The following is a 71,822-nucleotide window of genomic DNA, read 5'->3' as shown; positions in this document are numbered from 1 at the left end:
GTGAGGGCCATGCATTTTGAGACACAAATCACATTTAGAAATCTTCACCATAGGCTGAGCACGGTAGCTCACGCCTGTCATCCCAGCACTTTGGGAGGCCGAGGCAGGCAGATTGCTTGAGCTCAGGAGTTCAAGACCACCCTGGGCAACATGGTGAAACCCCATCTCTACAAGAAATACAAAAATTAGCTGGGAATAGTGGTATGTGCCTATAGTCCCAGCTACTCTGGAGGCTGAGGTGGGAGGATCACTTAAGCTTGGAAGGTTGAGGCTGCAGTGAGCCAAGATCACACCACTGCACTCCAGCCTGGGTGATAGAGTGAGACCCTGTTTCAAAAAGAAAAATCTTCACCATCACCTGCAAGACCCCTCTCCAACCTCATGCTGCTCCTCTTCCACTCAATGACTCTACCCCAGCTCCACGACATTCCTGCTGTCCCTTGTGAAGACCCGCGTGTTCCCAATCTCGAGACCTTCTCATCACTCGGCTCTCCTGTCCTCCTTCACGATAAACCTTTATTTTGTATAGTTTTCATGGATCTTTCAATAACAGATTATTGAGTTTTCTCAAAAGCACCTGTAGTAGGAATTTATACCTTCTTTTGAAATTAAGAATGCCGAGTCTTGGCTAAGTAAAATCAATTGCTCAAGGTCACACATTCCCATATTTATATGCTCATTCATTTTTTTAAAAAAATGTTTTTAAACCTATATTTTGTGCCAGGAACTTAGATAGGTGTTATGTGGGATAAGAAGATAAAATATTAAACAAACAAACAAAAATACCCTGTCCTCAAGGAACTTACAGATTAATAAGACGGGTGAGATAGGAACATAAATATCTATAATACAAGGTAATAATTTGAAGTGCTACATACAATAATCATGCACATGTGCAAAGATTCCATTAGAAGTAGATTCAGTTGCATACCAAGGAAAATTCCAGTAACAGAGGCTTAAGTAAGAGAGACATCTATTGATCTATTGCTTTGTCACATAAAGGAGGTCCAGGGGTAAACATCCTGACTCTGGGGACGTCAGAGATCCAAGCTCTTTCTTTCCTTTGCTCAATCACCTTGAGCAGAAGAAAGTGGAATGTGCAGAATGGAAGTGTGGTTTCCATTTGAATGGTTCAAGATGGCACTGGACCCCTAGCCACTCTGCGTGCATTCCCAGCAGTAGAAGGAGGAAGGGGAGGGCAAAAACAGAGCACTTCCTGGCTGAGTCAGTTCTCTCTGAGCAGCCTTTCTTGAGGTCCCACTTACATTTCTACTTAGTTTTCACTGGCTGATGTATTCACCTGGCCTCAGTACATTGCAAAAGAAGCTGGGAAATGAAATTTTTTTAGCTTATCTTTTGTCACACCAAGTAAAATTGGGGTCTCATTCCAAAGAATAAGAGGAGAATGGATATTTGAAGACACTGAGCTGTCTATCACAGACATTTATTTGAAGCACTTTTTAATGTTAAAAATGTGGAAATAACATAAATATCTAAAATAATGATCGGCTCCATAAATTAATTGATTTATTAATATCATGCATGCTTAAATATTACATTTTAGAAGAACATTTAATGACATAGGAAATGTTTATGATACTATGTTAAGTGAAAATAATAATTACTACTATTCTAGGAAAACAATTAAGATATTATGTAAGAACCATAAAAAAGGAGCAGCTACATCTTGATATAAAAAATTTATAGTACTGTGGTTATCTTTTTTTTCTTTTTTTTTTTTCAGACAGAGTCTCACTCTGTTTCCCAGGCTGCAGTGCAGTGGCATGATTTCAGCTCACTGCAACCTCTGCCTCCCAGGTTCAAGTGATTCTCTTGCCTTAGCCTCCCAAGTAGCTGGGATTACAGGCACCTGCCACCACACCCAGCTAATTTTTGTATTTTTAGTAGAGATGGGGTTTCGTCATGTTGGCCAGGCTGGTCTCCAACTCCTGACCTCAGGTGATCCACCTGCCTCGGCCTTTCAAAGTGCTGGGATTACAGGCATGAGCCACTGTGCCCAGCCAGTTGTGGTTATCTTTAAAAAAAGAGTTCTTGGCCGGGCACGGTGGCTCACTCCTGTAATCTCAGAACTTTGGGAGGGAGAGGTGGGCGGATCACCAGGTCAGGAGTTCAAGACCAGCCTGGCCAACATAGTGAAACCCCATCTCTACTAAAAATACCAAAAATTAGCTTGGCATGGTGGCAGGTGCCTGTAATCCTAGCTACTTGGGAGGCTGAGGCAGGAGAATCACTTGAACTGGGAGGCGGAGGTTGCAGTGAGCTGAGATTGTGCTGCTACACACCAGCCCCTGTGACAGTGCGAGACTCCGTCTCAAAAAAAAAAAAAGAGTTCTTATCATTTACAGATATATTTATGGATGAAGTCATATGATGTCTGGAATTTTCTCTATAGTGGAAGAGAAAGAGTGAGGGAGGGGAGTATAGGTGAAACCAGAATGGCCATCTGTTGATAATTATTGAAGTTGTGAATGGATAAATGGAAATTTATGGTCTTATTTTCTTTTCTTTTATACATGTCTGAAAATTTTCATAAGAAAATATTTTTTAAAAATGGATTAAGTACCAATCACTCATCCTCTGTCTCATTTTTAAATGGACTAATAACACCTATCACACAGGAAGAGTGGAGATTAAGCAAAATGATAGGGTATATGAAAATACTTTGAGCTGAATAAAGGTGGTCAGAAATGCCTGTTACTCCCATCAGGAGGAGGCTGGCATAAAGCAAGATTAGGGTGAGAAGCCAGGATCTCTGACTCTTTACTCTGGGGTCTTGCACTCCCCACCTTGCCTTCCCTCCTCATTCCCCCAAGGGTGGCAGGGAGTGCCAGGATGGCTGGATGCAATGCACAGCCAATGGTGAGGCAGGTTCCATTATCAGGCCTCTCAGGCCTCTGACGCCACCCCTACAGGTACTGACTAGGCTACTGTATGCACACAGGCTGCCTTCACTGCAGCAGGCTGGGTCATAGTCAAGATGCTCCATTAACTGGCTATGTGGTCTCAGGCAAGTGAGAGCTTCAGTGCCCCTTCTATTCAAGGAAAGGATTAGATCCATTGGTTTCCAAAGAATCTTTCAACACTGATCTTCTCAAGGAACCCAGTTCTTTGGTTCTAGGACACTCTGCCCTGGATGTTTTTAGAAGATAAATATTAATAATATTAGTAAGAACATCTAGCATTTATTGAGTGCTAACTATTAATAAGGCATAAGACTAAGTACTTTGTAAGCTTTAATTTATTTAATTCTTACAACATTTATGAGGTAGGCTGTATTAGTCTGTTTTCATGCTGCTGATAAAGACATACCTGAGACTGGGCAATTTACAAAAGAAAGAGGTTTAATGGATTCACAGTTCCACGTGGCTGGGGAGGTTTCACAATCGTGGAGGAAGGTGAAAGGCAGGTCTCACATGGCAGCAGACAAGAGAAGAGAGCTTGTGCAGGGAAACTCCCCTTTATAAAACAATCAGATCTGATGAGACTTATTCACTATCACAAGAATAGCATGGGAAAGACCCACCCCCATGATTCAATTACTCCCACTGTGTCCCTCCCACAACACATGGGAATTGTGGGAGCTACAATTCAAGATGAGATTTGGTGGGGACACAGCCAAACCATATCACAGGTCTACTATTAGCTCCCATTTACACATGAAAGATAGGCTCAGAAAGGGTAAACTGATCAAGGTCACAGAGCTGGGTTTCAAACTCAAGCAGTCTGGCTCCAGAGTCCAACAGGCAGGAGAAAGTAGTAGACTGCATGGCATAACTGCAGCCCTGTTCAGAAGGCTAGATCCATCTGACTGTTCCCACACTAAATTCTGAAGTCACTGACAAAGCTCTGAGTCTGTGAAACTCAGGAAAGAAGACCCCAGTACTTCTCCCAAGGAAAGAGAAGCCATTCTAGACATTCATTGTGCAGATTAGAAGGAATGGGCTTTCAATGCCCTACTTGAGTTCATGAGACGCTAGACTGATGATCAGTGGCATGGACCAGTTTGGTCTTCTGTGCTCTTTACAGCTGTTCTTTTGATTAGTCCATGCCTGTGGCATGCCAGTCATCAAATATTTCTAATGTCACCCTGGATAGAGAGAAGAATGCCTTGTTTGTAAGGAGTTAGAAGTGGACAATCTTCTCAGAGGAGGCTGGGGATATTCTTAGAAAACAATAGCTCCCTGGCTTGGGCACATAAACAGGCTATGTGCTTGATGGTCCTTCAAAGTCCTGCATGGACCCCAGGATCTCATAAATACTCATATATTCTGGCAAATTGGCTGCTCTCATTTGGAAAAAAAATAACTCTTAACATCAGAAGTGTTCCTTAGTAGAAACATGTGTTTGCCAGTCCTGCTTCACCACTCCCTTCCTCAGTAACTCCCCACCTTGCTATTCTTCTCTTCCCACTTACATTCTTGGTGAGACTTTCCATCAGGCACCTCTCCCCTGGGGCCAAGTGAAGGCCATGACTGGAACCCAGTGAGCCTGCTCAGATGTTTACTTGGAATACGAATCTTGAATCAAAAGACACAAAGAGAGAAAGCAGCGCAGATACATCCCTAAACAGCACCTATCAGAAAGCAGCCCTGGTTGCTAATATAAGACCCAGCTATTTAACTTTTTTCTTCAATTACACCATATAGAGTGGAATTATTTTTATTTTCTAAAGTTATCCAGAGTCTATTTCTGTTTTCTGCAATCCAAAACCCCCCAACTCACACAGGGTTCAATATCTAATGTCGGTGTTTTTTTCTTAGAAGCTTTTAATCCTAAAAGACAGATCTTTCCTTCCTGGCCCAGCCTCCTCCAACCCCAGGACCTAAGTCCTTTCTCTTCCATTTCCTTCCAGAGCTTCCTGAGCCAGGGCGGAAAAGGGCTCTTGTCAATGTGCTAAGCTTTACCTTGAGGGATGAGTGAAGACACCCTTTAAATTGCCTATAAAACTCTTTGATTCACTCAGCAGAGGTTGCCATGGGCAATTTGCTAAGCTTATTGATTATTTTCTGTTTAAATTAAAGTTTGATGCCCCGGAACAGGCTGTGCAGTGCATGGAGTTAATGGAAAAGGTTGAGATCCAGGGGAGAGACACTCGCTGTGGAAATGGAGGGTATTCAAGGGGAAAACAGGGAGTCTATGAAGAGGAGATTGTCAGCACCAAGTTGTGGTAAATATGATGGCGATAAAAAAGATAGAGAATGGAATTCTTTTATGGAGAAGGGCAGCTTCCCAGACATTTAAAGCCTCAGGGAGACAGTGGAAAAAAATGTATTCATTCCACAAATATTTGTTGAATGCCTATTATATGTCAGACACTGTGCTGGGCGCTGGGGAACAATAATGAAGGCACCATCGTTGAGTCTCAGCTCTAAATCAGTGGTTCTCAAAGTGTAGTCCCTGGTGCCGCTGAATCCCCATTGCCTGGGGCGGATGTTCAGGCCCCACCCCAGACCTACTGAATCAAACTCTGGAAGAGAGGCTCGGTCCCTTCCAGAGGAACCTGGTGCATACTATAGTTTGAGAACCACTGCTCTAGATCTTAAGCCTCTGAGGAGTAAACCCAGGCTCCTGAGAACCAGGAGCTCAGCTTGAGTCAGTGTCATTATCACAAACATCTGTTGAGCATTTATCATTGCCAGGTATTATGCTAAGCATGACATGGGTTCTTTCTTTCTTTTTTTTTTTTTTTTTTTTTGGTGACAGAGTCTTACTCTGTTGCCCAGGCTGGAGTGCAGTGGCATGATCTCGGCTCACTGCAACCTCCACTTCCCACGTTCAAGTGATTCTCCTGCCTCAGCCTCCCAGGTGGCTAGGATTACAAGCGCCCACCATGACGCCCAGCTAATTTTTTGTATTTTTGGTAGAGACAGGGGTTTCACCATGTTGGCCAGTCTGGTCTCAAATTCCTGACCTCAGGTGATCTGCCCGCCTCGGCCTCCCAAAGTGCTGGGATTACAGGCGAGAGTCACCGCACCTGGCCCAACATGGGTTATTTCATTGCATCCTTACAACAGCCTTTCAGATGGAGGATGAAATAGAGGCACGCTGGAAGCAGGCAGGGTAGGTAGAATTCAAACACAAGAGTTTAAATGTTCTGTCTACCGTCTCCCAAACACCAACCTCCCACAAGTTCTGTGACTCTTTCTGCCCTGGTTAAAGCTGACCTTCAGATTGACACAGAAACATGGTTTCCCCCAGATGAGCTATATTGTGAGGCTGGATTTATTTATTTATTTATTGAGACAGGGTCTCATTCCTGTTGCCCAGGCTGGAGTGCAGTGGCGCAATCACAGCTTACTGTAACCTTGACTTCCCCAGGTTCAGGTGATCCTCCCACCTCAGCCTCCTGAGTGGCTGGGACTTGACAGGTATTTGCCACCACACCTGGCTTATTTTTTATATTTTTTGTAGAGACAGGGTTTTGCCAAGTTGCCTAGGCTGGTCTTGAACTCCTGGGCTCAGGTGATCTACCCATATTGGCCTCCCAAAGTGCTAGGATTACAGATGTGAGCCACTGTGCCTGGCAAGGTTGGGTTTTAGATGCTTGAGGAAGAAGAGGAAGTAAAAGGGCAGGAAGTGTAGAATAGACTAGGAAGGAGACAGAGGAAACGTTGGCGGTGAGAAAGCAGGCCAACAGTTCCACCTGCACAGTTATCTTCATCTTTATGGGAAGCTAGAATTCAAAATCACCATACACCGATTAGGTATGGAAAAATCTCATCAATTCATTGAAAAAGGGTTTTCACATCCTAATGCCTAAATGACAAGCCCTTTAAATCTTCCACTTGCAGTGTGTATCAGTTTTGTATTGCTGCAGTAACAAAATCAGTATTCATTTGCCATGGCTGTTGTAACAAATTACCATAAACTTAGTGGCTTAAAACATTAAGTTTTATTTTCTTATAGTTCTGGAGGTCAGAAGTCTAAAATTAAGGTGTTGGCAGCACTGCATTTCTTCTGAAGACTTCAGGGGAAAATCTATCTCCTTCTGTTTTCCAGCTTGCATTTTCCAGAGGCTTCTTGCATTCCTTGGCTTGTGGCCCATTCTTCCATCTTTAAAGCCAGCAGCTTCTTCTCTCCTATCTGACATATGCTTCTGTTCTTACAGCTCTCTCTACTCATAGACTTCCGTCTCCCTCTTATAGGGACCCTCGTGATTACATTGGACCCAACTAAATGCTCCAGGAGAAACTTCCCATCTCCAGATCTTAATTTAATCACACCACCAAGGTGGTTTTGCATCTAAGGTAACAAATGTATAGCTTCTGGGGATTAGCAGGTAAACATTTTTTTTTTTTTTTTGAGACGGAGTCTTGCTCTGTCGCCCAGGCTGGAGTGCAGTGGCACGATCTCCGCTCACTGCAAGCTCCGCCTCCCGGGTTCACACAATTCTTCTGCCTCAGCCTCCCGAGTAGCTGGGACTACAGGTACCTGCCACCTCGCCCAGCTAATTTTTTTGAATTTTTTAGTAGAAACAGGGTTTCACCGTGTTAGCCAGGATGGTCTCGATCTCCTGACCTCGTAATCCACCCGCCTTGGCCTCCCAAAGTGCTGGGATTACAGGCGTGAGCAACCGCACCCAGCCACAGGTAAACATCTTTGGGAAGGGTAGCACTATTCTGTTTGTCATACTCTTCTCTCCTTAGGAAAGTCATTTTTCTTTTGGAAAGCTTCCATTTCTCAAAAAAAAAAAAAAAAAAAGGTTGGGGGGGATTAGAATACTTCTTGGTCCTAATCTTATAGGAATATGTACATCATTTCAATTACAGATGTAAACATTATTGTTGCCTCAGTGTCCTCATCTGACAAATGGGATAAGAATGATGTTTCTTCCTCATTCGGTTAAAAATCTGTATTGCTTACCTACTCTGTGCAATGTTGTGTTCATGTTCCATTGGAAAGGCCCCAACACAGTGCTACAGAAAAAAAAAAAAACACTCAGCAAAAGGTAGCTGTATAAGTTAGATGTTATAGCCTTTACTATGTGTCAGCAACAGACAGAGATGAGGCCAATTCTCTTGAGTAACCAACCATCTGATGACTCATATCATCATGCAATGTTTGGAAGAGAAGCAATAAGCTCAGGTCTCAAGATGCTTCGGTGATCATGAACTTGAGGGCCTGTCCACTGAGCTGAGGTGTCAAAATGAGCCTCAGTATTTCCCGTGGTAGGTGACAGGCTGAGGGCTGTTACCACCAGAGGCTGTTGCTGCCATTCGCCTGGAACCACGTTTGTTGATGATCAGGGGAACAAAAAGCAGCAGCCGTGTCCACCAGAAGAGAGACATTAAAGTTGATTAAGTGAGTGGGCCAATTAGCGTCTGGCTTCATGCAGTGTGGAGTTAATTAGCCTCTACAAAACAACAACAGCTGCCTTGATGGTAGGGCAGGAGGCCCAGCAGAGAGGAGCCACGGGAAGAGAAGTGAGAGACCTAGTGCTTAATAACTTGGCTGCAGTGGGCCTTGCCCCACTAAAATGTAGAACAAAGCCCAGGGCAAACTTGCTTGCCGGCTTCCAGACCGTGCATGGGGTGGAGAGCCACAGTCTCCGCCCCTTAGGGAGAGGCCAAACTCAGACCTCAAACTTACATTTCTTTTTGAGACTAAGTCTAGCACAACTTAGTTTGCATTCTAACAAAAATCGCTGCTCTACACGTCATCTTGATCCTTAACTCCCTAATTCACAGTTTCCTAATGGTGATATTTTTTCCTTATTACAAAAGTAATACATACTTATTGGGCGGCATTTGGAAAGTACAGAAAAATACCTAGAAAAAATAATCCCTTGATCTTGAAATAGATTCTTTCATTCATTAATCATTTATTGTTTACCTACTAAATACCACTGCTGTTCAAGGTGTTCAGAAAAAGCATATATCAGTTTAGTTTTTTCTCCATGCAAATATATATGCTGTTTTACAAATTGAACTCACTGTGCATGATCTTTAATTATCCCCTTTTTAGCAATGCGTCACCATTTTTCCTATCCTGTTTTAAAATATTTTTTTAACTACTTAGACTCTGTGGTTCCGCTAATTACATATCATTGTATTGCGCATTTACTTATGCCTTCTGCCTCCTCTTCTAACAAAGTTCTTCAGGGTAGAGACAATACCTTTTTACTACTATATCCCCCATAGCTCAGAGCCTAGATCAAAGCCGAGCATGTGGTGGGCACTCATTAAAAATGCAATAAATGAGTAAGTAAATGAGTGAACGAATTTAGCCAGTCCTTTCTTGTGGGCCACTAAGGTTGTTTCCACTTCTTTACCATTGACAAAAGCTGTTGTACCAATTAAGACTGGGTTCAAATACAAGTGACAGAAACTCCTCCAAAGCAGTGGCTTAGACAAGATAGAAGTTTCTTTTCTTTTTTTTTTTTTTTAACAAAAGCCAGGAAATTAAGGCCAGGTGCCATGGTTCATGCCTATAATCCCAGCCCTTTGGGAGGCTGAGGCAGGAGGATTGCTTGTGTCCAGCCTGGGCAACATAGTGAGACCTTGTCTCTACAAAAAAAAATTATTTGGGCATGGTGGTGCACGCCTGTAGTCCCAGCTCCTTGGGAGGCTGAGGTGGGAGGATTGCTTGAAGCTGGGAAGTTGAAGCTGCAGTGAGCTGAGATCGCGCCACTGCACTCAGGCCTTGGTGACAGAGTGAGACCCTGTCTTGAAAAAAAAAAAAAGGCAGAAAATTAGTCCAGAACTTGTATGATGCTTTGCTATTCATTGGTATGGAAGCTAAAGCTTCCAAGCAACACAGAAGGGAAAGGAGAAGAACATGGACCTTTCCTAGAAGTTCCAGATACCACTTCTGCTTGCATTCTTATTAATGAGGATTTAGTCACATGACTGTATTAACTGCAAGAGAGTCTGGGAAATGTGGTCTTAATTATGCAGCTAATACCCAGAGCTACTGTAAATTAGGAAGAAGGGGAAGAAAACTGGGGGATCATAGCTGGCATGGCTCTTTGACCCCTGGGTTGACCCCAACCTCTAGCTAGTCCTTCTGTAATGCAACCCTTAGTTTCTCTAGATGTGGGGGTCTGGATATCTGTCAGGTCAGCCTGGCTTATTGGCTTCAGGCCTGGGACCAGTGTACTGGAAGGGTTTTAGTGCCTTCATCTCCCTGATGTAAACTTCATCTTGCCAGTTGACTTAGTCATCGCCAAAGATTGACTCAATAAAGATGCCCCATTTCCCAGAGGATGGTTTTCTAATTAGTGTGAAGAGAAAGTTCCAGCTGTGAGGACAGGAATCCGAGTTTCTGAAATGCAATGATTATTAGTAACAATCAATCAACCAGCTTCACAGGACAATGGAGAAAAAGCCAGCTCTCAAGGATGCTATGTGGAGCAAGGATGATGGCTGCCTGGAACAGGAGGCAGTGTGGCTCAATTGCAATGTGGCCAAGCCCCTGAGACAGAGAGAGACTTTGTAACAAGGTTTTACTGCCTGCAGGAAAAATCCTGCCAAAACGCATTCGGGAACGTGCGGGGAGACGTGTATTCATTATTATGCCCCTAGCAGCTATCTCAGGAAACCATCTGGGCTCAGTTGGCCTATAAATTTGCAACTTGCAGTTGGGTGGGCTACAGGGAATCGGCCAAGCAGGAAGTCAAGGTGTGAAGTGGATCTGGCAGGTTCTATACACAGGGCTAGCTCAGAAAGTTGCCACTCCTCGCAGTTATTTTTCCTTTTAATTTTTTATTGTGAAAAAATCGCACATAGAGAAAAGTGCATAAAACATAAATGTACACTTTAACAAATTATCATAAAGTGAATACAGATGCTATAATCACCCGGGTCAAGAAATAGGACATTGTCAGCTCACTAGAAGAGTCCTATGTGCCCATTTAAACACAACACCCCTTTTCCTCCCAAAGATCACAATCCTGATTTTAAGTATAACTTCCTTGCCTCATTTGACCATTTTGCCATTTAAGTGCTCACTCCAAAACAATAGTGACTATTTTTGAACTTTATATTGTTGTACAGAATCATAGAGTTCATATTCTTTTGTGTCTGGATGTATTTGTTTATTGATTTATTGATTTTTTTAAGAGACAGGGTCTTGCTCTATTGCCCAGGCTGGAGTGCAGTAGTGTGACCATAGCTCCCTGCAACCTTGAACTCCTGGGCTCAAGTGATCTTCCTACCTCAGTCTCCTGAGGAGCTGGGACTCCAGGTGTGTGCCACCACATCTGGCTATTTTTAAATTTTTTTGTAGAGATAGGGTCTTGCTGTGTTGCCCTAGGCTGGACTTGGACTTCTGGCCTCAAGTGATCCTCCTGCCTCAGCCTCCTGAATGGATTTTCTTTTGTGCTCAACATTCTTTAAAAGGTTTATCCATATTGCATAATATGAGCATAAAGCCTACTTTGTGTATTTTCATTACTGAATATTATTTGGTTTACCTATTCTACTGCTTTTAGACATTTTACTGTTCCTGGACATTTGGGTTGTTTTCAGTCTGGGTTTATCACAAATAATGCTGCTAGGAACATTGTTGTACATACAGGCTTTTGCACATATGTATGTTTGAGAACCACATCTGTAATTCTCAAACTTCAGTGTGCATAAAAATAGCTGGTGAGCTTGCAAAGATAGAGATTCCTATTTTTTTTTTTTTCCCTAGTAATCCTGATTGAGTAAGTCTAGGGTGGGGCCCCTAAGTTTTCTTTTCCAACAAATTGTTACTGAGCTACTGAACCCTGGACCACGCCTTGAGTAACGTTACAGAGCAGGGGTTGGCAAACTACCTCCCATAACCCAGAATGGGCCCACTACCTCTTTTGTACAGTCCATGCACTAAACATGATTTTTACATTTTTTAATGGTTGGAAAAATCCAAAGAAGATACATTATATGAAATTAATTATATAAAATTCAGGGCTGGGCACAGTGGTTCACACCTGTAATCCCAGCACTTTGGGAGGCTGAGAGGGGAGGATCACTTTAGTCCAAGAGTTCAAAACTAGCCTGGGCAACATAATAAGACCCCCATCTCTACTAAAAGATGTTTTTAAAAAGTAGCTGGGTGTGGTGGTGTGTGCCTGTAGTGCCAGCTACTCAGGAGGCTGAGGTGGGAGGATCACTTGAGGCCAGGAGGTCAAGGCTACAGTGAGCCGTGCTTGCGCCACTGCACCCCAGCCTGGATGACAGAGTGAGACCCTGTCTCAAAATAACAATAAAAATTTTAAAAATCTCAAATTTTGGTGTCCATAAATAAAGTTCTAGTGCACACAGCCACGCCAGTTTCTTTCTGCATTGTCTGTGGCCACTTTCATGCTCAGCAGAGCTGAGTAGTTGCAACAGAGACCACATAGCCTGCAAAGCCTAAAATATTGACTTTTTAATCTTTTACAGAAAAGGTTTTCTAATGCTTGATTTAGAATATATGCTTTTGAGTTGGGATTACTGTGTAATAGGATAGGCATTTCTAACGGTTTTAGTAGATGATGTCAGTTCTTCAAAGTGGCTGTGCCACTCTGCATTCCCATTGGCAGTGAATGAAAGTTCCTATTGCTTCACGTTCTTACCAACACTTGGTTTTGTCAGATTTTAGACTGGGTGTGGTGGCTCATGCCTGTAATCCCAGCACTTTATTTATTTTTATTTTATTGTGATTATTAATGTTATTTATTTATTTATTTATTTTGAGATGGAGTTACGCTCTTGTTGCCCAGGCTGGAGTGCAATGGCGTGATCTTGGCTCACTGCAACCTCCACCTCCCAGATTCAAGTGATTCTCCTGCCTCAGCCTCCCGAGTAGCTAGGATTACAGGCACATGCCACTGCGCCCAGCTAATTTTGTATTTTTAGTAGAGATAGGGTTTCACCATGTTGGCCAGGCTAGTCTCAAACTCCTGACCTCAGGTGATCCATCTGCCTCAGCCTCCCAAAGTGCTGGGGTTACAGGCTTGAGCCAGCATTATTTATAATAAGGGACATTGAAAACAAATGTCAGGCAATAGAGGAATGGATAAGAAAATTATGGTTATGTTCGGATGATAAGATACAGTACAGTTATGAAAAGAAAAATTACAGCAATATGAATCAATGATTTTAATATAATTTTAAGTGAAAAAGAATGGAGTGCAATGCTACAGAAAAAAAATTATATATGTGGGAAAAAAATAGATTCATTGGAAAAAAGTACTGGAAGGAATATATTGTAATGGTAACAGTTGTTACGAATATAGGTGATTTTTTTCTTTTCTTCGGTTTTCCAAACTTTCAGTTCTGTGTTTATGTAAGTTTATAGTAAAGACATAAGTAAGAAACCACTTCCTATTGCTGACTGGCTTCTGTTTTTCAAAGTACTTGCCATGCGCCGGTCAATATGCTAAATGCTTTACAAGTGTGATCTCATTTAATCCTCAGAACCCTTATGGGGTAGTGTTTTAGGTTATTATCTTCTTACGAATAAGAGGAGGAGAAGGAAGCTTAGAGAGGGGAAAGAACTTGCCTCAAGGCACACGGTGGGAGGCAGAGTTGGGGCGTGGATGTGAATCCGTCAGGCACCACAGCCTGTGATCTTAACCCCTGTGCCAGCCCACTTCCACTTGCTACAGAACTATGGGGTCTTTCCGGGGAAAGTGGGTTCAAGGATGGCTAAAGTGCTATTCTGCCTAGAAGAAAGCAGGTCATTTAGTCTCTAGACCCCTCCAGTTTTCTGACTCTGATTCTCAGCCCCATCCGACACTAACTAGCTGGGTGATCTTAGATAGCAAACCTATTCCTGCAGAACCTCGGCTTCTTCTGTCAAATGCAATAAACAGACCTCTCCTCATAGGTTGTTGCATTGATTAATGAGATGATATACAAACCCACATCCTACAAAAAAGGAGACACTTTGTGAATTTATTTTTCTCTACTCAAGGACACAGGAAACTTTAAAAAGCCCCAGCCTTTTCCTGTCACTTGGCCTCTGGTTATTGTCCTGGGTGTAATGGAGTGGAAAACTCTATACACGGCTCCCTCTGACAGTGAATTTCTAATCTCGGAAAACTTAATGGTTTTTGTCAACCTGATTGTCCAGTGAGAGTGGATTAGGAGAATGACTTCCCTTGTCACTAGAAAGTTGACTTGCTTCACAGCATTTTTCCTGATGCCGGTGGGAGGCATGATCGATACGACACAGACCTAAATACTTACCTGTGGTTTCGGAAGCTGAGGACAAAGGTTGGGAGTTCCATTTAAGTGCCTTCAGCCATTTCCAACTAAACCCAGGCGTGATGTGCATTAAGCGGTTCAGGCTGGTGACCCGGAGCTCCACGGTCTGAGGGGCAAACCAGAAATCTAGCAGTTGCTTTTTCCTGACCAGCGATGCAGAGGCCTCTTGGCTCAGGCTGGATTTGTCTTCTCTGCTCCAGTTTTCCCGTCTGCAGAAGAAAGGCCCATTAGTTACTGTCTGTGCTGCAAGGGAAGGATGGCCTTGCTGGTTTCTATATCAGGACTTACCAGAAACAGTGCATGGGAGCAAAAATGGACAGGGACTACTAATGGAAACTTGGTTCCAAATCCCCTTACACACGGTCAGCCCAAGGCCCAGAGGCCACACGTTGCCTGGGGCAGCTCTTGCACCAGGCTACACTCTGCGGCAGATGGAACTGAGAGACAGACTTCAGTGTCCACCAGAATTAACTCCTGCCACATCCAGGGCAGCCCCCTCTGTCCTGGATGGCAAAACAAAGCCCTATTTTACTTGAAGCACTTAAAATCATGTTGCTTCCTTGGGGAGGTCTTCCCAGGCTTTTTAGGCTAGGTCAGGTCCCCCGCTAGCACTTTCTCTTCACTACAGTCATTATGATTAGGAACAAATGATGATCTATATCCATTAGACCACAAGCTCCGTGAAGGCAAGGGTCTTTGCTTGCCTCATTCGCTGCTGATCCAAAGCATATAAACATATTCAGGACCATAGTATGTGCTCCAAAAATATTTGTCGTATGCTTGGTATTAGTCTGTTCTCACATTGTTATAAAGAAATCCTGGAGACTGGGTAATTTATAAAGAAAAGAGGCTTAAATTGGCCCACAGTTCCACAGGCTGTACAGGAAGCATGATGCTGGCCTCTGCTTGGCTTCTGGAGAGGCCTCAGGAAACTTACAATCATGGTGGAAGGCGAAGGGGAAGCAGGCTTGTCTTACGTGGCCAGAGCAGGAGCAAGAGAGGGTGGAGTTCTCACAAGAACTCACTATCGCCACGATAGCACCAAGGTAGACGGTGTTAAGCCATGAGAAACCACCCCCATGATCCAATCACCTCCCACCAGGCCCTACCTCCAGCATTGGGGATTATAATTTGACATGAGATTTGGGTGGGGACACGGATCCAAACCATATCACATATTAATTAATAAACCAATATAATTACTTGTTTATGGTCTGTCTCCCCTATTTGAGTAGAAGCCCTATGGGGGAAGGAACTGTGTCTTATTCATCCTGTATCCCTAGGACCCAGACAATGCCTGGCATGTAGTAGATACATCATAAACATTGGAGGAATAGTAAAGTACTTAGAATTTTTATGTTGAATTAATGTAAAATTAATAATATGAATTTTAGTTATTTAAGTACTAACACTACAATAGTTATTATAGAAAAAGAGAGTAACAGACCCGTCTTCCACTAACGTCACCACTCTTAGACAACTACTTTAGTTATTTTGATGCTTTCTTTTTCAAAGTTTTTCATTTGTGTATTTTACACACAATTTTAATCGGGTTATTTTAAGTACACAGGTGCACACACATGCACACACACACACAGAAACACACATCAACAACTGCCCAGGTGGCAGGGAGTTTTGTGGATTTAATGGCAGGAAGGGAGGCCTAGTTGAATAATGTCTTTCTTATTGTTATAATTAATTATTGGCCCTACGATGGAATTGATAGCATCATGGGAACCGCGACTGAGAAGTATTGCTCTCTAAATGTTCACCCCTGGGGTCAAGGCAAATCTGGCTATGGAAAAAAATGTGCAGGTTAGAAATAATCCACAGGAAAATGCTCAGAAATCAGGGAAATTTGCTATGGCCGCGTCTCAACATAAACCACTTACGTAAACTGCAGTGGGTTTCGTGGTTCAGGATTCATTCCTCAGCCTTTTTTGTTTGGATCATTATGTGGAAATCAACCCGGTTTCTGTCTTTAAGACCCTAGTGACATGTTGCCAACAGTGACTTCTAGGTGATTATAAAAGTGAGGGAACCACCGTATAATTGAAAAAACAAATCTAATCAAAATTCTGGTCTGCTATATTCAAAACACAATTCTAAAGGCTAGGAGGGAAAGGGTCTACTTCCCATAAGGGGCAGCCTGTAATGGTAGAAAGCCTCTTAGCTGACAAAGAGAACTTGTGCAAACGTCTTGTTGATAAATAAGGTAGGCAGAAAGTTGAGTGGACAAAAGACTCATCTATTGGTGGGGGACCACTTCTGGGGTTGGACAGAGGCTCTGTGTTAGTTAGAGGTAAAGAGGTATACTTTGATCTTGTTCTTTTGTTTTTTTTTGCCTTTTTCTGACCTGGAATAGAAAACAGGAGTAAGGGGTGAGGAGGGAGCCGATCTGAGGTCATTAACACAGCACTCCTCCAGGAGATGGTTTACATGGCAGGCAGAGGGACCAGGTGTTAGTTCTAGCTCTGCGCTCACTTTCATGTGTGAACCCTTCTCGGTCCTAGGGGTGATGATGACCTCATGCCACCTTCACAGACTTGTAAGGACTGAATCAGACCCTGGCTATAAAAGCACTTTGAAAAGCACATAAGCAAATGTTTTTAAATGAGAAGTGAGGTGCCAATGTTGCAAGAGGAAGCCATACTATTGAAAAGCCCTCATGAGGACTTTTAACATCCAAGCTCCAGCAGCCTTATAGGAGATTCGTAAGTTGAGAGCTCAGGGATTTTTGCATTCTGGAGGCACCAAGAGATAAGGGAGTAGGGTTTTTTTTTAAACATACAAAGGAATGCAAAAGTTAACAGGCACTTGATAATAGCTGAGTTTAGTGGGAAAAAACATCAGTATATGTTTCTACTTCCTGAAATTTTCCTTTCTGTGATATTTATAAAACAAAAATGGTAAAAGAAGATGGCTAGTCATACAAACATTCTAAGAAAGTCTTCTAAGGCTAAAGAGTGATCTAATAAACAACATATTTTAACAGGCTCCATTTGTTTTTACCTTATGAATTGACTTATCCATTTAATAAATATGTATTGAGTATCCACCTAAAGATATACGAAGGAAATAATTCACTTCTCTAGGGTGGGGATTATACTATCAAATCTATTGGGCATTGCAAAGACGCACAGAACAGACTAAAATGAAATTGCAGGCTCAAAGTGCCATTCAAATTCAGAAAGGAAACACTGCATGGTGTAGCAGGGACTAATAGTTGCTCACCAAATCCATATTTTCCTCTCCTTCCTGGGCACAAAGATAAACTATATTTCTCAGACTCCGTTCCTTTTTTTTTTTTTTTTTTGATAGATGAGGTCTTGCTCTGTTGCCTAGGCTGGAGTGCAGCAGTGCAATCATAGCTCACTGCTGCCTCAAGTCATCCTCCTTCCTCAGCCTCCAGAGTCACTGGGATTACAGGTGTGAGCCACCACAGCTGGCTCCGACTCTCTTGCATTTAGCTACAGCTGCGTGACGGAATTCTATCCAATTGCACGAGATTGGAAGTTTTGTTCATCACTTTCAAATCTGGCCCATAAAGGTTTCCCACACACCGCTCCTTCATGCTCCTTCCCCATCCAACTGGCTGGAATTGAGAGGACCTCACACGTTGAAGACGGCAGAGCCTCCCTCTCCCTGGATCTTTAAACAGTTACACGGGAGAAGCCTGCCCTGCCAACTGTTCACCAATCCAGTACTATTAGGGGAACAAGAAGTGAACTTCAAGGATGTGGAGTCATTATATATTTTGAGATCCCTTGTTTAAGCAGCTATTCTAATTTAACTAAGACAGCAACTAATTCTTCAACTTTTACATCTGTAAGATGGAAGGAATGAGTAGTAGTAACAGATATTTAACAGCAATGGATGCTTTTGCTATTTGTCATAGACAAAAAAGTTCAAAGGGTTTGGGATTCTTTTTATGATTGTTCCAGGGGCTGTCTTCTGGGACAATTGGTAGTATCATCTTTACACTTTTCTTTGCCTTGGTTCTTCCATGGCAAGATAGATAGATAGATAGATAGATAGATAGATAGATAGATAGATAGATAGATAATAGATTTTTTTGAAGGTAAAGTATAACCATTATGCTCTCTAAAATGGCGGCAACCAATTGAACTCCTTCATTGGCAGGTGGAGATATTAAAGCAGGATATAAGGCATCAGGAAAAACCTGGTTTTCTGTATCCCTGGTCATTGCTCTGCCAACTCACCCCTGCCCAGGTATTTATAGTAATGTCAGGCATCTTTAGCCCGAGCCTTATCCAGACACAAGGCCAATGGTATCATGGCTTCATGGTACCACAGGAACTTGCTCTTTATTAATGAGCACATGCGGTCTGGAAATAGGCTATTTTCAGCTGCTTTAGCCTTTGATTAGGATGCTGTTGGTTAATAGTGATAGAAAACTCAAATCAAGCTGATTTAAGCTAATAGAGAATTTATTGATCCATGTAACTGAAAACTCCAGGGTCAGGGGCTGGCTCCAGGCACAGCTGGATTTGAAGGCTCCAACGATGTCATTAGGACTTGGTCTTCCTGGGCCTCTCTTCCTTTCCCTGCTCTATTTCATCCTTCAGTCTTGGCTCCATATGGTGGCAAGATAGCTGCAGCAACATCAGCTACCCAAGGTGACCCTTCTCTGAACCAATCCCCGTGGCCTGGGAGGCACCATGCTTTGATTAGCCAGGCATGGTCACGTGGTCTACTCTGGAAGTTGGATGTGGGAACTCCACCAAGAACACAGGGACTAAGAGTAAGGAAGGAATGGCTTTCCAAGGGACTATCAAGGGGGAGAGATGGGTGTCAAGGAGCCAACCACGCCGAGTACCAAGAGATGAGGGGGTGCTATGTTCAGATTGTAGCTTTGTGCTGCACCTTTACACCTCCCTGCTCTGGTGGTGCTAACCCACCTCCCCGGCCCTTCTAAATCCTGGGAAGGGGGACTCAAGTCCTTATTCAGAACTGCAGCAGCAGGCTATAAATCCTGTCCCACTTGCCTGAGCCCTTTCAGCCCCTTCACTCAAGGCTCGTTTCCAGATTACCCTAACCTGGAGCTGGCGCCATGTCCTGCAGGAGACGGGAGAGGGCAGAGGGCAGCTTCGGGCTCTTAGGTAGAATTTCTTCTTTTTAAATTTTAATTACTATTTTTTTGAGACGGAGTCTTTCTCTGTCTCCCAGGCTGGAGTGCAATGGTGTGATCTTGGCTTACTGCAACCTCTGCCTCCTGGCTTCAAGTGATTCTCCTGCCTCAGCCTCCTGAGTAGCTAGGAATACAGTCGCACACCACCACGCCTGGCTAATTTTTGTATTTTTAGTAGAGATGGGGTTTCACCATGTTGGCCAGGTTGGTCTTGAACTCCTGACCTACCTTGATCCTCCCGCCTCGGCCTCCCAAAGTGCTGGGATTATTGGTGTGAGCCAAAGAGCCTGGCCTTACGTAGAATTTCTGCCTATGGATCTCACTTTTCTCTGCATTAATACTTACCGCTCTGTTTTCTGACTCTGTTGCCATCAATTCCCCATACAACTTCCTGCCTATTCCATCAGGTTGGGCTCTGTGGTTATTGTCACCTGCCTAAATTGCACTTGGGTTTTACTCACACTCCTTTGGACCTAACTGTCAAGTTCTCAAGAGAGAAGGTCCCATCTCTTTGGTCTTATCGCAGTGAATCCTTACACCACCACCATGAAATGGGCATTATAATTCCTACCTTTTACAGGTAACAGAATAGAATAGAATAGAGGCATGGCAAGCTAAAATAACGAGTCCATGGTTACACATCTGGCAAGGGACAGAACTAGGATTCAAACACAGCCAGTCCGACACTAGGGGCTGTGCTCCTAACTTCTACATGATAGTGCTCAGTTTTAGGGGGAGAGGCTCAGGTCTTACAAAGGGCTTACCCAGAGTTGGGGAACAGTCCCAGGTAGACTATGCCAAACCAAAACAGAACCATCACCAGGAGTTGGCAATGGGTTGTCAGGCTGTCCTAACCTAGAGATTGGGCTCAGCCAATGTCACCAACAGGGAGGAACTCAGACCAGGAACACAAGGGCTCAGAATCCAGTTGCTAAGGTCAGAATAACAAGTGCAGGTGCCCAAATCTGGGGAGGGCAGGGCCGGGGAGAAAGGTGATCTGCCAGGAGGCAATTGACCTGCCCCCTTAAATGCGGATGTTTCCTTCCTCAAGTGCATATCTTGGCTCATGATTCAACCCCTTTATACTCATAGAATCTGGACCTCAAAACATTAAACAGAGATGTTTACTGTGGGTTGGGAAGGGGGACAGAGGTGGAGAGCTAGAGTTCAAAAACCGTATGAAGATGTTTTCTGAGCTGAATACCCCCAGTAGGGCCGCACGATGCCCAGGGGACTCACTAGGAGATTTAAGGCATGTACAGAGGTAAGAGAAAATGAGAAACAAGAACATGAAAACTAGAAGAGGAAGGAAGACAAGGCCAAAAAAAGAGAAAACCGAGGCCACTGTAGCGGGGGGTCAGAGACTTGTGCTTTGGCAATTACTGGAGTTGCCCCACAGCGCTGCCCCTCAGAAACCTACACCAGGGTGGGAGGGAGCCATGGGTGGACAGGCTGTACCTGATAACTTGTGCTTCCTTCCCCCAGTTTTCCCACTCTCGTTAATGAGTTTTGAGACAAAATGTCTCTCCCCAGGCTAGAAGAGCTTCAGTAACAAGATGTCCAGAGTTAGTTGACACTCAGGTGAAAAGCCTTTTGCAGAAAGGAATTTTTTTTTAATGCCATCATAAAACTTCCCAGCTCACCTAGCCCTGCTGTGGAAATGGTGCCTCCAAGGACAGAGAGGAGATCAGAGCATCTGATCTGAAGCCGAGGCATAAGGGAAAGTTGGGGATACACAATCCTCTCCCAGACAGAATCAAACTTGCCTTTCTGCAACATCCCATTTTGCAAGAAGTGACGGACTGAGAGTAGGAGAGGAAAAGGAGAGTTCAAACAAGGTCACTTGACCCACCTAACCCTGTCCAGAGGAATGAAGCCTGAGAAAGCCTCCCAGAGACCCGTCCTCAATTTCGCCTTGACCTTTTCTGGGTTTATCCGTGTGCAGCAGGGGCAGCTGTCCCGAACGAATCCTCTGCCTAATTTGAGCTCTTCACCCTCCATTCTGTCTCAATTAAACAAACGCAGGTCTGCCAGGCCGTTTCCATAGACCACTCCCTCACATGAGAGGCATTCCAGCATCTGGGCTCTGGAGTCAGGAAGAGCTCTGACCAAATGTCACTCTGCCATTTCCTAGCTGAGTCACCCTGGATGACTGCCCATCCCTGCGCCTCTGTTCTCTCAGCAATGAATTGGGGAAAATTGTACTCATCTAGAAGGGCTCAGAGAAACAACAGGGAGAGAGTGCTGAAGGCATTGTGATGAAAAATATTGCTGAATTATTAAACATTAAATTATCAAAATTATTAATCGCATTAAAATATCGTTACACACTTACCTGACCCAAAGTCTTAATGATACGGTTCAAGAGACTTTTCCTCCCAGAGGTGCAGCTTTGAGGGGCTTTTGTACACTGGCCCTAGAGACACAGGGGTGAATAAGACAGGTACCAGCTCTCAAAGGCACACAGTGAGCAGGGGCCACAAGACAGCCTAACGCTCGACTAGAATCAATGCTAAACGTACTATGACAGATAAATGTACAGTGTGCTCTCAAGAGATAACAGTGCCCACCTAGGAAACTTAGGGAGTTGTCATTTGATCTGGGCCTGGAAGAGCGAGCTGGATTTGATTGGGTGGATTGTTCTTGGCAGAGGAATGACATTTCAGGAAGAGGGAACAGCAGGAGCAAAAAGTATGATGTTTGGATTCCACTCGGGATATTGGGAACACATGAGAAGGACTAGAGAATGCAGTCTGTTATGTGGGATGGCAGGGGAGGAGATGAGAAAGGTAAGCTAGTCAAGACTCGGAAGTGGCTAATACAACTGAAAGTGGTCCCATAGGACAATGGGAGAACTTTCAGTGATGATGGAAATGTTCTACATCTGCCCGTCCAATATGGTAGCCACTGGCCCCATGTGGCTATTGAGCACTTTATTTATTTATTTATTTTTATTTTTTGAGACAGAGTCTTACTCTGTCACCCAGACTGGAGTGCAGTGGTGCAATCTCGGCTCACTGCAACCTCTGCCTTCCGGGTTCAAGAGATTCTCCTGACTCAGCCTCCTGAGTAGCTGGGATTACAGGCGCACGCCACCATGCCCAGCTAATTTTTGTATTTTTAGTAAAGGCGGGGTTTCACCATGTTGGCCAGGCTCGTCTCAAACTCCTGACCTCAAGTGATCTGCCTGCCTCCGCCTCCCAAAGTGTTGGGATTATAGGCGTGAGCCTTCGTGCCCGGCCTATTGAGGACTTTACAGGAAGCTAGTAAGACTGAGCTGTGAAATTTTTAGTTTTATTTAATTTTAATTAGTTTGAATGTAAATTTCAATAGCCACATGCAGCTAGTGGCTGCTATTCTGGACAGTATAGCCACAGAACTTATGACAATGACTCAAGGCCCTCATCTTGCAGTCCCATCCTCAGCCCATAAAATGGGAGCCCCGCCCAAGCTGCTGCTGTGATTATGCAGCAGGGTAGATGAGTTTTGGGCTGAAATATAATTTATTTCCTGCTTGCTAAGCCACGCACTCTGATGTGGCAGTGTCTGCCCAGAGGAAGAGGCAGCTTTTTCTAATTCTTACAGAGGCATCATGTGGGCTAGCAGTAGCCCTGCTTCCTCTGAAGTTTGTTGCTCAGTGATCTGTCTGCATGTAGAGTCAGGTTTCCTTTCATCTCCTGCTTCCTGGAGTCACTGGGCCAGGTAAGCACACCTGGAACATGGCCCAGGTGGGATGTGCTGGGCACTGACTGTTAGTGATGCTCCCACAGTGTGAGAAGGCCGGGTCCTCAGCATGGCTGTCAGTGTAAAGTTCTATTCTGCATCCCAAATTCTGCCCACAGGCAGATCCTTTGGCCTAAACTTGAGGAGGAGGTAATGATCTCTACTTTGACCACAGGTTGAAAGGGCAGTCACTATTCCACTTTGCCAGCAAGAGAGCACATATTATAGTTTAATTCTCACTTGGCTTCCTGGTCTATTTCTCAGTTGTTTCTAATACAAAGAGGAAAGGTAAAGTCATGATACTTTTTTGGAACCTCCTACCTCCCAGCAAAAAGGACATGCACACACTTTCCAATCTTGAATGCAAAAGCGGTGACATATTCACGAGCCAACAAGTACACACATGACATTACTGCTCTAAAACACAGGCACAGACTGTCAAGAGTTGGAAGGAATATTGAATTCTAAAATCTCATCATAAGATGAGGAAACTTGAGTCTCAGAGAAGTTTGATGATCCGCTCAAGCCAGGTAGGAGCCAGATATGGCTAGATCCCATTTCTCCTGAATCAACCCATACCTAATTATTAAAATTAAAGGTTGCAAACTGGTGGCCATTAGTTAAAGTCAGCCTGCTGATTTTTAATTTTTTGTCCTCAGTGTTGGCTCGTGAACAACTTAAAAAATATTTTTGCCAGCCTGGCCAATAAAGCAAGCCCCATCTCTACAAAAGAAAAAAAAAAAGATTTTTAAAAAACTTAGCCAGGCATGATGACTTGCATCTGTAGTCTCAGCTAGTAAGGAGGATGAGGCAGAGGACTGCTTGAGCCAGGAGTTGTAGTCTGTGGTGAGCTATGATCGCACCACTGCACTCCAGCTTGGGTGACAGGGCAAGACCCTGTTTTGAAAACAAAATTTTAAAAATATATATTTGGCTTTATTTAAAAGACGAAAGAATTCACTTTGAAATCCAAATTAACGAACATTTCTGGGCCTGTAAATCTACATGGTAGAAGGGGCTGAAGCAATGTCGTGCCTGATCCTACCACAGAGAGGATAAAGGGGAGGAATGAGGGATGGGGATCATTTCGGACACTGATAATTCAAGCAGTCAAGCTGGATCACAAAGTAATATATGCTGCTTTCAAAATGTCTAGTTCATGATTCATTATTGCTTATTATGAGGACTTAGAGTTTCAATCTGTAGAAGTTTAAATAAAATACAGATCTTAGAGATCATGCAGTCAAGCCAATTCATTTTACAGATGAGCATCACAGGTCCCAGACCACACACGCCTTCAGATAAAAACAGGGTCGCAGAGGTGGTAACCAGGCAGGAGTTGGTGGATTCCCCTGGCTCCTGCACTATGGGGGCGCTAGATCTGTCACATTCCTCGCCCCTTTACAAAAAGTTTTGGGAGCAAATCCCCAGGAATGTTTCTTGTGGATTCACATGTATCAAGGATACTCATTTCCACACCAAAGGCATTGATGCCCCACCTGGCACATAACAGCCACTCAATAAATGTGTTAGATGAATGAATGAATGAATGTGTAAGTGTGAATGACCTCAAAGGTGAGTGATGCTGCCTAAACCACGGTCATCGAAACTGGCCCTTAGGGCACCATTCCCTGAAGCCACCAGTGCCATCATCTTTATTCACAGCCAAGCAGCTGGCCCCAGAGCTTTGTGTCTTGCTCTTCCCCAGATATCTCAGTGAAAAGCCTTTGATTCAATTTTCACTCCCTCTCTTATAGCTCTCTTGCTCTAGGACTCCACTGGGGGTCCGAGAGCTGTTCTTCCTCTGCTATTTCCTGTTGTTCTTGAATAAAACAAATGCCCCTTCAACTTTGCTTCTCCATGGGACATGTTGTTCTCTGAGAGGCTCCTTGATCCTGCAAGTAATTAGGTCTGGGAGGGGAGGGTGTCCTATTGGCCCTCCAGACTGGTTCAGACATGTCTAGACCCAGCTTAAATTACCTTGTCTGTTACACAAGGATGGTAACATGTTGGAAAGAAAATGAGACAAGCACTTTGCTGCTGTCTGGTAGAGCAGGTGGGGCTCCTGTTTAACATTTGCTGATCTCCACTTAAGAGCAGGACATCATCAGCCTTAGTCGCCATCCTGAAATGGGCTCTGTCACTTGGATAGCGTTTGTCAGTTGAAAGCTTTCTCTCCATAAACATCAACAGACTGGAAACCCAGTGAAAACTTTGTTTTTAATATTTAAAAATTAAGTCTCCACATGCACTCTGGGACAGAGGGGCAATAAATTACAACTTGCTATGTGCCAGAGATTATACTAATTGTATATCTGATTAAATTCTCACAACAGCCTTAAGAGGGTTTTGTAATCCTCATCTGCAGATGAAAAGTGGAGGAGGAGAGAGTAAGTGGCTTGCCTGAATAAGGGCCAAGACAGAATTCAAACGCAGATTTTTGACGTCACAAAGCTAGTATCCTGGCGGGGCGTGGTGGCTCATGCCTGTGATCCCAGCACTTTGGGAGGCCGAGGCAGGTGGATCACTTGAGGTCAGGAATTTGAGACCCACCTGGCCAATGTGGATAAACCCTGTCTCTACTAAAAATACAAAAATTAGCCGGGTGTGGAGGCAGGCGCCTGTTATCCCAGCTACGAGGGAGGCTGAGGCAGTAGACTTGCTTGAACCCAGGAGGCTGAGGTTGCAGCGAGCTGAGATCACGCCCTGCTGCACTCCAGCCTGGGCGACAGGAACAAGACTCTGTCAAAACAAAACAAAAAAAAAGCTAGTATCCTTCTCTTAGTGTTGCCCCCTGCAGAGGAACTGTTTTTTTTTTTTTTTTTTTTTTTCTTTTAAAGCACCCTACATCACATAATGTCAGCTGGACTTTTCTGTGATATTAACACTGGGATCCTGTAAAACACTATATTCTGACCATAGTCTGACACTCTGCATAATGAACAATTAGCTGGGAAAACATAGTATTTGAACCTCCTTTGCAGAGAGGAAATTCTCACAACTCCAAAGCAATAGTCAGCCCACAGTCAATGCCATCTCATCACCCAGCCCAAGGCTCGGCCTAAAACCTTCTAGAGGGTCTCACTCTAAAGATAACCCAAAGGTCTCACAGCTTCCTGGTTGCAAAAACGACAACAGGAGCAGGAATTGAGACCTAAAGATCATTCGGGTAGAAATGAGGAAGGAAATGACATGTTAAATGATGATTTTTCCCTAACTTGCCTTGTTCTTTCTAGATGTGGCTCAAGAACTTGCAGAGTTATGGTGGGATAATTCGACTGATCAAATGCTGAAAGTTTTCCTATCGACTTCAAGGCTGTTCAAATCTCTATGTACTTTGAAGTCTGAGGCACAAGATAATTTCCCAGAGATTCATGTTTCTATCGATGCTAGGCTGGGCTGACACAGATAACCCCTCAAGAGGCCTTTCCGAACTGCTGTATAAACTGTCCTAGGTCCAGCAATAAAGCAACTGTGTCATTATAGTTCTCTGCCCTTCAGAAGATCTGATCTTAATACCCTTCTCTTCTTTTTGTCCTCTGATTTCATCAAATTTGTTGCCATTCTGGGTGTTTCTCCTTCTCTCCCCGACTTTTTCTACTTCAGATCAAAGAACTTCCCCTTTTTCCCACTTTTGGATTTGCTCCCTGGAGGACAACGCAAGGTTAACTTCCCTCCCACCTCCTCTTGTAGGCACACAGGGTGCCCCTTAGCCAGCGAAATCTCCACCCCCGAGATCCTCTCACAATTTCAGGCTGGTGAGTTGTAGTAGGAGACATGGTTTAGTTTGATGTGGTTAAGTCAGTCATCATGGCATCTTCGTACCCTCAGCCCCAAACCGCTCTCCTACTCATCACCCTCACTTTCATTTCTTTGGATTATCTTTCATCGGTTTACCACCAGCCTTCACAGCCTCACCCAAGGCTGAAGCAGGGCTAGCAGGGTGGTGCGTTTCCTTCCCTGGTTGAGCTGGTGACTGCTGTGGGTAAGCAGGTCCAATGTGAACTCAATTTTACATTGAGAAAGAGAAAGCAAGAGTGAGTGGGCTGCTAAGACTGTTGCTTCATGGTTTCCCCTAAGCCCCAGAAATAGAAAGGCAGACTTCCGACTGGCAGAGCCCGTATGCTAACCACCAGACCACACTGCCAGATAAGAAAAATGTTCGATTGTGTCATACTTCCCTCATTGGCTCCAGTGTCTGAAAATGGCCCTGAATTTCAGAGAGTCTTACCATGACCCAGGGATTTAGAGAGGATCGAAGAGGGAGGACAAAGGAATCAGGCACCTTCTCTCTCTCTTTTCTGGGGTAAATTTATTTTCAACCACAGAAGTAAAGGAAAGAAAAAATCACAACAGATGAGTTATGAGCTAACTTTCTGATTTGCACGTGTAAGAGAAAGAATTGAACTGGATATCATTAGACATTGAGAAAGGGAGTCTGCAAGCTAGCAATGTATCTTCGGCCTTTTTGATTTACACGTGTTTATTTATGAGTACCTACTGTGTGCCAGGCATGATGCTTGGTGCTGCCAATTCAAAGAGAAATAAGACACCTCCTTGCAAAGTGAGAAGGCAGAACTAGATTCAGATTCACCTAGATTTCAACTCTTGTGCTCAGGCCACCACCACCACCACGGAAATAATTTTGCTTGACTCTCCCGGCGCAGCCGTGGCAGGCGTGTGTGTTGTCAGACACTGCAGGAAGAGTGATGGCCTGGGTGTTGACAGGCTCCTAATTGGAAGGTAGGAGGTGCCACCAGAGATCAGCTATAAAAGATATCTTTGGACTGGGGTGGGCTGCTAATGCTTGGAAGAGACTTGTGGGTGAGGCCCGGTGAGCTGTCACCTCGGAATTGGGCCTTGCCCAGCAGACAGACATGCATGCGGGGGAGGTAGCTGACAGACAGGGGCGCATGGGGAAGCAGCCATTCCAGAGAACTGCAACAGCAGATTGCAAACCAGGACTTCAGGACTCAGAGGGGGACAAGGAAAGGAGAGCCTATAGTGGCCCCAAAGCCCAGGGTCAGAGGCAGGGCCAGGAGAGCAGCTGATAAGAGCTTTATGGTAAGGACAAAAGAGAAGAGAGCCGGAGTCTCCTTTTATTCAGCTCATAAAGACCCAAATTCTGTGCACTTATAACTGTTCAGACCCTGAGGGGTTCAAAAAAAGAACCGTGTTAGGAGAATTCAATATTTAATTAAGAGATGATCAGATCCGTGCACCGAAATTATTGCTGGGTAAGACAATACTGTGTGTGTTACATAGCATTGGAACTTAGGAAAGCTCTTTCCTTGTGTTGTCTAATTTAATCCACTCAACAACCCTGCAAAGTGGGTACCATTGTCCCTGTTTTTTATGAATGAGGGGGTGAGGTGCTGAGAAGCTGTGTACGTTATTTGAGTTTGTCTGGCTAGTCAGTGGCTGAGCCAAGTTCCAATCCAGGTCATGTGAGCCTCTGAACTTTCTGATAAAACCTGCAGACCCCCTTAACTGGGATAATATAGTAATGCATTAAGCAAGAAGGAGAAGTAAATACAGGCTGATGGTGTAGGGGAGAAATTCAAAAGGAGAAGGCCTAGGAGGGAGAGGGAGCTATGTGTGAACAGAACCAAAGACGGCCTCTTGGAATTGGAAGATCTCTTGGAATTCGTCCAAACTGAGGATCACAAGTCTCCACATTCTGAGTAGGAGGATGAGGGTCTGAGTTAGGATTTGGGTCCTGCAGGGCTTGCTAAGGAATCCCCTGATGGCCTAGGATTCCACACAGAGCACATCTGGTGTGACAGAGCTCGCTGCAAGGGTGAAGGCTCCGCCCTATCAGATAGACAACCAGGCCACCAAGAGGCCCAGCCCTCCAAACCCTGGATTTGCAACATCCTCAAAGAACAGCAACGGGCCTTGAGCAGAATTGAGAAGGAAATACCCCCACCTGCCCTCAGCCGTTAAGTGGGCTTTGCTATTCACAAGGGCCTGTGGGTGTCCTGGCAGAGAGGGGAGATGGCACAGGCACCAGGTGCTAGGGTGCCAGGGCCTCCCGAGAAGGAACAGGTGCAAAGCAGGCAATTAGCCCAGAAGGTATCCGTGGGGCAGGCAGCCTAGATCTGATGGGGGAAGCCACCAGGATTACATCATCTGCTGGTGAGTAGGCTTCATTAATTCTCCGATGAATGGAGGATTGCAAGGGAACTTTTTTCATCTTCAAGGAGCCAGAAGAAGTGGTAATTAAATTGGTCTTTTAAAATAAAAAGACTCCAAAGGGGTACAAGTCTTCAAGCTTCCCCTATGGTGTTCCGGGCACTCTGGCTTCTCTTTCGGAGGGAGGAAGAGCATCTATTCATAGGCTGTGACTTGGAGAGGCCCCACGGTGAGTCAGGCGCTTGCTGTGTGAGCCGCTGGTTGCTAATGTCTTCGGGAACTGCTAATTTACCCATCTAATTTGTTCCTGTACACTGGCCACAAAGGGAGACCACTCAATTATTCTGATCCCAAAGAGAGGCTTGTGTTTACCATGATCTCCCCAGCAACTGTGTGAGTGTGTGTGCATGTGTGTGTGTGTGTGTGTGTTTGCCTAACAACCTTAGGCAATGACGAAGAGGTGGGGCTGCTGCCCTTGTTAGCATTTTCAAACACATTCCAGTTCTGAGTTGAGGGCAAAGATTGTAATGGGGTGCTTCAGAGAAGCCTTGGCTCCCAAGGAGGTTATAACTTCAAAGGGTGTTTTTGAAAAACCAAGGCGGATGGGGAAAGTGGCTACAAGTTCCTTCCATCACAGAGGATCAATGAAGGGGAACAAAGATTTGGGAGCATCTACTTTGTGCCAGGTACTGTGCTTGGGTTTTACACGTCTTCTCTTGTTGACTTTGCATAACTCCCCTTTGAAGCAGATATTACTCCAGGTTCTTGCCCTAATGTTTCAGCTTAAAGAAAACCAACCCATACTTCTTTAGGTTGCCCTGAAAAAGTGAATCTTCTGTGAAGCCTTTTCTGTCTTCATCTGTTAAAATTAATTAAGCTCTTGTTTGTGCTCCCAGAAAATCACTTTAGACCTTAGAAAGATGGCAGCCTCAGTTTTCTCATTTGTAATATAGGGGTACCCATAGGGTCATTGTGAGAAATAACAGAAATAAATCATGGAAGTGCTTGGATAGTAGCTGGCACTTAGCTCTCATCAGTCATCATTGTCATTGTTGATAAGAGTAATAATAATAATAATAACACTTATTATAATTACTCACCTCTAGGTTTTTAAAAAACTTAGAGGCCGGGCACATTGGCTCACGCCTGTAATCTTAGCACATTGGGAGGCCGAGGCAGGCAGATCGCCTGAGGTCAGCAGTTCAAGACCAGCTTGGGCAACATGGTGAAACCCTGTCTCTACTAAAAATATGAAAATTAGCCAGGCGTGGTGGCTCATGCCTGTAATCCCAGCTACTCGGGAGGCTGAGAGAGGAGAATTGCTTGATCCCAGGAGGCAGAGGTTGCAGTGAGCCGAGATGGCACTATTGCACTCCAGCCTGGGTGACGAGAAACTCCATCTCATAAAAACAAAAACAAAAACAAAAAAACTTACATAAATTTATGGGGAACAAGTACAATTTTGTGACAAGCGTAAATTGCATAGTCGTGAAGTCAGGGCTTCTAAGGTATCTATCACCAGATTGATATCTATTGATATCTATCACCAGATTGATATCACCACATTGTACCTATTAATTAATTTCTCATCATCCTCCCCCCACCCTTCTGAGTCTCCAGTGTCTATTATTCCATACCCTAATGCCATGTGTTCACATTATTTAGCTCCCACTTATGAGTGAACAATGTGATATTTGTCTTTCGGTGTCTGACTTTTTTAACTTAAGATAACAGCTTCCAGTTCTACCCATGTGGCTGCGAGAGACATGATTTCATTCTTTTTTATGGCTGAATAGTATTCCATTGCATATATATACACCACAGTTTTAAATCCAATCATCCATTGATGGACACTTAGGTTGATTCCACATCTTTGCTATTGTGACTAGTGCTATGATAAACATACAAGTGCAGGTATCTAATTATTTCTTTTCCTTTGGATGGATACCCAGTAGTGGGATTGCTGGATTGAATGGTAGTTCTAATTTTAGTTCTCTGACAAATCTCCATACTGTTCTTCCTAGAGATTGTACTAATTTTCATTCCCACCAACAGCGTATAAGAGTTTCCTTTTCTCCACACCGCCACTAGGTTGTAAGTTCCTTGAATGTAGGGATCATGTCTCTTTTCTTCATTGTTTTATAACAAGAGCCTAGGAGTGTTTGGCACATGGCAAGTACTTGTTTTCTAGCTGACAGATGAATGAACAAATGAGTGAAGGATGCTTCCTCCTCACTGCTGTGAGCTTCTGAGAATGGACCCTTGTCTGACCTGCTTCTGTATCTCTAGTGTGACTGCTTTGTCTGGCACAACAGAACTGCTCAGCGATTCTGTTGAACGGATGCTGCTGCCTGGCCCGTATCTGGCCTGGAGAGTCTGGCTGCGAGCTCATCTCTGTGCTCTGGTCTGGCTAAGGTTAGCTGCAGCCCTAGGAACTCAGAGAGTGTGTCCTGGACATTTCACCCCTAGTTGGTGAGCTCCTCAAGGGTGGGGATGGTGTCTTGTTTATTTTTAAATTCTTAGTGCCCAGTACAGTGCCTGGTACACAGGAGATGCTCAAATGGCTACCCCTAGCCTCTGAGGTCCCACTGCACTCAAAGAAGAGCAGAGCTCCAAATGAACTTGTCATCTTTCCCCTATTACCCAAACCTGTTCAATTTCCCCATTTCTGTTTATTAAAGATCCATTTTCTCAGTTACAAAGATCCAAGACTCCTCGAGGGTATTCTACCCTAACGGAAATAGGACAGGCTTTGTAGTCAGACTTGAACCCTGGCTTTGGCGACTACTAGCTGTCCTGCCTGGAGAAGTTGCGTACCCTTCCTAAGCCTCAGTTTTCCCTTTCATTGAATCAGGATGATAATACACACTTCATTCTTCCACTCAGCAAGTGTTTACTGGGCGCCTCATACACAGCAGGAACTGTTCTAGGCACTGCGGATACGTAGACGTCAACAAAACAAACATTGCTCTTGCCTGAAAGGAGCTTACAAACTTGAGAGGGGGAGACAGACACCAATCAAATAAGCAAGTACACATATAGTATGCCAAATGGCAATATGTGCTAGGGAGAAAAATAACACAGAGTGAGGGAAAATGGAATGCGCTGGCCCGGGTTATTAGTGTCTTACTCAGGTGATGAAGGAAGACCTTTCTAATAAGAAGAACTCACATCTGGGGAAGAATGTTCCCGGAAGAAGGAGAAGAGCAAAGGCCCTAAAGCAAGAGTTTGAAGAATGACAAGGGGTCCTGTGTGGATGAAGCAGAGGGAGGGAAGGAGGAAGGGAGTGTAAGAGAAGGGGACACAGAGATGGCTAGAGCCAGATATGCAGGGCCTTATAGGACTTTGGCTTTTTACTCTGGGCAAGAAGGAAACCTTGGGAGAGCTTCAAGCAGAGGAGCGAAATGATCTGATGCAGGTTATGAAAGGATCCCCCTGGCAGCAGCACAGAGTATGGCCCCTGACCTGTGTGGATGGGGCAGAAGCATAAGGCTGGCCATTTGCATCCCACAAATGACCTCAGTGTGAGGGATGAGCGAGATCATATACGAATGCGCTTGCGTGAGTATGCATAGAGCAAGTGCTCAAGCCATGGCAGCTTCTATCAATGGCCCTGCAGCTGCCTGGCTATAGCTCCCTGGTCTCCTGCAGACAAGTCTTGGCCAGTCACGTGAGTGCCTCTGTCATTGCCCACTCAGTCATTCCCCCTGCCCCCACCTCCTTTCTTCAACCCTTCACTGGTGGTTAAGCTCCTAGCACAGCAGCCTCACCTCCAGCCTCTCCCCACCCCAACCCAACCCAAATGCAACTCCACTCACATCCTTCCCCTGTTCAAGAGTCTTCCATGGACTAGTGGCTCATTAAATCCACATTCTTGGCTAGGTGCAGTGGCTCACACCTGTAATCCCATCACTTTGGGAGGCCAAGGCGGGCAGATGGCTTGAGCCCAGGAGTTTGAGATCAGCCTGAGCAACATGGCAAAACCCCATCTCTACAAAAAGCAAACAAACAAACAAACAAAAAACAAAACAAAAGAACAAAACAAAAATTAGCCAAGCGTGGTGGCACACACAGCTGCTTGGGAGGTTGAGGTGGGAGGATCACCTGAACTCAGAAGGTCAAGGCTGCAGTGAACCACAGTATCACCACTGCACTCCAGCCTGAGCAACAGAGCAAGACCCTGTCTCAAAAAAAAAAAAAAAATCCACATTCCTGGAGACTTGCAGCTAAGGCCTTCCACAATAAGATGCTGCATTTACGTTTCCCACCCATAATCAACTGCTATCCCAAACATATTGAATATCTGTGGAGAAGTATGGGTGGGTGCAATATGTCACTCCTAGCAGAATCACTGAGGAAACTGACCACACTCATGATGGAAAATTGATGGTAATGAGTCCTTCCCTCAGGTTCCCCAACCCCACAATATGCCCTAACCATGGTGGACATGTATTCCTGTCTGTCGCTGGCTCACTTCTCCCACCAGGCTACCGCAAACTCCACAACGATGTATATTCTCTTAAAGCTACAAAATGGCTTGTGGTTTCCAAATCAGTTTTCCTTACTGCTCTTATCTCCCTTGATACTTGCCCCTATGGGCCCCTCATCCATAATAAAATGCCCTCATTTTACACTTACTAGTTCTGACAAGAGTCCCAGGTTCCAAGTCATGGATTCCCATATGGGATTGCTCCTCTGATCCTTCATTCCTATATCTTTTTTCAATCTATCCACAATTCACAAAGCATCGGTGTCAGACCAATGGCAAATAATAAGTGGGACCTGCTGGCTATGGATGGAAGAGGGAAGTCCCTGACAACATGTTTCTACCAGCCTGGAAATGAGGCTCTCCCATCCCCTAACACATCTACCAGTTGTGATGGATTTAAAGGCTGGCTAATGTTAAGCTTGTTCCACAGGGGATAGAATATTGGCCCCTGGACTGACACCTACCACCATGTGGATCTTGGAGCAAGACGAAGGAGCCCCCCAACATTCGTGTTCTGAAATAGCAATGCCTGAGGCTGTCTATTCCCCACCACGGATGCCAAAGCACGGACAGCCACTCACAGCTGTGGGATACAGATGCCCCTGTCATTATAAAAGGCCAGCCCTAAATGCTATTACAGAGTCTAAAAACTGAAAATGTTATTGTGAAACTTTTAGGTTTTTTATAGCTGGCTATGCCTGATATAGCTGGTGGCCTGGGACACAGTTTCCCTACTCAGCGCTGGGACACCTCGGCAATACTGCACCCACAGTGTCATCCCTATCTGTTTGGAATGTACAATTCTTCTACAACACCATGGGCCAGGAATATCACATCATCCTGAGCAGCCATCAGGACAAACAAAAAGGAATGTGGTCCTGTATGTTTAGTCCCACCTCCCCTACAAACTACTTTTATCATAGTAATGATGCCCAATTGTCAGCCCAGCGCATGTGGTGTCCTCCAGCACCCCTTCTAAATGTGCCCTCAAGCACCCCTTCTGCTTTGTGCATCTTTGTGACACCCTTCCAGATGTCAGCCTATACCTCCATGACCCAAATCTGACTTAAGAGTTGTGGCCGGGCATGGTGGCTCATGCCTGTAATCCCAGCACTTTGGGAGGCCAAGGCAGGTGGATCACCTGAAGTCAGGAGTTTGAGACCAGCCTGGCCAACATGGTGAAACCCCGTCTCTACTAAAAATACAAAAAAATTAGCCAAGCGTGGTGGTGAGCACCTGCAATCCCAGCTACTTGGGAGGCTGAGGCAGGAGAATTGCTTGAACCTGGGAGGCAGAGGCTGCAATGAGCCAAGATTGTGCCATTGCATTCCAGCCTAGGTGACAAGAGCGAAACTCTGGTTCAAAAAAAAAAAAAAAAAAAAGGTGTACCAGCCCAGGGAGACAATGGCCACATTGCAGGTGATGACCACAGCCCAGCCAACCACTGCATCCTGGAGGCTGCCCACCAGTTACCCACATCATCTACCAAGGGACCCCCTTGCTGGAGCACAAACAGCTTCCCTTGGGGGATCCCTCAATCAGCATTTGTCACATACCTGAAAAGGGTGGCCACCACACAGGCCACCAAAGTTATAACTCTCTCCTCTCACTTCCTCCCCATTGGGCACAATAAACCTCATTGCCATTGTGGCTGGAACTTCCCTTCCTGGGCCTCCCAAAGCAATTCTACTGCCTAAGGCTATCTCCGGGCTAACTTGTATGTACACAGAGATAAAGCCACATCCCAGTGGCTGGACCTCATGCAATGTTGGGCCTCCTATCTGCCCCCATGAGCAGGCCACTCCCTTATTTGCACCACAAAACCACCAACACCAAACACTTCTGGTCTAGGCTCCTAGGTCTTGCCCTGTCCTATGTTGGCTCAGATGTTATCCAGTCTGGTCCCCGGCTCATGAGTCCAGATCATACATCTATCCAAATGTATAAATACATGCCTATGCTTGTATCTTCCTAGGCCCACATAGCACAACTAGTGTCATGGCCCACCCCAGATATTAAAGGAACACAAGAGATTGGAAGCCCCAGAGGGAACCTGCTTCACCTGTTCCACTCCTAGATAACTTCCTCCTGACGTCCCAACTACCTAAACTCACCTGCACACTGCTAAGTCTGACAACCCCCTTCACATTTTTCTGACTGTTCTGCAATTTAACCCTGCTGGTCACAGTCCCCAGTCAGAGGTGATGGGCAGTCTTCCTACCCATTGTCCTGGGTATAAGCATGACTTGGGGCCAGAAGAGTGGGACTAAGGTCTTACAATATGATCACACCAGGAAAACTAGCAGATACTTCAGAGAAAGGTCCGAGGTTCTATCAGCCCATGTAACACAAAAAACAGCAGCACTGGAAGCTTTCACTGAAGGGCAAAACCCCCTAACTGCCAGGGTGGCAGATAAGAGACTAGCTCCAGATGATATGCCAGCTTCCCAGAAGGAGTATATGCTCTCAGAGGGCATAGTGTATCCTGCTGGAGGTGGATAAATATTGCAAGGCAAAGTAATCCAAATAGCCCAATGGATGTACCACCAAACAGAAACCAAATTCTACATGTGGTACTCTGAACTCCCTAGGACTTGGATGTCCCCTATAGCCTGGGGTGACCTTGTTTTAGGAGCCCTCCTGCCCACAAGTAGACTTACATACTGCACTGGCTATGTAAAATTGGTACAGCCTATATACAAGTATATTAGCTCTTTGGATGGTGAACCAAATGTTAGGGAGTGAATTTTGAAGAAATTGAGTTGAGTGCAAAAAGTTGCTCCCAGCAAAATGTCATTTGTCCAAATAGTTAACACCCACTGGGGCAGAAACCATCAGGGCACCCCGCCCCTCACCACCCACTCAGCCCCACTCACCTCTGCAGCACCTAGTAATCATATGCAAGAAAACTCACCCTTGCTCTTTTTGATTGACCGCCCCCAGCCTGACCCCCACTGGAGCAGATCACTCAAAATTAATCTTCCCCCACTACCTCCTCTCGGCATTATTCAACAGGTGGGCCCCTGTCCTATATCTACGTAGGTCCCCAGCACCAGGCTCTTTCTCCTCCCCAGAAGTCAGGGAGTCCTCTTCTCAGTGGGGCCTTCAACCAGGGGCTTCCCTTGCTGCCTATGCCTGCATAAGTAATACACCTTTGAATTGCCTGTGATCACCGGGTCAGGTGTGGTGTGTTTTGGCATCCAAGGCTTTTAAATGGGAGAGAACAGCAGATCTGGTTCGTTTCACTGGAATATTGTTATGGTCCAATTCTGCAACCAGCTGACTTCATTACTACCTGTGAACTGCACCTCCAGCTCCTCCAACTGACCCCATACCCAGACCCTTACTTGGGCTGTTTCCTACCAGACACACCTGCTCTGTTAAGAAAACCATTATTGAAATCACTGGCTGTTAATTCCTACTCAGTCCTTAGTAGCTCTGTGAGCTGGAGCAAGTTCTGTAGGCTTTCTGTGACTCAGTTTCATCACCCATAAAATTATGATTACAATACTTACTTCATTAGGGTGTTGCAAGGGCCTAAAAAACACTCTATGTATAGCTCAAAGTACAAGCCTGACAACAAAGGAAGTTTCCAGATAATCGCTCATCAAGGGGCAACTCGATTTTCTGCTTCCTCCAGAAAGCCTTCCATGCTGATGTCCATCCACTCTGATCTCTCCCTAATCCAATCTGATTGCAGTTTTGATCAGCACCTCACTGTTGACCATGGATTTCTTCTCCATTACAAATGTGTTCATTTTGACTTCCAAGTAAGAGATAAAGGTCTTGGAAAGAAGTGATTGCATTTTACCTGGCTCTCCTACTGACTTGCTGTGTCATCTTCCTCTTAATTTTGGGGAGACTGAGTTTCTTTCTCTGGGATGGCAAATACATGGCATATGTGCCAACACTTTCCCATCCTGAAACCTCAGGACACACACCAGTGTTCTCATCTTCTCTCCAGAACCTGGGTCCAGACTCACAATTCTTCTTAACACAATACTTTGGACAGTGTCTACTAACTTATCTAATAAATATGTTTTGAGTACTTCGTAGGTACCATCCCCCTTGGTCAGTTTCTAGAAGTTAAAACGTTGGACATCTTGTATCTGCACTTATGGAACTCATCCCTTAGTGGAGAAGAAAGATAATATGCAAATACACAAATAAGAAAATATCAAGTAGTGACAAATGTAATGATGAAAATTAAATAACGGTGTGTTAGTGCCTGGGGAGGAGGCTATTTTTTAGATCAGGTATCCAGGGAAAGGCCTTCTGAGGTTTCTCCCTTGATCTGGGAGATTGGGTATGGGCCTAAGAATATGTATTCCTAACATGCAAACGTAGGAAATTTGGGAAACACTGGCATAGTGAATGAGGTGAGGGCATAGTCAGAAGACCTAGGTCTAAATTCCGTCTCCTACATTTATGCAGCTGTATGACCCTGGGAAAGTTATTGAAATTTCTCTCTCACTTTCCTCCTCTGTAAAATTGGAATAATATTACTGATCTCAGGAGGTTTTTTATCAGGATTGAATAAGATCAAGTATTTAAAATGCCTGGCACATAATAAGTGCTCAATAAAAGGTAGGCATTGTTTGCAACAATTAGGTCTATCTATTTATAACCGTAATCTTTTGTTTGAATCACTCAAGAGACAAATCCAATAAATGCCGCTAGGTAATACAGTGTCTGCATGTTGGCTTTTGCCTCATGAAGCTCTTCCTCTTGAAAAATAAATTTTCAAAAGACATTCCTGTGAGCAAGAATGCCCAAGTCTAAGGAACAAGGGTCATCCAGTTCTCTAGTTTAGGCATGTTTGAGATTTGAAAGGGCTTTGGCCTAATTTCCTCTCCTATCAAATGGGCACCAGGCTACCTGCCCTTTTTCACTCATGGGGGATTTCTGAGACTCAGAGGGATAAGAGATTTGCAAAGCGTGAGACACAAACAGTTGCAGACACAGACAGAACACTTGCTTTCTCAGACCGGCAGGTGCATCCAATGGCAAGGCCACCTGATACACCAGTCCTGTTCATTTGGAAAAGGGACAACTCCTTCACATTCACAAGCTGGGCTGGTAAGTGAAGAATAAGAAGAAAAAAAAAAGAAGTCGGCAGGAAGCAGCCTCTTCAACCAGCAAAGAAACCGTTAGAATCCATCCCTGCGCCCTGATGCCAAAGTTCCGCCTGCCCCACCCGTCACGCTATCAAGGACACCCGCCTGCTATCAGAAAGCCCTGGGGGTCTTTTTCCCTAGTTTATCAAGGACCTGTGGAAACATTTCTCTAACTGAAGATAAGAATTTTTTTTCTCTCTCTTTCTCCTTTCTACTTCTAGCTGTCTAAACCAGAGGGTTCCTCTCATTTTCTTTCAGTAACAACTGCTCTGAAAAGAAGATATTTTTCAACCTGAACTTGCAGTAGCTAGTGGAGAGGCAGGTAAGGTGGGTTTCATTAATTCATTTGTTCATTCATTCATTCCTTCCATTATTGTATGCTTACTGCATGCCAGAAACTGGGCTAAGAAGGCTCTTGGATTTAATCCTGGGCAGAATGAACTTGCGGTCTTTGGGGAAGCCAGACTGCACTTAACAATTACAAAATGTGGAATTGTAAATTGTGATCTGAACTTGGAGTGAGAGCATACATATTTGAGCTGAGAGACAGTGTGTATAATAATTTTTTAGATTTGGCTCTTGCCCTCCAAGTGGACGTTTTCAGGGTTAAAAAGATGCCTCAGAGCCTAGATGACTTGCTACCATTCCGTGCCAGCCCCATCTCCCAACCCAAGTCACAATTGCTTGACCCTTGTGAAGGCGAGGATGGAAATGACTTGTTGGAGTGATAGAGAGTCTAGCATAAACCTGCCAAGACCTCCTTCAAGATTCGGTTCATTTTGCAAAAGTTGCCAGATAAAAGATATTTCCAGATGGAGGGCCACGCAGGAAATACAAATGGAATATTTGTTAATAGCTCTTCCCTTGCGAGATATGACCCAAGGCGGCCTTCTGCAATGTGATGGGAAGCACTGTAGCTTGAAAGCGTGAGAGGAGTCAGCAGGCCCACGGCAGTCTCGAAGTCTTTGGAAAGGGGCTCTGGCCTGAGCAGGCATTAAAGATGCTCTCTGCTCATCAGAGACGCCCCCTTTTCCACCACCGCCATCCCAAATGGAGATGGGACCTGCTATACTCTAAGTATTGGATTCTCAGACAGGAGGGCAGATGTCTAGAAGAATGTTGAGCTCCTTAATGCTGTGGCTTTGCGTAATAACAACCTGCACTCTTTTTTTCTGTCCTTGGAGCCAAATGGGCTTCTGCAAAGAAGTTTATCCAGAAGTCAGCGATGAGCACTATTCGAAAAGGCCTAAGTGGGCAGGGATTGCCATTGATTGCACTGAAGAATGCGTTGGAGCTCATGAGACTGGCTTCCCCATAACATTTGGTTGTCGAATGGTTCCACAGATGAACCTGAGAAGACCGTGAGCTCCCTGGAACAATATGTAAAATTTTGCATGTAGGAACAGAGCTACACCTAGGGAATGGTCTTTAACTTTTGTCAGATTTGTTTGGGGCGTGTAGGGGTTAAATACGTATATCGTAAAATTTAACATTTAACCACTCCCAAGGGTACAGTTCAGTGGCATTAAGCACATAAATATTGTTGGGTGACCATCACCACTATATAGCTCTAGAACTTTTTAATGTTTTCCAACTGAAATGTTTTGTCCATTAAACAATAACTATCCCCTCCCCCTAGCTCCTGGCAACCACCATTCGACTTTCTGTCTCTATGTATTTGTTTAAGTACTTCACAAAAGTAGAATCATGTATAGTCTTTGTCCTCTCAGGACTGGCTTATATCACTCAATGTCTTCAAATTTCTTTCATGTTGTAGCTTATGTCAGAATTTCCTTTCTCTTTAAGGTGGAATCATATGTGTTTGCATGTATATATATGATATATATATCATATATATGATATATATCATATGTATATATATGATATATATCATATGTATATATCATATATATGATATATATATCATATGTATATATCATATGTATATATATATGTACACATAAAATAGTATGCATATATCACTTTAAAAAATCCATCAGTTGATAGACACTTGGTTGCTTCCACTTTCTGGCTATTGTGAATAGTACTGCTGTGAACATGGGTGTACAAATATTTGTTTGAGTTGCTGTTTTCAATTCTCTTGGGTTTATGTCCAGAATGGAATTGCTAGATCATATGGTAATTCTGTTTTTAATTTTTTGAGGAACCGGCATACCGTTTTCAATAATGCCTGCACCATTTTACATTCCCACCAGCAATACACAAGTGCTCCAAACCCTCCAGATCCTCACCAGTACTTGTTAACACTTGTGCATTAGCCATCCTAATGGGTATGCAGTAGTATCTCATTGTGGTTTTGGTTTGCATCTCTAATAATTAGTGATGTAGAACATCTTTTCATGTGCTTATTGGCCATTTGTATGTCTTTTTTGGAGAAATGGAGATTCAAGTTCTTTGCCCATTTTGAAACTGGATTGTTTAAATCCAGACAGAGCCTGTCTTGCTCTGTCGCCCAGGTTGGAAGTGTGATCTTGGCTCTGTCGCCCAGGCGGTGGCACGATCTCAGCTCACTGCAACCTCTGTCTCCCTTCCTGGGCTCAAGCGATTCTCCTGCCTCAGGCTCCTGAGTAACTGCGATTACAGGCACACACCATCACGCCCGGCTATTTTTTTTTTTTAAGTAGAGACAGGAGTTTCACTATGTTGGCCAGGCTGGTCTCGAACTCCTGACCGCAGGTGATCCACCCACCTCAGCCTCCCAAAGTGCTGGGATTACAGGTGTGAGCCACAGTGCCCGGCCTATATGTTCTAGATCTTAATCTCTTATCAGATATATGATTTGTAAATATATTATTCCGTTCTGTGGGTTGCCCTTTCACTCTGTTGATGGTGTCTTTTGATTCACCAAAGTTTTAAATTTTGATGTAGTCCAATTTATCTATTTCTAATTTTGTTGCCTGTGCCTTTAGAGTCATATCCAAGAAATCTTGCTAAATTCAATGTCATGAAGCTGTTCTCCTGTGTTTTCTTTAAGAATGTTATAGTTTTAGTTACCAGGTTTTTAAAAGGTTTGTGACAATGCATGGGCTATCTTCAATAATGATTCTGGGGAGGCCTTCCTCACCAATGCAAAGACCCTCAGGGCTTTGTAAATATCAGTGTGAATCTAGGAACTGGGCAATTGATAACATGGATGTGATATTTGAAGGCTTCAATTCAAAAGGAATGATTAAGTATCTCCATATCTATATCAGTACCCTGGGAGCTGGTGAAGATGAAAACCATGGTCTCTCTTCTCCAAGGACTTAAGGCAAGATGTTGCAGGCACACACGTGAAATTATTGCATTGCAAGGCAGAATCTAATGAGGCACCTAGCTAGGCACTAGGACCAAGGGCTATAAGAACTCAGAAAGGGATCACCACCATGAGCTTCAGGGGACAGAGAAACCTTCAGGGTAAAGATGTAGCTTGATCTGGGTCCACATTGGACAAGATTTGGAGAAGCAGAGAAGACTGGAGAGGAACTTGTACTAACTGCAATAATCATTGCCATTTACTAAGCACCTACTATGTTCCAAGCACTGTGCTCTGCCCACTGCATACATTATCTCAATGACTACTCCTAACCCTACATTTATCATTGTCTGTATTTTATCATTCAAAGCACTGAAGCTCAGAGATTTTCCTAAGATGACCCAGATAGTAAGTTGTAAAGCAGAGACTTGAAGCCAGGTTTATTTATCTCAAAGCCTCTACTCTTAATCACTCTACTATTCTAGTACCAAAGCTTTAGAACAGGGAGAAAGCAGACATCCCCGATAGAGAGAAAAGAATAACACAGTGCACAGAAATGGCACAAGCAGGATATTTAAGATCAGAGAGGAGAACAGGCTGGATGGGAAGGTTCAGGGTCCAGGACTGTGGGATGTAAAGTTGGATCAATGGAGTGAGCAGGATTACAGGGTGCCTTTAATGGAAGCATGGGAAATTTGGTCTCGACCTGCTAGAATGACAGAATCACACACAGAATTTCAGCTCTAACCTTCCAGTCTGCCTCTTCTCTCTATAAAATGAGAAAATTGAGGTCTCAAGAGGTTAAGCAACTTGTGGATGGTCATGGACGATAGGGAACTATTGCAAATTCTTGAGCATGGTGTTGACAGGGAAGAAAACAGTATTCCAGATCAGTTAGTGTGGCAGTAAAACACATGAGGGGTGACTGAAGGGAAGCAGCAAAAACTGGCAGAAAAAACAAGCAGCTCTTTCTCTGTTTTTTTTTGCCAAAGGATACCTCCCTCAACAATGGGCATTTCTAGGGAGCATCATTAACAAGATTCCAGCTCTACTCCTTCCTGCTGAGGTTTGTCGCTTAAGAATCTGGAGACAGGTAGGGTGCAGTGGCTTACACCTGTAATCCTAGCACTTTGGGAGGCCAAGGCGGGTAGATCACCTGAGGTCAGGAGTTCAACACCAGCCTGACCAATATGGTGAAACCCTGACTCTACTACAAATACAAAAATTAGCCAGGTGTGGTAGTGTGCACCTATAGTCCCGGCTACTCAGGAGGCTGAGATAGGAGAATCACTTGAAACCGGGAGGCAGAGGTTGCAGTGAGCTGAGATCACGCCACTGCACTCCAGCCTGGGTAACAGAGTGAGACACTGTCTCAAAAAAAAAAAAAAAAAAGAGAATCTGGAGACAGCTTGTAGGGGCAAGTGCTATCAGAAAGGTCAGAATCACCTTCCTCTGCCAGGCTCAGTGCCCTTTGATGGCCCAGATGCCAGAAAACACAGCTGCCCCAGCAGCGGCCTGTCCTCATCCTCCCCACTTCCTCCAATAGAAAGCCTGTCTAGGGTGCAATGTCTTAGATCAGAGACACGTGACTCTGAAGAGCCAATGGCCAGGAATGGCTTCTGGCACCTTCTTTATGTTGCCTTCCTGAATGTGAGCCTGGGCCAGGCCTCTGTGAACCTAACTCACCTGTCCCATGGAGGCCACCATACCAGGAGAGGTAAGACAAGACACTCCGTTCCCCAGGCAAGAATGTTGACCCCACCTTACTTGAACTAAGCCCTTGTAGGGCAGAACTCCACTTATCCATCTATGTCCAGCCAAGAAAGCCCTGCCCTGGTTGACTATTGTCCTCTGAGGTTCTCTTTGCTTAGTTAATTCTAATAATAGCTGCCATCCATTGAGCACTCATTCTATGTTGATCACTGGGCTCAGCATTTGGCATGCATGATTTCATTTTATTCCTACAACCCCATAATGAAGATATTATTATCCCTGTTTTGCACATGATGAAACTGAGGTTCAGGGCTGTTAAATAATTTGCCTAAAACCATGTACTTAAAGGAGCCAAGACTCAAACACAAGCCTTTCTCTCTCCAAAGCCTTTGCTTTTACTCATATGATTGACTGCATTCTACACTTTAGTCCTTGTAGAGGGTAGAGGTTCTGCAGTGGAGAGTCAGGCTTCAAAGAGTGGCCTTGTTAATTCCAGACACCACCTGTTTCTCTGTTCCTGGGAGCCAAGAGCCTGATCTCTTTCCCAAACCAAACTCTTGGTCCCAAATATAAATGGTATCTGGACCATTATTCTTCTCCCAGTAATGATGCTCAAGAAAAACAAAGGACCTTGAAGTTCCTTCTACACTTTCACCCAGAGGGCATCATGCAGGCATGCTTTGGCCAAGGGGAATGGTGCTGCCATTTGTACAGTCATTCTTTTAATGAATATTTATTGAGGGCCAGCCACACATTAGGCACGTTCTAGGTGCTGAAGACACAACTGGGAACAGGTCAGAAAGAGTGTCCACCCTCACAGAGTTTACATTCTAGCTGGGAGGAAAGGCCAAAACAAAACACACCCCAAAACCCTGCACATACATCTGTAGTAAAGAGCAAATAGTGATGATGCTAGGAAGAAAAACAAAGAAGGATAACGGGGATGGAGATCGAGGAGAAGAAGGATTTTATAAAGCCCTCTGAGGATGAAATATTTGAACAGAGACCTGAATGAAGTACATGGGAGCCATGGGGTGATCCAGGGGGAAAGCATTGCAAGCAGAGAAAAGGGCAAATGCAAAAGCCTTCCAGTAGGGGTCAGCTTGGTTTGTTTTAAGAACCAGAAAGAAGGCCAGTGTGGTTCAAGCAGACAGAGTGAAGGGGCATGCTGGAGAAAAGGACAGGGGGGCAGCAGAGGCCAGATAATAGGGCCTTCCAGGCCACAGTGAATTTGGATCTCAAATATACTGTGCCGGGTTCCCAGGCACTGTGGTGTGTCACTCAGGTGTGGTGCCTCTGCATAGCTACAGAGAGGAGACAGACTGCCTAAACAAAAAGCACAAAGACAGCTCAGTGAGTCAGCTCACCTGGCTCTGACTCCCACCTTGAACTTGAAGCAGCAAATAAAGCCCAGGGTTTGGTACCCAAAGGAGAAGGTGGGGGAAGGTTTGACAATGGCCTGAGGTGGAAGAAGGAGCTGTTGACCCTGTATGTCTCATTTGCTTTGTCCATCAAAGGGTCTGAATTATCAATGGGTGCTCAAACTTTTTTTTTTTTTTTTGAGAAGGAGTTTTGCTCTTACCGCCCAGGCTTGAGTGCAATGGCACGATCTCAGCTCACTGCAACCTCTGCCTCCCAGGTTCAAGCAATTCTCCTGCCTCAGCCTCCCGGGTAGCTGGGATTACAGGCGTCAGCCACCTCGCTTGGCTAGTTTTTGTATTTTTAGTAGAGATAGGGTTTCATCATGTTGGCCAGGCTGGTCTCGAACTCCTGACATCAGGTGATCCACCCACCTCAGCCTCCGAAAGTGTCAGGATTATAGGCGTGAGCCACCTCGCCCGGCCGCCCAAACATTTTAAAGTTAGAATCTCTTTTTATAAGCAAAATTTTCCATAGAAGGTGACTGTGTGCCACTTTCCTCTCCAAGCACCTGATCTGCTTCATTTCACAGAATCCTTAGAACAGCTCCACAAGTAGGTACTCTGAATACTCCCACTTTACAGATGTGGAAGCTCAAATGCAGAGAGGTTGGGCAACATGCCCAAGGTCAATGAATGCAGAACTGCTGCAGTGGGAGCAGGGGTGGGTGACACCCACTAGGGAGGTGCTTTCAAACTCCTACTGCTCCAAGGAGCAAGCTAGAAAATCCCACTTCTCAGGCCCCTTCCACTAGGACACACTATGAGCTTAACACTGCTAAGAACTCACTGAGGAATGGTGACATTTGGGGGCGGCTCCTTCAGTGCTTTGTTTGGCTTCTCTTTTAAATTATAAATGGTGGTTTGAAAGTTGTTGGAGGGGAAAATCAGATGAAATCAGGGATGTGGCTGAAGCAGTCAGTGTAGCAGTGTAGCAGAGAAGCAGAGAAGCTGTCAGCAGCCTACCCAGGCCCCAAAATGGGCACAGCCCTGCATTTCTGGCCTGAGGCTTGCCGAGGTCTTAGGTGAACTTCAGCTCTTTCTACAGCACCCCAGTCTCAGCACTCTTTGGTGGATGTCCTGATTGGCTGGGAGATTGTTGCTTCCTGATACAGTGGTGATTACTTCTGAAAGATGGGGTAATACCAACAGCTATCGTTTCTGACCATTTACTGTGCAGCATCACTGTGCAAAAGTATTTTTATACATATCCTATTGACTCCTCTCAAAACTCCTGTGAGGCAAGCAGGCACCCCAGTGGCCTCATCCTAGTTCTGGCCCTGGTGACATTATGATTGCCTCCATCCTCCATTTGATAGGTACAGAAACTGAGGTTCAGAGAAGTGAATTCCCCCAGATCACACAGCTAGCAAACAGCTGAGCTTCTATGCTCATCCTAAGGCTCGGTTGAAATGGATTTTTTAAAAGATGTATTTTGGGCTCTTTACTATATAGAAAACCGAATCTGTTTATCACTAAGGTTATTAATAGGCCTAACATCTGTGAAAACTTATCTGTCAGCTGGCCCTGAAATGTTCTGAAATGAGTCTGAGCACAAGATGCCTGTGACAACCGAATAGTTTAAAAAATTCTCCATGGGAGCCGAAACCCTATTAAGACAGATCTTTATTTTTGTTCCTGAATGCCACATTTAGAAACAAAATGTCATATATTTGTATATGAATGTCACAAGTGACAAAGCATATGTTGCAACTTGGCTTCTAATGGTTGAAAAAAAAAGAGAGGTAAATTATCATAATGTTGGGATCTTCTCAATTATATTTGCATTTTCATTTCTATCAGAAGTCCATTTTAGCAAAGGAATGTAACCTTAGTACTTGAAACTGCTGTTCCCTTAGAAAACAATTGTAAATGTAATAAGCAAAAATAATAGAAAATGCCCACAGGGGAAAAAAATGATCCATCTGGGGTCAGAGCCATCGTGTAGATTGATTCATTCTTCTTCTAGCATTCTTATTCAGGAAGGAAAACTTGAACATTTTCTAGATTTTAGGATATTTAAGATTTGCAAGGAATTGGGGGAAAGGGAAAAGGAATGAAATTTCAGTCCCACTGGCAGGGATCAAATAGAGATTTTCTCAACTTTTAAAAGAACCGTTTTACATGTCTCAATCACCTCATAGTTCCTGAGTCTCTCTTCTGCATAAGGCATGTACTAGTTGTTAAGGGAGGATACAATAAGGTCATGATTGCTTTAAAATTATTCATAATAAAAACACATTTTGAGACTTGATTCTAAATGTTAAACTTAAATTTGAGTGATTTAATTGCCCGTTGAATAGGAATGAAATCCCACCAGTAGGCAGTTATTTCTTACAACCACTGTGTGTGAAATTGAAATCTTAAGATACCATTTCAAATATTCACATTCTCTAAGGAAGTTCTCCCCAAAGAGTTGTGAAAGATAAGAAACTGACCCAAAGTCATATGCAGTAATCTCTTTTTCTTTACACACTCAGGTCAAAGTAGAAGCATATTATTAAAAAGAAACTTTATGCCCTGACTTTGGCTGTTCTGAGGTTACCTCTTGGAACCCAAGGATATATTTAATTTAAAAAGTGACTTGAGCCCCATGCAAAACTGTGACAAGGAAAGAAATAATTTATCAGATTAAATAAAAACAAGCAGATGTGGCCAGGCGCGGAGGCTCATGCCTGCAATCCCAGCACTGTGGGAGGCCGAGGCAGGTGGATCGCCTGAGGTCAGGAGTTCGAGACCAGCCTGGCCAACATGGTGAAACCCCGTCTCTACTAAAAATACAAAAAATTAGCTAGGCGTGGTGGCGAGCGCCTGTAATCCCAGCTACTCGGGAGGCTGAGGCAGGGAAAATCGCTTGAACCCAGGAGGCAGAGGTTGCAGTGAGCTGAGATCGCACCATTGCACTCCAGCCTGGGTATCAGAGCGAGACTCCATCTCAAAAAACAAACAAACAAACAAAAAACACCCAAGCAGATGCAAACAGGTCATTTAGTCACCACGATAATGAACGTTAAAATGGAAAACACTTACATGTTTTATTTAGGAGAAGAAGGGGGTGAGGTGAAGGAATCCTGTTTCCTGCTTTTAAAAAACAGGAAATAGTTTCCAAATTTGGGTGGGCAATTCTTATTTTAAACCCCCATTTCACCTTTAAATTTAATTTCAAGCTCTTTTAAAATTATCTTAATGATGCCCTTTGCTATAACATAGCAGCTGCCATTTATGAGTGCTTACTATATACCAGTTGCTTTTCATGCAAGCAACCTCATATCTGTTATTACCGCCATGCCATTACAAATCTATGTGCCACCCTTTTGTGCACTAACTCATATAATCCCCACAATAACTTAGGCAATAGGTTCTGTCGTCTCCATTTTACAGATGAGGATACTGGGAGTTTGTTTGTTTGTTTGTTTGTTTTGAGACGGAGTCTCACTCTGTCACCCAGGCTGGAGTGCAATGGCGTGATCTCGGCTCACTGCAACCTCTGCCTCCCGGGTTCAAGTGATTCTCCTGCCTCAGCCTCCCGAGTAGCTGAGGTTACAGGCATGTGCCACCACACCCGGCTAATTTTTGTATTTTTAGTAGAGATGGGGTTTCACCATGTTGGGCAGGCTGGTCATGAACTCCTGACCTCAAGTGATCCACCCGCCTCGGCCTCTCAAAGTGCTGGGATTACAGGTGTGGGCCACCGAGCCCGGCCAGGATACTGGGAGTTTAAATTCCTGCTGTGAGCCCCGGTTGACACAGCTGGTCAAGGATGGGTTAGAATCCAGGTAGTCTGACTCCAGAGCTACTACCGCATACTGCCTCCTCAGATTAAATAATTTTCCTAGGACATGCTAACTGATAAGTAAGAGTCTAAATCAAACCCAGGCAGTTGGGTTCCAAAATTCCAGCGTTTAACCACCACACTGACTGGTTATAAGTAGGTAAACTGTTCATCACAACCTATATATTTATTTTCATTTCTGTTAGAAATGAAAGTAGTGTGGTAGGTTACATATTTATCACATAGTTTAGGCTTGCCTAAATTCTAAGTATTTTCTTTTTTAAATTAAAAACAAGGGTCTATCGGAAAAAAAAAAACCAACTTTTTTTTTTGAGACAGGGTCTCACTCTGTTCCCCAGACTGGAGGGCAATGGTGCGATCATGGCTCACTGCAGCCTCAACCTCCTGGGCTCAAGCAATCCTCCCACCTCCGCCTCCCGAGTAGCTAGGATTTCAGGCAAGCACCACCACGCCCAGCTAATTATTTTTATTTTTTATTTTTTGTAGAAACGGGGTCTCACTGTGTTGCTCAGGCTAGCCTGGGCCTCCCAAAGTGCTGGGATCACAAGCATGAGCCACCGAACACAGCCGAAAAAGTCTTTTTGTATACTGAAGTCTCCACTAGGACAAAAATTTGCTCTTAAGGCTTCCTTTGAGACACACACACACACACACACACACACACACACACACACACACAGCTTTTGATTATACCCATTAGGGACCCAAGCCTTGGGACACAGGGACCAGAAAATGACAAGAGCATGCAGGCAGTAGTAAACTGTGGTTATACTTAAAATGGGAACAGAAATGTATGCCTATGATCCAGACTGATCATATAAAACCATGGATCCTGAAAGTACGTTCCCTCTTTACAAGCCTTAATGACTGGCATCACGCACAAATAGGCCTTTCAGTTTCTGAACGCAGATATTTTCAAGGAACTCTGAGGCCCAGGAGAGCCAAAGTTTTTCTCCACGGAAGGGCAGACTACTAGCCTCCCCCCCTTCCCCTCTGCGTTCCTGCCTCTTTCTAGAAGGAGGCTGAGAGGGGGAAGCCTGAACCCCCAAATCAAGTCCGCCTTCTTTCTCTGTGCCTGACCCAGGGCAAAATAATCTCTCTGATCCTGTTCTTGATCATTGAAAAAGCACTTTCTCTGGTCGGGATACTACTGGCACTTTACATGGGGGGCAGTTTAACCGCAGGAGTCCGCTTTCTGAAAGGTGCAGAGGGAGGGGATTCAGCCACCAGCCGACTGAGAGGAGCCCCGGCCCCGCGTGGTCCCTCCCAGCCACCCTCCCTCTGGGATTAGCTGCCCTGGCTCTGCTCTAGGCGTCCCCAGCCCGTGCAGTCCCGGCTCGCGCACCACCATCGCCTCTGCAGAGCGCGGCCGCAGCCTGGGGCCCGCAGCCCGTAGCCCGCAGCCCGCAGAGCCGCGCTGTCCGGGGCATCCCGGTGCACGGCGTCCGTGGACCTGGGACCTCGAACCTGGGACGGGCGCAAAATCCACTGGGAACACTTGCATTTCTGTAGGTGCTTATTTCACATTCTTGTCTTTTCTTGCTTGCTCGAGCTGTTCGTGGGTTACTTTCTGCCTTAGTTAAACCAAAAGGGAAAGGCGGAAGAGGGGAAGCCCTGAAGAATGATTTAGTGGTTGCCCAGCCTCCTCTCCAAGGAGAGGTGTTCGCTGAGCGGCTCTCCCCGTCCCCGACACTGGCCCCTTTAAGAAGCCAAGTCAGTCCTGATGCTGCTGTTTGTATTGCTAATCCCCAGGAGCCCCGTTTAAAAAAAAAAAAAAAAAAAAAAGGAAGAAAAAAGGGGAGGTGGGGGGACCGGGCAGCTGTCTCTTTAAATGTGATTTCCTTCTATTGTATTTGAATCGTGATCAGGAAAAAGGAAATGAAACCAGAGACAGAGGGAAGCTGAGCGAAAATAGACCTTCCCGAGAGAGGAGGAAGCCCGGAGTGAGACGCACGGTCCCCTCCCCGCCCCTAGGCCGCCGCCCCCTCTCTGCCCTCGGCGGCGAGCAGCGCGCCGCGACCCGGGCCGAAGGTGCGAGGGACTCAGGGCGGCCGGGCGGGCGCGCACCATCCCCGCGGGCGGCGCGGAGCCGGCGACAGCGCGCGAGAGGGACCGGGCGGCGGCGGCGGCGGCGGCGGCGGGACCGGGATGGAAGGTTAAAGTCCTGAGCAGCAGCAGCAGCTGCAGCCGCCCGGAGCCAGGCTGCGCGCCCCGGCCCCCGCCTCGGCCGCGGCGCGCCCGCAGCCCGGTGATTCGCTCTCTCTCTTTGGCGTTTGAAGGGAGCGCGGTGACTGCCCTTGAGCGCGGAGGGGCGAGCTCGCCGCCGGAGCGCCGGAGCAAGCGGAGGCGCAGGAGCGACGGCGACGGCGGCGGCGGCGGCGCCCGAGCACCCGAGGGGGTCCGAGCCCCGGCAGCCGGCCAGCCCCGCGCCACAAAGGGAGCGCCCCCGCCGCCCGGCACCCCGCCTCCCTCCCCAATGTCCTCGGCCATCGAAAGGAAGAGCCTGGAACCTTCAGAGTAAGTGCGGCGCCCCTGCCCCTGCCACCCCCGGTGTCCACGGCCTCGCGTCCCGAAGCGTCGGGGGGACCCGGGCGGCCCGCGAGGGGGCTCCAGGTGCGCGCTCGCGGCGTGCCCTTGGTCCCCTGTGCCGAGCGCTGGGCTCCCCCTTCCTCCCGGGTGATTCCGGGGGCTCTGGGAGAGGGACTGGGCGGCGGGCGGCAGGGAGAGGGGTCGGCCCGGCGCCTCTGCGGGCCACTCCAGGCTACTGGGACGCTCCCCAAAGCCACCACGGGCCAGAAAGTTTGCACGGGAGCAGGCACGAGGAGAGCCTGGAGGCGCGCAGGTGCAGTCCGGAGAGCGTTCTGGGCTTGACTCTGCTCCCTTCTTCCCTCTCCTTCTCGGCCCTTTCTCTTTGTCCATTTGGTCTTGGAAAGGGGAACATTCCAAGTGGCGGCCTCCGGGGTCCCCAACGGCCGCCTTCCCGGTCTGCAGGTGGAGCCGCTGCCAGCCTTGCGGATAACGGGCGGGTGAGGGGTCCGACCGTCCACCTCGGAGCTGGCTCTGGGCCTCCAGGGATTTCTAGAGCAGCGAAATCCGGAGTAAATCTGAGTAGGTGTACCCCTCCTCGGGGTCCACCGATGGGGACATGTGAACCTCGAAAGTTAATGCACCATTTTGTGTATAGGTGAATTATTCTGGGGAGTAGAGTCTCGTAGTTTTTAGCAGAGTCTTAAAAGGGTTTGGGGTCAGGGAACCAGAGCTCTAATGAGCATTGGCCGCATCTGTTTTCTGAGCCGCGTACTGGTTTGGAATGTTTTTCTATCCCTCACCCATTCTTTAGCGTTAACATGGGGAGTAAGGGGTGTTTAAGATATCATTTTCCTGTCAACGCAAATGCCCTTTTAAGAGTCATTAGCTGTCTGGTTTTGAGAATTTTTATTCCTTTGAAGTCCCCCTCTAATCCTTTGAAGGGATTTGTTACACAAGACCAAAGGAGCTGGTTAATGACTTGTCCATTTGTGCTTTTAAGAGACATTTGTTTTGTTTTTTCTTTTCCTGCTTTAAAAGAATTGTGCTTTCCTGCTTGAAATACCGCACACACACACATACACCCTTCAATTTCGGCTTTCTATAGTGTTTATTTACCTGGGTTTTACCCTCAGTTACCAGCATAAAAGCTCAGCATGTTCTCATAAAACACAGGAAGTACCACCATCCAATGAGAATATAAACATCACTATTCAGTCTTGAAGGTTAAGACACCAGTTCTGTAATGAGCTAGGTTTGTTATAGCAAAAACCCCCACTTCCTTCAACAAATTCTCAGGAGAAAAATAACATTCCTTTTTAAAAGTATGTTTATGCAAACAATGGGTTTAAAGGGTGGTTTGATCACTTTTTTAAAATAAACTTAAAACTGAGCTCTGAGTTTCAGAGACTGGGCAAGATCATAGTAACACAATAAGGGAGTGAATTGGATGAATTGGTGCCTCATGCCTTTTTGATCAGCAGAATTTAGTCACTAATCCTTTCAATAGAAGATTAATCTGAAGGTTTCATTTCCCTGAAGGAAGTTTGCTTCTTTCAAAGTTTGTGCTTTTTCACTGAGGTTAGAAACTGAAACATCCTAACTTCCTAATACAACAGATATCTACTGCTGGAGGCTCACCAGCTCCTTCCTTCACTTCACTATTTGCCCAACGAAGACAGGTTATGATCAAAGAGGGACAAGCCAGTTGAGAAATTGCTGCAGCACATTCTCCCCATGCCCTTAGAAATTGTTATGATTATCCCAGAAATCCAGGCTTAAATGATACTCAGGTGTAATATTCAAGATAAGGGTCTGGGAGAATATAAAATATTAATTTGAGGGTGAATCAATCTAATTCAGTCATTGTCTTGGATTGTCCATTAAGTATAATGTGATATTATCATTAATTAAGTACAGAAAGACAGAGCCAATATCTTATACTTTACTTCTCCATCTCATCTCAGGCCATCACCGTAACTCTTTTACTTTACATTCCTCCTGTTGTCCAGTATCCTACTAGATGCTTCATTGTGTACTTCCTCAAATCCAGCTTGGGTCATTACAATCAGCATCTCCAAATTACAGATGGAGACTTGCCTAGCTATATGCAAATGAAACATTTGGACAGAAAGCCAGCCAGAATTCATGAACACAGAGATTCCCTTGCTGTGCTACTGGTGGCCCCCACTGCCTCCCCTGTGAGTAACAAGAGCAGTTCATTTGAATTCCAGGCAGTTTTGCACCAGTTAAGGGCAAATTCTCTTCTTTCACAGTCCTTTGGCAGCATCAACATCGGGACATCCAATGTGCGTCGAGGTTCCATGAGTGGTTTTGAAAGCCCAGAGTAAGACCATGGGCGGTGGAAAGAGAAGAGATGCAACTCTGAGTTGATACACATGAAAAAGCTAGGGTATTAGTTATTAGAAGGGGAAATGGCAGTCCTTGTATACAATCTGTAGAAACAAAGGAAAGAAAGCAAGGCTTCAGTGAATGAAACCTCGTCTCTACTTAAAATAAAAAAAATTAGCTGGGCCTGGTGGTGGACACCTGTAATCCCAGCTATTCGGGAGGCTGAAGCGGGAGAATCACTTGAACCCAGGAGGTGGAGGTTGCAGTGAGCCGAGATTGTGCCATTGCACTCCAGCCTGGGCAATAAGAGTGAAACTGTGTCTCAAAACAAACAAACAAACAAAAAACTATAGTTTTGAATTTTTTTGAGCTAGGGTCTCACTGTGTTGTCTAGGCTAGAGTGCAGTACTCACTGCAGGCTCAACTTCCTGGGCTCAGATGATCCTCCCACCTCAGCCTCCTGGGTAGCTGGGACTACTGGCTCATGCCACCAAGCCTGGGCAATTTTTTATGTTTTGTAGAGACAGGATTTTGCCATGTTGCCCAGGCTGGCCTCAAACTCCTGGGCTCAAGTGATCCTCCTGCCTTGGCCTCCCAAAGTGCTGGGATTCCAAGCATGAGCCACTGTACCTGGCCATTTTTTTCCCCCAGATAAACTAACTTGAGCTTCCCATTTTCTTGTTCCAAAGATGATAGTCTCATGAAGTGCTGTTACACTGTGTCTAGAAAGTGTGGGCATGGCTTTAGCACTCCTAAATATTCATAAGGAACACTTCATACTTCACATGACGGGATCACCTGAAGTTGTCAGAGTGTTATAGACATTGAGCCACCTAGCCTCCTGTCCCCAAGTATAATGGCTGCTGGGCTTTATGGGCACAGACGAATTAGGACACAAGGTCACCTGGTAAGTTAGTACCAGTTAGAAATAGGAGACATGGATTCATACCTGCAGGGTACCCAGGAGGAAACTCCCTTTGGAAATTTTACAGTTGGAAGAAGGTCTGTTTTTTGAAACATAATAGATTTTTAAGAAATAGATTTGTGTTTAAGTAAGGTTCCAGAGAACACTTGCCAATTATTATAAATCAACAAGTATTAAGTGTTTGCTGTGTCCCATGTGGGGGACACTAGAATAATTCCTTCCACTCCTTTATTTTCTTTTAGCAAAGTTATTTATTTTTAAATGTAAAAATGTATTCAGATTCCAGTGAAGCAAAGTGAACAGGAGATGCTATGCATGGCGTATTAACGAAAGAACACGTGTCACAGCCTATTAACAATTGCTGGATTGAGATGTCAGTGTCTGTTTAATTGCCTTCCACTCTCTTTGAAATAATCATTGCCCCCACTTCATTTTCTTCCTCAAATCAACTTTATCCAAATCAATTTTACTCTTATAAAAATGTTCAGGTAAGGAAAGAAAGGCCTATTTGATGTCCTTCTTAAGTGTAACAATGGCCTTACGATATGGGATTTTCCTCCAAGTATTCCTTCACTAGGAAGAATGGAAAATGGAATTTCTGTAAAAAAGTAAAATTAGGAGAATTCCTATTATATCCTGATGGAATTTTGATTTTGGAAAGAGAAAGCAACCTAAAATAATTTTTGGTCTCATTCTTCTTTCTTCCTCACCTCTGCTTTTGTGCAGTTGGTTAGGGCTGGAGGGAGGATGGCACTGGGGATTTGCAGATTCTTAGCACTCTGGGTCATCTGCTGCCCTGGCGGTGAGCGACTCTTTTAGTCCAGAGTGCGTCCTCTGAGGTTAGGCAGTGCCCTTGGGTGTCCAGGTTATAGGAGGAGGAAAATGAGGGAGATCTGTGAAGATAGAGTCAGCGGGGAGAGTGGGAAAAAGCAGAAGACCAGAGGTGCCCAGGTAGTGCTGGGCATGGGCAGGGGCACAGTGCCGCCTGCCGTTGCCTTTGATGCCTCTTGGTGCCCTGTGTTTACTTCTTAGAGATCTAGGGAGTAAGGTCTGACTCTTTCCCGTCTTAACCCAAGGTTGGTTGGGACTCTACAGTCTGGCCAAGGGATGTGTTGTCCTGTCCCTTCTCCCTTAGGTCACTGAAAGGCAGTCAGGTGAGATGCCCTGTCTGGCCCAAAACGATCTCGGACCCTCGGTGCTGGTCTCACTCTGGTGAGGCTGTCCCTGATGCTTGGCCTTCTCTCCAGGGAACCAGTGGATGAGGTGCTGCAGATCCCCCCATCCCTGCTGACATGTGGCGGCTGCCAGCAGAACATCGGGGACCGCTACTTCCTGAAGGCCATCGACCAGTACTGGCACGAGGACTGCCTGAGCTGCGACCTCTGTGGCTGCCGGCTGGGCGAGGTGGGGCGGCGCCTCTACTACAAACTGGGCCGGAAGCTCTGCCGGAGAGACTATCTCAGGTACCCTCCCCAGCACTCCACTGGGCCCTCGGAAGGGAGGCTGGGTGGTCCATGGACATCTGCAGTCGGTGTGTGTTGCCCCTTACCCTGCTCCAGGCTCGGACACCACCTATAGAAAGAGGTCAGACTGCAGAGGCTGAGTCTCAGCTCCTGTGCTGAGAAGCAGAGGGCATTTCTTCCTGTTTGAGAAGCGTGTTCTCAGGGTTACGTTCCTATGTGGTAAAATACTAATATCTTTAAAGGCAAGAGAATTGTATACCCAAAATTCAGAAAAGTGGTTCCCTTGGGGAGCGGGAGAAGCTAGGGGATGGGGTTGAGGAGGAGTACACACGGAGGATCAGAGGGACTGGGAGTGTTTCTAAGTTTGGAGGTGGGCTCTGAGGACCTCATTTGAATGCTTCAGAACATATATGTATGTTATAAATTTTTTTTGTATGACTCCAGTATTATATGATGAGAAATTTAAAAATAGAAAGCATATGGAGCTCCAAGCATTGACTCATAGCAGGAAGGCAGTCTTCGAAGAACAGAAAGGCAAAGGCCCTGCAGGCAGTTGGAGGTTTGAGTCCCAATACCATTGCTTCCCAGCCTGGTGGCCTTGGGCAAGTTACTTAACCTTCCTAAGCCTCGATTTCCTTATCTGTAAAATGGGGATGATAATAGCACCTACCTCTAAGGATGTGGGGAGGATTTGATGGAATAATGCAGATAAACTACTTGGCTTGGTATGGATCAAATAGATGTTAGCTGCTCTTACATAATCATTATTTTCCAATCTAATGAGCAAAGGGATGGAAGAATGGAAGAGTAAAATAGGAACTCGACAACGCCAAGTAAGACAGGAGCTGAGGATATCTCCCGTGCTCTGGGCCATCCTATTGGCCATCCGAATTTTCCAGCACTGTGTGAATGCCTTTGCCTAGAATGTACTAGCGTTTCTAGTTTCCGATGAGCTGCTGTGGAGGTAACTGTCTCTGTGCCCTCTACTGTCAGATCTGCTCAACTGTGTAGCTGTCAGTATTTCTCCGTTTTCCTGGAGCAGAGGGTCTGTGAAGCATGCTTCCCTGATACACCAGGACCATCCAACCCATGGAAGCTTGTTGAGACCTCAGCGCCCTTGGCTGCTGGGCCAGCTTTTCCTCCCAAACCTGCCCTCAGAGCATTTTACATTATAGAAACAAAACAAAACCAAAAAAAACTGCAGGCAGTTTCACAGTGAAGGACGCTTTACCTAAAGACTGTTAGAAGAAGCTTTTTGTCCTTGTTGAATTCCCAGATAAAGTCCTTGCAGTCCTTGCGGATATGGTGGTTCCGAGAAAATAAGTAGGATTTTGCAATGATCATGCTTATAATTTTGGTCAGTTTTCTTTTTTTTAAGTCACAGAAAATAGAACTTGGATAAATACAGACCTGGTTTTGCTCACTCCCAGTTTGCCAAGTCAGTGAGAAGGCAGACGGGTAAATGATTCCCATCGGACCCTTGACTCCATCCCTGTCAAATCATTTGAATCTTATTAACTGAAGTGCAGATAGAGTAAGGTCAGAAGAGCCCCAGCTTCTCCCTATCTCTACCATTTTATATAACATTCAGGAATAAAACCAGTGCTGCCTGGGCTTGTTAATCCTTTCCATTTTCAAAAAGGAGAGGAAAAAAAAAACAGTCTGGGAGAACCCAATGTTAATTAACTTGTGTCTTGGTGACATGAAATAATTCTTCTCCCTGCCACATTCCTAGGCAACATGTTAATTAACTCTGCATTAGTGCAGGCATTTCCAGCCATTCTTTAATATTTATATTATTGTTATTAAAATGGGCAGCAGAGAGCTTAAGGTGGGACATCTCTTGACAGAGGAGAAAAATTGTCTTTTGCATCAGGGATGGTCCTTTAGCCAAGGTCTTGTTTACTGGCATTCTTAGTATATCTGGCAGGATCTTTTAACAAGGCAAGTTGGAGGAGTAACTGAACGGGCCCTCTAATGTGTTTGAGTTCGTCTTCACCCCTAGGATAACTTGTCCCCGTGAGGATTTCCAATGGCTGAGTTGCCTGTTACAGTTCTTTTCCGACATTTAGCTTCAAATATTCATGAGACCCCCGTGCAGAACCTCAACTCTGCTGCTGTGTTGTATTGTTGGGAACCCGAGAGCAGCTATTCATGTCTGTGCTGAGCCAGATCTCCTTGGATCCCTTTTCACTAATTCTTGTGTGCTGGGAGTGGTGGGGTGGCGGTGATGGCAGTGGTTTTGCTTTTAACAGCCAGCACCTGAGTCTGTTAGAGCCAGAAGTATGCCTGCCCCAACTAGACCCCCAACGGACCTTAACCAGTGACAGACAGGGTGGGAGTATCAAGCCCCGCAGCCTTGCCTGGAGCCAGGCATAACTTATATTCCAGGGTCCCTCCCCTCTGAGGGACTTTGCCTGAGGATACAACTTGTCTTGGCTTCCTCCCCTTCCCTCCAGCCTCCCCTGCTGCCTTCCAGGTTTTTCCTGAGAATGCTTCATTCGTAAATCACTGGCACATCAATCCTTGCCTCAGGGGCTGCTTCTGGGATATCCAGCCTAAGATACCAATTCTTGGTGCCAGAGGTTAATGCTCAAGTTAGGTGTCAAGTCCTGGCTTATTTTTTACTAATATTAGAATCTCCGAATCCCAGAGCTGGAAGGGGCTACAGAGACCTTCTTTTTCAGTTCCCTTTACGGCTTAAGTCACAGAAGCCTGTACAGGGGACTCCATTTGCTCAGGTCACCTGGCAAGTTAGAGGTGATGCTGGGACCTGAACTTGTCTCCCACATATTCGTCCTTTGTCCTTCCCTTCATAGCTGCCTGATGTGGATTGTAATTTACCCCCTGACTTCCCTTTAATAAGCTCCCTCCTTCCTTAAGGATCGCACACCCCAGGCAGTTGGATTCATTCCATGCACACTGTTTTCTCAGTCGTTCATCCTTGCTCAGGCCCAAACTTAACTTACAGAGCAGTCAGGAAACCAGAACTGTCTTTCCACTCTGTGACCTCCAATGTGGCGGTTACCTGCAGCTCCACCATCTGCTACGTTGGGATAAAATGTTCTCCCCCAGTAATGAGTTTGCTCCCAGGCGGTGCTTTGAAAACACTAGGAGATCTTCAAATGGAAAGCAGGATTCAGAGGCAAATTAGCTGGCCCTGGCCGGAACAATGAGCTCTCCACTCACAGACCACCTCTTGTCAATTCCATTAATCTTGCCCAAATACTGCAAAATGTGTCAACTGCCCTTACGTCCCCTACAACCTCTCAGAATGTACCCACTGATTCTCTGATATCCTGAAATCAACCAGAACTTCCAATAAGAGCAAGCATTCACCTAAAACTGTCCTAAAGGTTTTATGTAGAAACCACCTGCTAACATGCTATGTTTTCAGCCACGAGTGAAAATTACTTCCTGCAGCAAGACTGGCACAGCTGGGAATACACCCAAGATGTGTTAAAACATAACCAGCGTTGGCTTAGCCCTTGACCATGGCTGCCCTGACATGCTTCGTTTGGTTGTTTTAACAGCTGAGTGAGGTGGAGCCTATGATGGCTGCCATTTCACTGAGGCTCAGAGAATCAGAGGTCTCTCCAGGGTCACTCAGGGCTGGTCCAGGACATTGAAGCTGGGTCTTCTCTGCTTCCGGTACTTGTGTTACTGCACTTTTGCTGTTGATTCTCAAATGTCAGCCTGCAACCAGTCCCCCGGAAGTGTTCGTTAATGCACAGACTGCTGGGCCTTCTCCCCAGGGTGTCTCAGTTGCGTAGGGAGGGAGGAGGGCTGAGAATTTGTTTTTTTGTTTGTTTGTTTAGTTTTTGCTTTTCTTTTGAGTCAAGGTATGGCTCTGTGGCCCAGGCTGGAGTGCAGTGGCATGATCTCGGTTCACTGCAACCTCCACCTCCCGGGCTAAAGCCATCCTCCCACCTCAGCCTCCCAAGTATTAATAGCTGAGACTAGAGGCATGCACCACCGCACCCGGCTAATTTTTGTATTTTTTGTAAAGACACAGTTTCACCATGTTGCCCAGGGTGGTCTCGAACTTGTGAGCTCAAGTGATTTGCCTGCCTCAGCCTCCCAAAGTGTTGGGATTACAGGCGTGAGCCACTGTGCCCAGCCTGAGAATTTGTATTTCTGTCAGGTTCCCAGGCAGTGCTGATGTTGCTGGTCCCAGGACCAACACTTTGAGAACCACTGCACTGAGCCCTGCCATGTTCTGTCTCCCACCTTGACACTGAATACTGCCTGAAATAAGTGACTGATCAACTGAGGCTTGGGAGAGTCTTGATTTAAATGTCAGAAAAGAAGTTTCCCTTTTGATTCATGCCAGTGGGCAGCGAGGGCCATGAATTAAGATCTTCCCTTCATGGTGGAGAGATGCTGTTGGTTCTCCATATCTCAGAGGCACGATGAGCTGCACCGCTTGTTTTCTGTGGAACTCCCTGTCTCCCAGCAGCTGGGGCCCCAGCGAATAATCAGGGGGAGATGTGCTTTGCAGCTTATGGAGGTATTCAAGGCCAGCTCTCCCTATGGGTAGAATCAGTGGCTGTTGACATGATAGAGTTTGGGAGCCTCAGAAGAATGCCCGTTTTATTGCATTCCTGGTCAGTACCCTCTCAAAGGGGCCCCTAGGGTCTCTCTCCAGCTGCTTTTCTGAAATGAGGGTTCCCCTGGGAGGGGACAGGTAATACTTGCCTAACTCCTTATGATAGATCACATCAGCTGAGAGCCTTGCCCACAGAGGAGGAGCCAGGGGGCAGCCTAGGGGAATGATGAGCGGTTGCTGCAGACAGGGAGAGGGCTCAGAAAAGGGAGGAGTTATGCCAGATCCAAATGCCAGTTTCATCTGAGTTCCCTCTGCCTGCTGGTAAAGACTGCACTAGCCGGCCCTCCTTCTGGAGCCGACCTTCCCTGGCTTCCTGACATCCTGAAAGTTCGGCCTCCTTTCTAGGGCTCATCCCCGAGCCCTGTCTTCCAGGATTGTCCCTTTCACTGTCTTCTTAGCTTTTCTTTCTTTTGCCCCAGGCTTTTTGGGCAAGACGGTCTCTGCGCATCCTGTGACAAGCGGATTCGTGCCTATGAGATGACAATGCGGGTGAAAGACAAAGTGTATCACCTGGAATGTTTCAAATGCGCCGCCTGTCAGAAGCATTTCTGTGTAGGTGACAGATACCTCCTCATCAACTCTGACATAGTGTGCGAACAGGACATCTACGAGTGGACTAAGATCAATGGGATGATATAGGCCCGAGTCCCCGGGCATTTTTGGGGAGGTGTTCACTGAAGACGCCGTCTCCATGGCATCTTCGTCTTCACTCTTAGGCACTTTGGGGGTTTGAGGGTGGGGTAAGGGATTTCTTAGGGGATGGTAGACCTTTATTGGGTATCAAGACATAGCATCCAAGTGGCATAATTCAGGGGCTAACACTTCAAGGTGACAGAAGGACCAGCCCTTGAGGGAGAACTTACGGCCACAGCCCATCCATAGTAACTGACATGATTAGCAGAAGAAAGGAACATTTAGGGGCAAGCGGGCGCTGTGCTATCATGATGGAATTTCATATCTACAGATAGAGAGTTGTTGTGTACAGACTTGTTGTGACTTTGACGCTTGCAAACTAGAGACGTGCAATTGATTTCTTCCTGGCTTTTTAACTCCCCTGTTTCAATCACTGTCCTCCACACAAGGGAAGGACAGAAAGGAGAGTGGCCATTCTTTTTTTCTTGGCCCCCTTCCCAAGGCCTTAAGCTTTGGACCCAAGGAAAACTGCATGGAGACACATTTCGGTTGAGAATGGAAACCACAACTTTTAACCAAACAATTATTTAAAGCAATGCTGATGAATCACTGTTTTTAGACACCTTCATTTTGAGGTGAGGAGTTCCACAGATTGTTTCTATACAAATATAAATCTTAAAAAGTTGTTCAACTATTTTATTATCCTAGATTATATCAAAGTATTTGTCGTGTGTAGAAAAAAAAACAGCTCTGCAGGCTTAATAAAAATGACAGACTGAAATACAGTGTTGTTTATTTGATTACGACTTATAATTTGGGATGGCGGGGAAATGCTCTGCTTTTTCTTTTCTAAAGGAGAAGCAAATAAGCAATTTACTCTTAGGTCAAATAAAAACTTCTGTGTATTGCAAGGGTTTGTATGAGGCAGGCACATTTCTATATTACTGGCAATTATGTAACAGGTCATCATGTAGCTCAGAGGAATGTAGAATAATTAAATTGTTATTGTAAAATATGCATTTCACTTCAGCATTGTATGGAGTGAGTGGAAGGCAAGATCATTGCCTTTGGGAAACTTGTAACCTAGAAAGGACACAAATACATAAAGCAGATTCCCTTTGGGAGAGAAGGTAATTACCTAGTTTGAAATGTGGCAAAGATGCTGAGCTTGACACTTCGATTTTCCAAGACGGGTGTCTCAGGGTGTTTTATGACAAGTGGTTAAGAGGACCTTTACTTTGCGGATTTAAAGCAGGCACCTTGGTTTGTGTGTTTGCCTTCCCCCGAGTCAGGCCGCCCCCATGAACTGATGCAGAGCGCCACCTTCTGGCCATCACCTTGAAGCGCGCTAGCCCAGGAGGGTCCCGACGTAGGACAAACCTAGATGAAGAAGAATATGCTTTTCAATGATTTCCTTAGAGTACTCGGAAATGCAAGAAGTCTAAATGTGTTCAGTTATTAAGACACAGGAAACATGCAGCTAAGGCTGCATGTTAACTATAAGATTCCTTTAAATCTTCCTAAGGTTTGTGATCTTTGTTATTTTTAATTTTTTTAAATCCCAGGACAGAGAGACAAATGATTTTTTTTCTTCTAGAGGAGAAATAATGAAGTGATGGCTCTCTTGGTCTGTAAAATGCTACAAGTAGTTGGGAAATTTGACTGCTTAAGGTGGCCTATTTAAAACAAATCCAGTTACATTGCATTCCAGCTCAGGTGATGGAAAGGCATTACCAGCGAGGGGATGTTTGTTCTAAGTCAGTGGTTCTCAAACTCTCTGGGGACCAGCAGAATCAACATCACCTGGTAACTTACTATAATAAAGAAACAGATTCATGGGCCCCACCCCAGATACCCTAAATCAGAAAATCTGGGGATGGGGTTCAGCAATTTGTGGGTTGTTTGTTTGTTTCTCTGTTTTGAGACAAGATCTCTCTCTGTCCCCCAGGCTGGAGTGCAGTGTTATGATCCTGGCTCGCTGCAGCCTTGACTTCTTGGGCTCAAGCAATCCTCCCACCTCAGCCTCTGTAGTAGCTGAGACTACAGGCTCACACCACCACGCCCAGCTAATTTTTATCTTTTTGGTAGAGATTGGGTTTCCCCATGTTGCTCAGGCTGGTCTTGAACTCCTGGATGCAAGTAATCCACCTGCATTGGCCTCCCAAAGTGTTGGGTTATAGACATGAGCCACCGTGCCCCACCTGTGTTTTAAATATGCCTTAAAGATGATTCTGACGCATGCTCAAGTTTGAGAATGGCTATTCTAAAATATCTCCCAGTTAGGAAGATCAAGCATTCTAAGTTATTAATATTTGATGCAAAGGTTAATCACTGAAACTCTTCCACATGTAGATACTGTCTACCCTTGGTTCCTAAACTGAAAACTTTCACATACATTCATCACTCATTTGTTCTGCACATCATCTTCAAAATCAATCACAATTTAATTCACCATTTTAAACCATATTTACAGTAATAATAGTAATGGTAATAGATTTTATCTATGCAATTATCTTATAAGCAGTATTAAGTAAAAATACAAATGATCATTGCTTTGGAAATCTAAACTTTATTCTTAATCCCCATTGTAGCACAACACACATTAAGATTCAAGAAATCAGCCAATATTTTTGTCATGCTCAACAAAGCAATAATTAACCTTTTCCGTTTGTCAATGGCACCATCTTGCAGAATTGTGGATGCGCAGGCAGTCTTTGTAGCACGTCACCCCAGGGGCCCAAATATCTAACCCACAACTGACTTAAGAGGAAAGACATGTAAAGGGACTCAGTGGGACCAGCTCCCAAGGTCTACCCTGGTGGTCCTTGCATGAATGTGTTACTGTGTGTGCCTGACCTAGGGTCAGGAGAACTGACATCTGCTCTCTTCCCTGGTCCGTGCCTTCATTAAAGCAGTTGGCTGGAACCATCCTCTTATCTCTTGAATGTCTTTTGCCCCAAACCAGCTTCCTTTTATTGCTGCTTCTAAAATAACTACTACTTTTCAGGAAAACTTGGAGTCCTACAAAGTTAAAATAGAACAAGCATCTAGGAGATTTATCATCTGAAGACTTGGATTTGAATTCCAGTGACATGACTTTAATTGCTTAATAACCATTTACATAGCACTTACCATTTGCCAGGCACTCTTCTAGTTTTACATATATTAACTCCTTGAGGCCACATAACCTGCCTCGGTGGCAGTTTCTACTTCTTATCACCTGCATTGTGCTGCCAAGGAAAATGAAGCACAGATGGTTAAGTAACTAACTTCCTAAGGTCCTGCGGCTGAGAAGTGACAGAAGTCGCTTTAACCAAGGCGCTTCACCCTGTGCCCTGCTGCTCTCTCGAAGTCTCACCTCACTGAACAGCAGGTTTCCCATCTGCAAAAGAGGGAGAATGAACACCTTCCGTCCCAGATTATTTGGGGATATTTGAGTTTAGTCTAGGCAGAAATGTAAACAACACACAATGATATAGGATTAGCACCACAATAAAGCAATGTAAAAAGTGCTCTGGAAACGCAGATAAGGGAACAATTAAATTGGCCCAAGCATATCTGTCTGGAGTAAAGAGGAAGAGACATTTGAAATGGCCTTGGACCTGGAAGAGCAAAGACTTGGGGACCTTGACTTGCAGCATGAGTATTTCAGTGAGCCCAGTTTGTGTATGGGTGTTGGCTGGAGGCCAGCCAGTGAAGGGTTTAAATTTTGATGCTGTCACTTTCTGGTGGGGTGCCCTTAATTGCCAGTTTCTACAAGATCTGGGCCCTGTGGACATTGCTGACCTGTGACTTGACCTTGGACCCTCAGCTCAAGCCCCGCCTCTTCCAGGTAGCCCCCTCAATCTCTCCAATTTATAGCTGCTCATCCAATCATTCTCAAGTACTAGAAATCTTCTAATTAATAGGAGAAACTATTAATATGCTGGCTCCTGGACCAAACTGCAAATCTACAGAATCAGGATCTCTTGGATGGGACCCAGGAATCTACACATTCATCAAGCAACTCCTCTTCCTTTGTTGTCCCCTGACTTCAATAGAACATTGCTGCTAAACCCTGAACCCTGAGTTCCGCAAAATCAGGGACACTGTCTCTGGTTTACCCTTGCCAGACTGTAGCACCTGCCTGGCACGTAGTGCCCAATATATTTCCTTCCTTCCTTTCTTCCTTCCTCCTTCCATCCTTCCTCCTTCCTTCCCTTTTCTTCCTTTCCTTCTCTTCCTTCCCCCCTTCCCTTCCCTCTCTTTTTCTCCCTTTCTTTCCTCCTGTTTTTTTTTTTTTTTTTTTTTTTTTAGAGACAGGGTCTTGCTCTGTCTCCCAGGCTGGTTTTGAACTCCTGGGCTCAAGCAATCCTCTTGCCTCAGCCTCCCAAAGTGTTGGGATTACAGGTTTGAGCCACCATTCCCAGCCTGATTGTTATATTTTCTTTGTTTTATTTAAAACTTTGTTCTCTGCTTTTTTCTTTCTTTCTTTCTTTCTTTTTTTTTTTTTTTTTTTTTTGAGATGGAGTCTCAGTCCATGGCCCAGCCTGGAGTGCAGTGGCATGATCTTGGCTCACTGCAACCTCCACCTCCTGGGTTTAAGAGATTCTTCTGCCTCAGCCTCCCGACTAGCTGGGATGACAGGCAGGCACCACCACACTAGGTTAATTTTTGTAAAGACAGGGTTTCACCAGGCTGGTCTCGAACTTCTGACCTCAGGTGATCCGCCCACCTCGACCTCCCAAAGTGCTGGGATTACAGGCATGAGCCGCTGCGCCCCACCTATTCTCTACTTTAAAACTTGATTTGAGAAGAAGGCCTTTTCTGAAACTAGCCTTTAAGTTCTTTATCATCGCTCACAGCATTTAGGCCAATGTCACGCATGTGGAAAAGCAGGAACAAATATTTATGGCATGAGTAGCTAAGAGAGAGGGCCAGTAAGTAAATAAATAGGGGAGATGAGGTTTTCTATAATTTTAAGAATAAATGGTAAATCAAAGTCAAAGTAGGAAGTAAAACCCAGGAATTTGCAGGGAAGGGGCAAGGAAGATAGAAGATAAGTCTGCAACATCTTGTTATTCCAGAAAGTAAGGAAATAGTAAAAACTAAATAAATAAATGAAATGAAAAAAATGATGTAAACATGTCATAAAGACAAAGGAGCCAGCTTAAAGGGGCTCTCAATAGCCAAATCTAAGACAATTTGATTATCAAAACAATTAAGGACAGTAATGAATTAAGGATAGTAATGAGTTTTAAGCATGGCAGGGGGCAGAATTCATGAGTTTATTCCAGTGATAAATAAATGAGGGAGAAGGAAGAACTTGTGTTTACAGCAGAATCTTGGATGCCAACTGGTAAATGGGAAGACAGCATGAGAGCTGGAAAAATCATTTTGCAACTGTGACAGTTAAGATAGAATCAAGCAAGCATTATCAATAGATGCTAAATTTCAACAGAGAAACAAAGAACAAGATATGGATATTTGGATGGTCTTCAAGTACCTTCCCATATATTCCTCACTAGCTATGAGAAGGAAAAACGCTAATTACACAGTAGAGAAATTGGATAGCACCTTGACCAGGTGATCTATGTGGGGCAGATGAGCATCTCAGGCCTCCAGATGTGATATCCGAAAAGGACAGAGAGGATCACTCTTTTTAGTAGTTCTGCTGAGAATATATAACATGTCTAATTATGAGACAAATCATTAGACAAACCCAAAATGATGAACATTCTAGTTTTAAAAGTTGATGGGGGGGAGTGTGGACTCTATTCTTTGAAAATGTTTATGTCATGAATAATAAAGAAGGCTGTGGGAATGTTTCAGGTTAAAGAAGGCTAAGGAGACCTGACAACTAAATCCAACACCTGGCCCCTGTACTCAGTCCAGTGCTGGAGGGAACAAATTCTACAAAGGGCATCATTGGGTCAAGTGATGAAGTCAGAATATGAATGGATAGATTAGTTAAAATGTATTAGGTGTTAATGTAAATGTTACTGAAATTGGTAATTGTACTGTTTATGTAAGAGAATGTCCCTATTATTAGGAAATGCACCCTGAAATATTTAGGATTAAAGTGATAGACGCAGGAAGAAGAGAAATTCTAGGCAGACAGGGGTGGGTCCCTGGCAAAACCCCACCTTCCAGCCAAAAACCCTGCAACCCTCTGCCCAAAGTGAGAACTTCTATCCCTGTTTGCCCACTCTCTCCCCATTGGTTCTTTCTGATTAATGTCTTTTTACCAATCCAATGTTGCCTTTTCCAAAACTACCTATGGCACACTCCACCCCCCCGCCATCCTGTGCCTATATAGACCCCAGACTCAGTCGGTAGAGGAGAGAAGCAGCTTGACTGGAGAGAGGCGACTTGACTTCAGAGGGAGAGCTGGACTTCAGAGGAGAGATTAACTTCAGAGAAGAGCCGGCTGGAAAAGGCCAGATTTCAGGGAAGATTATCTGCTTGTCCCATCCCCTCTCCAGCTCCCCTCTCCACTGAGAGCCATCTCCATCAATAAATACAATTCTCCACCTCCACCATCCTTCAAGAATCCGTGCGACCTCATCCTTCTTGGATGCTGAACAAGAGCTCGGGACCCACTGAGTGATGGTACCCAAAAAAGGCTGTCACACTGGCCCTTTGCCCTCACTGGTGGAGGGCAGCCTCCCCATGCGATGAGGCAAGAGGCCCACTGAGCTGACAACACACCACTGTCCACAGACACCGGAGCTAAGAGAGCATTGTAACATGCCCTCTGGGGCTTTGGGGGTCACAGGCATTCCCACCTGGGCACTGCTGCAGGGCCTGCAGGGAGCCTACTCTTGCCGGTGCCCAAAGCAGCCGGCCAGATCCTGCACTTGTTCACCCACGCGTTCCTCGCAAGAAGAGCTTGAGCATGGCGGGCCGAGTGAACAGGGCACGCCTATCGCAAGTCTGATGAAGGGGTGGAGAAAAACTCCTGCATCAAAGAGCCATTATATATGTAACTTAAATAGTTGAGAAAAAAGTTGTCTCTCTCTGTGTGTGTGTGTGTGTGTGTGTGTGTGTGTGTGTGTGTGTGTGTGTTAAGAGAGGGAGAGAGAGAGAGGAGAGAGGAGAAATGATAAAGCAAATGAGATGAACATGTTAACAACAGGTGAGTCTAGGTAAAGGATGTACTGGTACACTGTTTTTATTCTTGCAACTTTTCTGTAAGTTTGAAACTATTTCCAAATAAAAAGGTATTTTTTTTTTAACTCACAAATCTTGGCTTTTTCTTGTTTTGGGCTTTTTGGTTTGATTAGGAGAAGAACAAGGCAGATAAAGAGAGGAAAAAATATAGTGTAGAATTCAGTAATGTACTACTGTTCATTTGTCACAACTTTAATGTACTTTTGACCTTACAAATGTACCTCAAGCAAGTAATTCCCCCCTCCACACCCACTCCCCATAATGGGAAGAATGTGTTTAGAAGGGTTCACTTAGTGCTTATTTCTGAAGCAGGTTATTTCTCAACCTTATAAAATGAGATTACCAGAAATTCTGCATTTCCTTTGTAATTAGGATCAAGATGTAATCATCTGGCCCTGAAATGTGTATATTATAGGGGTAGGAATCTAAGCTATAATGTTTTGTATGTACATCTAAGAATTGAGTTAAAAGATGTTTCAAAGCAATGAAGAAGTCACATCCATTCTCTACCAGTGGCCATGTATTAATTCTCCCGGAAAATCATTTCTCCGAGTTAATAGAATCTTTGAAGCTAAATCAAGTCAATTTCCATTGTCACATTGTGATGCTTTTGAACTGGGCTCACTGAATTATCCTATTTGATGACCACTTTAAAGATGGCTTTGTTGTGAGCCTCAGCAAACCCACAGCAGTATCTCTGTGTCAGCCTCCCCACCCCACCCCATTCATTCAAATCACTTAATGAGCAGCTCAAGGCAAATGCCCCCCTGTAACTACATCCCAGGCAAAATAGATATATAGTAGGCAAAATAGCCTATGTGATGTGATTGAAAGAACACTGAAATCAGGAAACCTGATTTTGCCACTAATTAGTGGAGTGTCTTTAGGTAGGTCTCAGTTTCCTCATTTGCAAACTGAGGAGCTTACAGTAGATGATCTCTAGGAATTTGGTAGTCAGACTTTGGTTTACAGACAGGTAAGTATGGAATTTGGGAGGAAGCATTTGTGGTAGCCACTCCCCAAGGTGACCCTAGTGATTCTTGTTTCCTGGCTTCACCTCCTGTGTTGTCTCCATTCACATGGAATAGGGCTAACTTGTCTAACCAATAGGATATTGAAATGATGGAATGTGACTTCTGAGGCTAGATCCAGACTGTTGCTTCCACCTTGCTGTCTCTTGGATCACTTGTTCTGGAGAAAAAAAAACAAAAACAAAAACAAAAAAACAGCTGTCATGCCTTGAAGCTGTTCAGACAGCTCTACATGGAGCTCCATGTGGTGAAGAGGAACTGAGGCCTCCTGCCACCAGCCAGCACTCATCTGCCCATCTTATAAATGAGCCACCTTGAAAGCAGAGCCTCTGGCCCAGTCAAAGCCTCAGACAACTGCAGTCCCAGCTTATATCTTGAATATAACCTCGTGAGAAACCCCCAAGCTGGAATCAGTCAACCAAGCTGTTCGTCAATTTCTGCCCTACAGAAGTGATACAAGATAAATAATTGTTGTTTTAAGCCACTGAGTTTTGGGGCAATTTGTTATACAACAAGCTTTTATTTTGTATGCATTTTTAAATTCTTATTTTCCCAGTCATCCACTTTTTATTATATTGTACAAAAGTATCAATCCATGGTAGATTGAAAGTTAAAAACTCCAGAGTTCGAAAAGCGCTGATCAGAATAGTACAATCTTAGATGAAGGCTGAAAAAGTTTTTGAAATTATCCAGCCCATCCTCTCACTGAGTGAATAACTTGTCTCTTACAGTTTTCTAGCAATAAAATTCTAATTCTTGGCAGCATTATCACCATCAATGTTATTAAACATGACTTTTATTGAGCATTTGCCAGGTAGATGCACTATCCTAAGTATTTTATGGTCTTTACACCAACTCTACACAGCAAATATTTCTATCTTAATTTTACAGAAGAGGAAACTGAAGCTTGGGATAAAGCCAAGACTTTAATTCATCGAGGTCATCTCATTCTAGACTATATTGCCTCTAGCTTCATTAATTTGTTTATCTCCCAAAACTTAATTTTATAGAACCAAATAACATATATATATTTTCAGACTGCTGGAAATTACTTTCTCACTTATTTTAAGGAAAAAGAGACAGAATTCAAATCCTAGGCCAGGTGCGCTGGCTCATGCCTGTAATTCCAGCACTTTGGGAGGCTGAGGTGGAGGGATTGCTTGAGCCCAAGAGTTCAAGATGAGCCTGGGAAACATAGCAAGAACCCTGTCTCTATAAAAAATAAAACAAGGGCTGGGTGCGGTGGCTCATGCCTATAATCCCAGCGCTTTGGGTGGCCTAGAGGGGTGGATCATGAGGTCAGGAGTCCAAGACCAGCCTGGCCAGGATGCTGAAACCCTGTCTCTACTAAAAATACAAAAATTAGCCAGGCATAGTGGCACATGCCTGTAATCCCAGTTACTCAGGAGGCTGAGGCAGGAGATTCGCTTGAACTCCGGCAGCAGAGGTTGCAGTGAGCTGAGATTGTGCCACTGAACTCCAGCCTGGGCAACAGAGAAAGACTCCGTCTCAAAAATAATAATAATAAAATAAACAAAAAATAAAATAAAATAATTAGCCGGGCCTGGTGGCACACACCTGTGGTCCCAGCTACTTGAGGGACTGGGGGGAGGGGAGGCTGAGGTGGGAAGATAGCTTAAGCCTGAGAGGTCAAGGCTGCAGTGAGCCAAGATTGTGTCACTACATTGCAGCCTGGATGACATAGTAAGACCCTGTGTAAAACAAAAATATTAATATAGCCAATGTAAACCAAGTGTTAAAAGCATTTGCCAACAATAAATGTTTTCATTGCATTTAATGTTACCTAACAAAATGGGAGGGAGTGTAAATGTATAAGAGTCATCTTTGGAGACAAATGGATGTGGTTCTAGTTAGTCTTCTCATTTGTAAATGAAGATAATATACTTACATTAGCATATCATTGTAAAAGTTATGGGTAATCTACATGAAGCAATGAGAACAGTTGCTGGCATTCATGCATGCATGCATTCAATAAATATGTATTGAGCGTTTCCAAAAGGCCAGGCACTGTTCTTGGCAATGGAAATACAGTGGTGAGCAAGACAGCAAGGTCCCTGTTACCACAGCACTTACATTCTAGTGGGAGGAAACAAAATAAATAAATACACAAGTAAATGAA

The 71,822-nt window shown here is 44.9% G+C and overlaps 1 protein-coding gene across 6 annotated transcripts; it reads left to right on the top strand.

Annotated features, from left to right (window-relative positions):
* Positions 1 to 29,159: 29,159 nt before the first annotated feature.
* LMO2 (LIM domain only 2) lies at positions 29,160 to 62,280 on the top strand. Of its 6 annotated transcripts, XM_055094270.2 has the most exons (6): positions 29,719 to 29,891; positions 39,070 to 39,133; positions 50,860 to 51,146; positions 51,271 to 51,508; positions 56,042 to 56,257; positions 61,286 to 62,280. In XM_055094270.2, exons 3-6 carry the CDS (start codon positions 51,140 to 51,142, stop codon positions 61,503 to 61,505), a joined length of 681 nt encoding a protein of 226 aa, XP_054950245.2. In that variant the 5' UTR covers positions 29,719 to 29,891; positions 39,070 to 39,133; positions 50,860 to 51,139; the 3' UTR covers positions 61,506 to 62,280. The 6 variants fall into 6 exon arrangements, with proteins under 6 accessions (XP_034788277.3, XP_054950245.2, XP_034788281.3 ...); XM_034932390.3 differs by lacking the exon at positions 50,860 to 51,146 and having other exon boundaries at positions 29,723 to 29,891; XM_034932388.3 differs by lacking the exons at positions 29,719 to 29,891; positions 39,070 to 39,133 and adding an exon at positions 50,281 to 50,499 and having other exon boundaries at positions 50,860 to 51,022.
* The last annotated feature ends 9,542 nt before the right edge of the window (positions 62,281 to 71,822 follow it).

Source organism: Pan paniscus, chromosome 9 (assembly GCF_029289425.2).
Source record: "Pan paniscus chromosome 9, NHGRI_mPanPan1-v2.0_pri, whole genome shotgun sequence".
NCBI classification, from domain to species: Eukaryota; Metazoa; Chordata; class Mammalia; order Primates; family Hominidae; genus Pan; species Pan paniscus.
Note: the sequence above shows the minus strand (reverse complement) of the source record. Positions and strands in the feature narration are given on the sequence as shown.

Bases quoted from the DNA above. Each gene is read 5' to 3' on its own strand.
- LMO2 (XM_034932386.3), top strand. From the start codon at position 29,175: ATGGGGGAAGCCACCAGGATTACATCATCTGCTG. The intron at 51,509-56,041 runs GTAAGTGCGGCG...CCTTCTCTCCAG, and splicing joins AAGAGCCTGGAACCTTCAGA to GGAACCAGTGGATGAGGTGC. The intron at 56,258-61,285 runs GTACCCTCCCCA...CTTTTGCCCCAG, and splicing joins TGCCGGAGAGACTATCTCAG to GCTTTTTGGGCAAGACGGTC.